General features: G+C 38.4%; 1 protein-coding gene and 1 long non-coding RNA gene across 2 annotated transcripts; one reads left to right on the top strand and one right to left on the bottom strand.

The window, feature by feature from the left end:
- Positions 1 to 43,234: 43,234 nt before the first annotated feature.
- On the top strand, positions 43,235 to 44,957 carry LOC136209145 (glutamate decarboxylase 4-like). The gene is made up of 2 exons (XM_066000527.1): positions 43,235 to 43,389; positions 43,466 to 44,957. The coding sequence occupies exons 1-2, from the start codon at positions 43,304 to 43,306 to the stop codon at positions 44,838 to 44,840; spliced, it is 1,461 nt and encodes a 486-aa protein (XP_065856599.1). The 5' UTR covers positions 43,235 to 43,303; the 3' UTR covers positions 44,841 to 44,957.
- Positions 44,958 to 47,395: 2,438 nt separating this feature from the next.
- LOC136209901 (uncharacterized) lies at positions 47,396 to 47,833 on the bottom strand. Its single transcript, XR_010677715.1, has 2 exons — positions 47,720 to 47,833; positions 47,396 to 47,590 (listed from the first exon to the last, which is right to left on the bottom strand). It is a non-coding gene; the product is annotated as an uncharacterized lncRNA (long non-coding RNA).
- Between the last annotated feature and the right edge of the window lie 24,256 nt (positions 47,834 to 72,089).

Here is a 72,089-nt window from a genome sequence, read left to right as displayed (position 1 = left end):
ATCAGTTCATGCTCGGTTGGACATCTTGGAAGGAAACCAACGGCAAGACCGGGCCACAATGAACACCCGGTTTGATACTCTCGAGGCTAATCTCGCCACCCGCTTTGACATGCTCGAAGCTCAGAGGCAAGCGGATCGGTCTAGCTTCGAGGCCTTCGCCAACACCTTCTTCACCCATTTTAACATTCATGGGAATCCCCCTCCGCCTCAACCATAGTTTTCGTGTTTTATGTTTATGTTTTATGTTTTTATGTTCTTTTGTTTTTTATGATCTTTTTATGTTGTTATGTTATTTTTCTTTTTCTGTTTAGTGTATTTTGTTGTTTTTATTAATATAATTCCATTTTCGCAGTTTTCCGTTTATGATTAAAATTTGTTTTCGTCTAATTTCTTCAAACGTTTCGTCATAATCAAGTTCACGTGGAGCGCCCCTCTAGGCAAGCCCCGCATGAACCTCCTTCTGAGTTAATAAATGGCAAGAAACTTGGTTCACGCAGGGCGCGCCCCAAGGCACGCCCCGCGTGTCCAAGTCTCTGCCCAAAATATGCAATAAACAGCATCTCACACGGAGCGTACTCATCGGTACGCCCCACAGAAGAACAGACCGATAAGGTCCCTTTAAATATACCTCCATCCTTTATTTTTCGTTTTGTTTTTGTTTTATTTCTTTTTACGACTTTTTTGGAATTAACGTCTTATTAATCACGCGGAGGGCCGTGCAACCCCGCACTTATAGTTTCTTTTGCACTAACAAAAACAAAAATAAAAATAAAATAAACAAAATAATTAAACTAATTTATTGGTTCACAATTTTTCCCAACACACCACCTCCCTCGGAAATTAATTAAAAGTTCTGTTATTTGTCTTTAAAAGAAAAAATGTTAAAATACAAAGGATCGGTTTAATTAAGAAATTTAAGTCTTGATTTCGAAGCTAGGGAATTTACGCATAGTCAAGATTTGTACTTAACAAAAAGCATTGAGTCCTAACCCACGAGTTATCTGTCCTAACCCACGAGTTATCTCTATAATGAAATTTAAAAAGGCAATAAAAAACGGGATTTTTTTAAAAATTTACGAGAACTTGAAAGTACACGATTAAACCCGAAATTCTTGTGAGGTATTTTGAGCCTAAAAGAGTTCGTACGAGAACTCTATTTTTTCTGAGCAAAAGAAGAGATGTTACCTCATTGGAGTGCTCGTCTTGATCAGATTCATCTGGGAGGTCAGCTTGCTCAGATCGGCATTGGTCAACAGATTCGTCAGCCATGAAACATATGTTTGCTGACTCTGTGGCATCAGCTTCAGATGAGGTTGACTCATCGCTATCACTCCATGTTGCCACCATTGCTTTTCTGCTGCCTTTCTTTTCTTTCTTCAGAGTGGGACATCTTGATTTAATATGCCCAGTTTGATGGCATTCAAAACATGTGACAGGGTTGGAGTTGTCCTTTTTGTATCTGCTGTCGCCGGACTCAGCTTTGTATTTATCGCTTCTTCTGAATGGCCTTTTGTTGTTCTTGTCGTTCTTTCTGAACAGCTTCTTCATCTTTCTAGTGAACATGGCCATCTCATCATTCGATGAGTCAGCTTCTGTTGAGTCAGCTTTCATGACAAGTGATTTTTGCTTCTTGTCCTCTGACTTTTCTTTAGCTTCAAAGTTCTTCATTGAGATCTCATGGGTCAGCAGAGATCCAATCAGCTCGTCATATTTGTATGTGGTCAAGTCCTGAGCCTCTTCCACAGCTGTCTTCTTAGCTTGCCAGCTCTTGGGTAGACTTCTCAAGATTTTCTTCACTTGCTCTACTTCTGTGAAGTTCTTGCCGAGTCTCTTCAGCTCATTTATAATGTTGGTGAATCTTGCATTCATTTCAGATATGTCTTCATTGTCATTCATCTCGAACAGCTCGTATAATCTCATGTGTTGGTTCACCTTTGATTCCTTGACCTTGCTGGTACCTTCATAGGTCACTTCCAGCTTCTTCCATATTTTCTGTGCTGACTCGCAACCTGAAATTTTGTTGTACTCTGCAGCATCTAACGCACAGTGAAACATATTGATAGCCGAAGCATTATTTTGTAATTTTCTAAGGTCATCTTCTGACCACTCAGTTTTGGTCAGCACGGCCGAGAGAGACGTAAGACAGCTTTAGTTAGAGGCTGGCTAGAACCGTTTTACTTGTGAGTTGGGAATTAACACTTAGGTCAGCTTCCAACTCAGCACTCTGATTACTTAGTGTCAGCTTATACAATTTATATCCTGAGTAATTTAAACAAGCAACACATACATATATTGAGAGAAAGAGTTAGAAATTACTCAGCAGACTTATCCTGGTTCGGCCTCACCGCCTACGTCCAGTCCCCATAATCCTTTCGGGCCTTTTCAATCTAATACTAAGTTCTTTAAAGGTAGAGCACAAACCGTTTACAAAGCAGTTGAGTATGCAAGAGTACCGTCCTCTATTCATCTACTCAACTCCACTAAGCGCTATAACCAAACACTTAGATTTTCTCTACCGCTGAGTACTAAAACCGAGTACTCAGCACCACTCTCTTCTTTTACAATTGATACAGATCTTGTTCTTTCTAGATGAAGAACACTTTAAATGAATACAAATTCAATCTAGACTTTTACACAGAAATAGGAATTAGGTGTAAGTATTTGCTTTTTCTTGTTTGTATGTGCTTGTATGTATGCTTTTCTCTTTTGTACTTCGACAAAGGATCCAAGTGAAGAACTTGTCCTTTTATAGTGAATTCTAAGGCTGCAATCATTTGAATTCGGATGAATCCGTTGAATTCAAACGGTCTTCTTGCGTCATTCACTGGTCAGCATACAGTTTTGCAGGCCAATCCTGTCGTCTGAATTTAGCAGGCGTCAAGCTTATCTTCTTCCGCTAGGTTCGTCTTCTAGCGCCAGTTTCGTCTTTTAGCCAAAGGCCAGTTGACCCATGAGTCTCGAAACTGTCTCCTTGCGTAATTCCAAGGCTTCTGTATTGGCGCAGACTCATGTCGGATCTTGTCTTTTAGTAAACGGATCATTCGCGCTATCCTGACGAATACTCAACTTGACTCTAATAGACGTGCCTTCGATCTTTGTCTCTAGCGAGGCTGAGTCACGTTCTACTCAACTTCTTCAGTCAGCTTCGTCTTCAAGCGTTGTTCTGAAGAAGACTTTTCTTCTATGATGCTGAGTTGTTGTTCTACTCAGCTTCCGTGCCTCATGCTGACTTCATTCTGTCGTACTTTTTATTTCTGTTCTCATTTATAATTATACTCAACATTGAACAAACACATTAGTACAATTAAATCAAAGCACTTAAATTTAATTGTCTTAATCATGGATTAACTTAAATAATTTTGTCAAATCAAAATCATGTGGAAAGGTGTTTCAACAAACTCCCCCATTTTGATGTTGGCAAAAATATTTAACTATGGAACTCAGCATTAAAGTTCCCCATGATTGATTTACCTTTTATTCTTCTGAAGTTACTGTTGAAACACCTTTCCACAAGATTTTGATTTGACAAAATCATCCATGATTAAGAGACAATTAAATTTAAGTGCTTTGATTTAATTGTACTAATCTGTTTGTTCAATGTTGAGTATAAACTTAAATACAAAAAGATATAAAAAGTAAGACAGGACGAAGTCAGCATGAGATCAAAGAACAAGCTGAGTAGAATCAAACTCAGTATCAAAGAATAGAAGTCTAAAGTTCAACAAAGTAAAGTAGAATGGAACTCAGCATTAAAAGCCCTCAAAAGTTGTCTTGCAAAACAGAACTCAGCATAGAAGTTGACAACAAACAAAGACAACGAATAAAGTAGAAGCTGAGTAAATCGTCAGGACAGCATGAGAGATCCATTCACTAGAAGACAAGTTTTGCAAACCTTCTGCACCAATAATTGAATCCTCGGAATTACGCAAAAGACACATTCCGAGATGCATGGGTCAACAGATTATAGCTAAAAGACAACTGCCACAAAAAGACAACGTCTGCAGGAAGAAAACAAGACTGACGCCTGAAGAAATCAGAGGATAGGATTGGCCTGCAAAACCTGAAGCTGACCAGAAGCTGTCTCCAAAAAGAGCCGTTTTGGACTTAACGGCTAAATCATTTCAAATGATCCACCTCCAGGTCTTCATCTATATAAAGACAATCAAAATCCTTGGATCAGTGCCGAAGTACAAAAAGAAAAATACAAGAGAGAAAAATACAAGTTCAAAGCATTCAAAAACAAGAAAGAGATCTTACACCCATTTTCTATTCCTGTGTAAATGCTAGATTGATTGTTTGTAATCATCTAAAGTGTTCTTCATTTGAAAAAGAACAACTTGTATTAATCGTGATATTGAGAGTGTTGTGCTGAGTGTTCGGTTGTAAACATTCAGTGGTAAAGAAATCTAAGTACTGGGTTGTGGTGCTTAGTAGGAGTTGAGTAGAAGAATAGAGGACGGTACTCTTGCATATTCAACTGCCTTGTAAACGGTTTGTGCTCTACCTTTAAAGAGCTCAGTATTGGATTCCAAAAGCCCGGAGGACTCTGGGGACTAGACGTAGGCAGAAAGGCCGAACCAGGATAAGTCGTACTGAGTAATTTCTAACTCTCTCAATATATATATATATATATATATATATATATATATATATATATATATATATATATTCATGCGTTGTCTGTTGAATTTACTCAGCATATAAATCATTTAAACTGATATTGAGTAAATCAGAGTGCTGAGTTGGAAGCTGACCACAGAAAGTGTCAATTCCCAACTCACGAGTAAAACAGTCTTAGTCAACATCTGACCAAAGCTGTCTTACATTAAGATCGGTCGTGCTGACCACAAGCTGAGTTAACAAACTCATCAAAATTACCAAGTCAGTATAATTAAATTAGCGAAAAAATTATATTAGTTCCTAACCCCCCCCCCTTGGAACTAATCACACGGGACCAACAAGTGGTATCAGAGCCTAAGCTCACTACTCTAAGATATAACTATCTTGAGCGGATCCCCATAAATGGCTGAGAACAGCACTCGTTTCCTTCCAGGGAACCAAACAACACAGATACTTTCTGAGGGATTATCTATTAGTCGGCCTCCCCTATTCTTTGGATCTAATTATACTTTCTGGAAGAATAGGATGAAGAACTTTATTCAAGCCACAAACATGAGTGCATGGCTTGCAATAGTTCAAGGTCCATACGTGCCTTATAAAACTGTTAACAATGAGAAAGTCATTAAGAGTGAAACTGAGTGGTCAGAAGATGACCTTAGAAAACTTCAAAATAATGCTTCGGCTATCAATATACTTCACTATGCTCTAGATGCTGCAGAATAAAATAAAATATCAGGTTGTGAGTCAGCACAGAAGATATGGAAAAAGCTCGAGGTGACCTACGAAGGTACAAGCAAGGTCAAAGAGTCAAAAGTGAATCAACACATGAGATTGTATGAGCTGTTCGAGATGAACGACAACGAGGACATCTCCAGCATGAATGCTAGATTCACTAATATCATAAATGAACTAAAAAGACTCGGCAAGAACTTCACCGAAGAAGAACAAGTGAAGAAAATCTTGAGAAGCTTACCTAAGAGCTGGCAAGCAAAGAAAACTGCAGTAGAAGAAGCTCAGGACCTGACTACATACAATTATGACGAGCTAATCGGATCTCTGCTGACTCATGAGATCTCAATGCAAAACTTTGAAGCCAAAGAGAAAGAAAAGTCAGAAGACAAGAAACAAAAATCACTAGTGATGAAAGCTGACTCCACAGAAGCTGAGTCAACTGATGATGAGGAAATGGCTAGTTCACTAGAAAGATGAAGAAGCTGTTCAGAAGAGGTGACAGAAACAGCAAAAGACCATTCAGAAAAAGTGACAGGTACAAAGCTGAGTCCAGTGACAAGTACAAGAAGGACAGTTCCAAGTCTGTCACATGCTTTGAGTGCCACTAAACTGGGCACATCAAGTCAAGTTGTCCCAACCTCAAGAAAGAGAAGAAGGGAAGCAAAAAGGCTATGGCAGCAACATGGAGCGACAGTGATGAGTCAACCTCATCTGAAGCTGATGCAACTGAAACAGCCAACATATGTTTCATGGCTGATGATGCTGACCATTCTCAATCTGAGCAAGCTGACCTCTCCGATGAAACTGACCAGGAGGAACACAACAATGAGGTAACATCTTTACTCTTGCTTAGAAATGAGATGGTAAATGCCTTGAGTGATTTATACACACTAACCAAAAAATGTAACAAGAAAATAAAATCACTCAGCAGGCGATATGACGAGATTGAAGAGGTCAAGCTGAGTGACCTCTGATATCTCCTCCAAGACAATTCAGATTTACATAGCAACATGCAAATAATGCATAAGTTTGTCACGGAGGTCCAATCTGAGTCAAAGAAACTAAGAAAGGACGTTACAACCTTACAAAGTCAAGTAAAAGGCTCAAATAGAAATAAATCCCATGCTGAGTACGCAAGTACTAATCAGCATAAACAGTTCACTCAGTGTGACTGTTGCGGGAAAAGAGGACACACAAAAGATGTGTGTTGGTTCAACAAGCGGATTGTCCAATGTGACTTCTGCGGAAGAAAAGGACATACCACTAAGGTATGTTGGCATGCTCAGCATAATAATGCTGACCACACTCAGCATCACCCTCAAAGGGCAACTTATTGTGACTTCTATGGTAAAAATGGCCACACTATAAAAGTATGTCGTCACAAACTAAAATATGACTTTGCACCTGTTTATACTAACAAGAAAGGACCCAAAAAGAATTGGGTACCTAAAGATGAATAGTTTAAAATGCAGGTCAGCCTGACATGCGTGGAGAAGTCAAAACTTTGGTACATAGACAGCGCATGCTCAAGGCACATGACAGGTGATGAAACACAATTCATCACACTAGAGCTTAAACGAGGTGGTAGTGTAAGCTTTGGGGACAATAAGAAGGGTAAGATAGTCGGCTCAGGTACTATCGGAGGTAACCCAACTATTGAGTCAGTCTCCTTAGTTAAAGGTCTCAAATACAATCTGCTGAGTGTAGCTTAGCTTTGCACAAGCGGCAAAAAGGTTGTATTTGATGATACTAAGTGTCAAATACTCGAGGGAAATACAAATGAATTGATTTTAACTACCCCTCATGTAGACAATGTATACATGCTGAGTTTAGAAAAACAGTTTTCCAAAAACATATGCTTAGTGTCTAAAGAGGATAACTCCTGGCTATGGCATAGAAGACTTGGTCATGTAAGCATGGACCTTCTTGCCAAATTAGCTAGAAAGCAACTAGTTGAGGGATTGCCCAAACTTAAATTTGAAAAAGATCAATTGTGTAAAGCTTGTCAGCAAGGCAAACAAACTAAGAAGTCATTTCAAAGTAAAAACATCATCTCAACCAAGAGACCATTGGAATTACTATACTTGGATCTTTTCGGACCTATCCAGCCACTCAGCTTGGGAGGTAAGAAATTTTCCTTGGTCATTGTAGACGATTTCTCTCGGCATACTTGGATCATCTTGCTGAGTAGCAAGGATGAAACATTTGAGATGTTTACTACATTAATTAAAAAACTTGAAATTGACAAAGACCTAAGAGTAGCTCATATTAGAAGCGACAATGGTGGAGAATTCAAAAACCAACAGTTTGATGAATTCTGTGAAACTAGTGGTATTGACCACAATTTCTCTGCTCCTAGAACACCTCAACAGAATGGGGTTGTTGAAAGGAAGAATAGAACAATTGCCGAAATTGCTAGAACCATGCTGAGTGAAAATAGGCTTCCAAAGTATTTCTGGAGTGAAGCTGTCCACACAGCATGCTATATTCTCAATAGGGCTTTAGTTAGACCTGTTCTTAAGAAAACCCCATATGAACTTTGGAAAGGACGAAAGCCCAACATTGGCTACTTTCGTGTCTTTGGGTGTAAATGTTATATACTCAACACGAAAGACAATCTTGCAAAATTTGATGCCAAAGCTGACGAAGCGATCTTTTTAGGGTACTCAACTAACAGCAAAGCATATAGGGTATATAATAAGCGAACTCAGGTTGTAGAAGAGTCTGTCCATGTTGAGTTCGATGAAGCTGACCCTGCAGGAAAGTCAACCCAGCACACTGAAGATGAACCAAGCTCAGCTTCCGCTGACCAAAATGGTGCTCCTGAGTCATCAATACAGGGGCTGACCAAAGGTAAACAAGAAGTTGAAATTACCTTTGCTGACCAATCTACTCCTGCATAAATTGTAGAAACACCTGTTCCAAATAACTCAGCATTGCCCAAGGAAATAAGGATTCCAAGAGGACATTTAGAAAAATCCATTCTTGATGCTGCTGAAAACAATGTAATGACAAGAGATCAGCTTCGGAAATATCTAAGCAATGTGGCTTTTGTATCAGTACATGAACCAAAGAACTTTGCTGATGCTGAGCACGATGAATATTGGATCAATGCTATGCAAGAAGAGCTCGACCAATTCACAAGAAATGAGGTATGGGATTTAGTACCTAAGCCTAGAAATCAAAAGTCCATAGGAACTAAGTGGGTCTTTAGAAACAAACTAGATGAGCATGGAAATGTAGTCAGAAACAAGGCTCGACTTGTAGCTCAAGGCTATAGTCAGCAAGAGGGTATTGACTACGGTGAAACTTTTGCACCAGTTGCTAGGCTAGAAGCTATACGTATATTATGTGCCTATGCTAGTTTTATGAACTTTAAATTATATCAAATGGATGTTAAAAGTGCATTTCTTAATGGCTTTATAAACGAAGAGGTATATGTTAACCAACCTCCTGGGTTTGAAGATCCAAAATTTCCAAACCACGTTTATAAACTCAAGAAGGCCCTGTATGGCCTGAAGCAAGCTCCAAGAGCTTGGTATGAGAGGTTGACAAACTTCCTGCTGACCAGGAACTATGTCAGAGGAAAAGCTGACACAACCTTGTTCATTAAGAAAAAGGGTAAACATACCCTACTTGCACAAATCTATGTAGATGATATAATATTTTGTGCTACTGACGAATCTTTGTGTAAAGAGTTTAGGAAACAGATGCAAACTGAGTTCGAGATGTCCATGATGGGTGAACTCAACTTCTTCCTTGGACTTCAAATTAAGCAAGGTAAGAATGGCATCTTCATAAGTCAGTCCAAGTACACCAAAGAGATGTTAAAGAAATTCGATATGGAAGATTGCAAACCCATATCAACCCCTATGGGTACTGATACCGTCCTATGCAAAGATGAGAAAAGTAAGTCAATAGATAGTAAACTTTATCGAGGTATGATAGGCTCCTTACTTTATCTCACGGCTAGTAGACCTGATATACAGTACTCAGTATGTTATTGTGCGAGATATCAAGCTGACCCCAGGGAATCTCACTTAATTGCTGTAAAAAGAATTTTTAGATATTTGCAGAGCTCAGTTGATGCAGGTTTATAGTATCCAACCTCAAATGATTTCACACTCATTGGATATACTGATGCTGACTATGGACGAGATAAGCTAGAACGTAAAAGTACTTCAGGAGGATGTCATTTCCTTGGAAGCTGTCTAGTATCTTGGTTCAGCAAGAAGCAGTCATTAGTTGCCTTGTCTACAACTGAAGCTGAGTACGTAGCTGCTGGAAGCTGTGTTGCCCAAGTTCTATGGATTAAGCAACAGCTTGAGGATTATGGAGTAAAAACAGAAACAATAGAGATCAAATGTGACAACAAGAGTGCCATTGATCTATCCAAGAATCCAATCCAACACAACAGGATGAAGCATGTCAGCATACGGCATCACTTCATCAGAGATCACGTACTAAAAGGAGAGATCAACCTGACCTATGTACCAACAGATGAACAGCTAGCAGATATCTTCACCAAGCCCTTGGCTCGTGAACAATTCAACATACTAAGGGAAGCTATCGGTATGTCTAATCCTCTTCAATAACTCTATGTGAAAAATTGAATGTTGAGTGATTACCATGCTGAGTGAACTCCATATTAGTAACCACTACATGTTGAGCTTAAAATGTAGAAAATCACCCTATGCTGAGTAGATGTACATGCTGAGTGAATATCTTATGCTATGTTACTAAGAGAGAAGACATTCATCTACGTAGAACTAGGTACTCAATATCACAAACGCTTCGCATTCTAGCAAAACTGAGTTAACGACCACTTGCACCATTAAATGCTAACACGTGTAATAAATAGCACCTAGGATAACGTAAGCAATAATGGCAAAACACATGCGCCGAACGTGTCATAAGTGACAGAATCTCTGTCGATTGAATATCCCAAGGAAAAACGGCTAGTCCAATGAATAGGATCGATTTAAATCTCTATAAATAGTGGAAGATTTCCCACTTAATTATCATTACGCTTGAATCCTTTGGCATTCCAATCTTTCTCTCTCTCTGAATTTCAAAATCCCTCGAAAAACTCTGAGAGGAAAATGTCGAATCCTTAGAATGTCTCCGGTGGTGATTTCGGCAAAAATCACACCGATGAAAATCCAAAATCTCCTCCTCTGCTTGACCAAACTCCGAACAAAAACCCTCAAGCTGACCCAGCAAGCTCTTCAAAGAAGCCCAAGGAAAGGACTATGGTCAAGGTCCACAAGAAAGTCAACAACCTTGAAGTTCTTAAAAGTAGGTGGTTCTCTTCCAGCTTCGTCACCGCTGAAAAACCCTTCTGTGAGTGGATTGAGAAAAATAAATGGACAGGACTCTTCTCTCTTTCTGGGAAAACCTATCCTAGGTTAGTTAGGGAATTTTATTCCAATCTTCATGTTGACGAAGAAGATGCTGACTACTTGGAAACTTCCGTCAAGGGCCACAAGATTACAATCACCCCATCTTACCTAGCAACCTTACTCAACCTGCTAGAAGAAGGGAAAGAGTTTAGGACAACCAAAGAAACGCTTGACCATGTCAAAGGATTCTGCAAACCGAAGAATCACAAAGGAGAGATACCCAGCACCTGTATGGGGCAAAATCAGAAGATGGCTCATTACATATTGACCAACTTCATCTTCCCAAAGCTCAACTCAGTATCGTCGGCCTCCAACTTCGAGCAGTGCTTCATATGGCACATGCTGACCTACAACCCATTCAATATGCCGGTGTTTCTAGTCGGTGCATTTCAACGAGGAGGTAAGAAACTCAGACTGGGCTCCCTAATCACTAAAATCCTCGAAGATCAGAAAATAGAAACAATCAATGAAACTCAGAGTTTGAGAACTGAAATTACAGCGACTCTGCTATTTGGGTTAATATTCAACCAGCCTTTGAAGGGGACTGAAGATGTTGAGGAAGATGAAGAAGAAAATGATGCTGAACAGGAAGTGGAACCAAAGAAAGGAAAGAAAGCCATTGCTGAGTCTGCTGAGCCAGCAAAGACAAAGAAGAAGAGAAAGGCACTTGAAACGTGCTCAAAGGATATTGATACTGTCCCAAGGAAGGTACGAGCTGTATCTAAGGGGAAGAAAGTTGATGCTGACCAAACACCTAAGTCAGCAGAGAAATGAAAAGGGCAAGTTGAGCTCGAAGAGGAGAGTGAAGGAACTCCAGATCAACCTCTATAGAAGAAAAGAAGAAGTTCTGCATTGAAAATTGTTGAAGCTGACCCCCTCGACTGGGTTGTCCCTCCCAAATCACACTCCGTCAAAAGTCTCGGGATTGATCTTGAACAAACCCCTATTGAGCAAGAAGAGGAAGAACAGACAAATGATGACGCTCGATCTGATATTGAGGAAGAAGAGCATGCTGAGCAAACACAGACTGAGGATAATGCTGAGCAAGAGGAGAATCTAAATATGGCACTTCAAACAGTGGATGTTGAGCTCACCGAACATGACACTACAGAAGATGAGATCAATGCTGAGCTTAGAGACAACTCCTCTTCTGACTCAAGTTTAGACATTCAAAAGGCTAAAGAAGAAAGCCTACAAAGCACCTTTTATTGATCTGTTAGGTGATTCTCCACTTCGGGACCCAATTTTTGATCTGTCTGACATCCAGTTCAGATACTTTTCTAACAATACTGAGTCTCCTCCTAAGGAATCTGCGGAAAATCAAGCCTCTGTTACTCGTACTGAGGAACAAGCCAAGACTCTGAAAAATCCAAATTCTGCCGAGCAAGAGCTCGAAGTACAAGATGCTCAAGATAGGGAGCAAACTATGGAACAACCTGCTCAACTTCCATATCATATTGAGCAGGTCAACACCTCTGTAAGTCCTTCACCACAAACTCAGAATACACAAAATGTTGAGCACTCAGCTCCTCGTACTGAGCCACCATAAGGCCCAACCATTGACCAACCAAACCAATCTGATAAGCAGCCAACTCCACCACCATCAAGTTCAACTTCAATTCCTGCCTCTGAGTCAAATCCTGCTGGTACATTGGCCTATCTGAGTGCTACTGAGTCCGGGCGCAGAATCATTACCTCTGCTCAGTCTCTTCTTTAGGATTTGAATCCTATTCATATAGATGCTGCTGGGTCTGCAAATCTTGAGTCCTCCCAAATTTCATCCATCACTCCACTTCTGAACGAAATTTGGAGCCTCAAAGATCTCATCAGTGTTATGACCACGGTCCAGACACAGCAACCCAAGCAAGACCAAATTGCCAAGATAACTGAACTATTGCTCATGATGGTCAACCACATGAATGCACTTGAAGGCAAAGTCCAGAGTCTTTCTGACGTAAATCCAGGGTATGCTACCTCTACTGAGCTCAAAGACTACTTTGCTAAGCTGACCACGGACCTGGCCAACATTGGATCTACGGGTCATCCTGAGTATGCCACTTCTGCTGAGTTGAACCAACACTTCTCAAAGTTGACCTCTGATCTGAACTGCACACGTGAATTGATTTCCTCCACTTCTCAGTGTACTATTGATCAACTGAGTGAAGCTGTGCGTCTACTCAATGTAAATAAGGAAAAGATGGATGTTGACCCCGTCAATACGGATGCACTTCTGAGCTTTTCGCAAGCCATCCTTCAATCAGTACATGATCAACGCCAATTCTATGACTCAGCAGTGCTCAAAATGTACCACCAATCCTATGCTTAGCTCACTGAGTCCGTCTCCTGGATCAGCAAATCTCATGAGTATCTCATCAGCATACTGAGTAGCTCCCTACGGGTTCCTAGATCTATTCAAGATGATGGTGTTCCAGTTATTGATGGCCTGAGAGAGAGTACAAAGAGGTTGAAGCGTTATTCCAACACCTTGTCTGCTGCTGCTAGAAATGATACTTTCATTCCTCCTCCACCCGATGATGGAAAAACGGGGGAGAAAAGACAAGATGGAACTCAGCACGCAGGTGGTGCATCAGGCAGCAAAGACAAAGGAAAAGACAAGTGTCAAGCTGAGCATCAAGCTCAAGCTACCTTAAAGAAGAAAAAGTAGCTTCAGGTCTTAGCATGTACTTTGTGCTTGATATTTTTTTGTGCTTGATATTTTGTATGCTTAATGGGTTAAGCTATGATAAGTACCATTCTATCTGAATTATCTAAATACCATGCCTAATGTTATGTGCTAAAAGCTGATTGATCAAAATTGAACAAACATGTAAAAGTAAACATACTCAGTATACGTTAAACACTAAAACAATCTGTGTATCAAACTGAGTATTTAACCATTTCTGAAAACTGACCTAGACTCATCTAAATTAGATCTTGGAAGGCCTAGAATTGAACTAAGTCAGTGTAAGCAATGTCTTAAGTTTATTAAATCTTGGAAGGTTTAGAATTAAGTTAGGACAACAGATGCAACCCTTACGGGGGAGTAATTTCAGAAATGTGAAAAATAATTCAATCATGGGGAATTTCAAAATTGAGTTCCATAATTATGTATTTTTCCAACATCAAAATGGGGGAGTTTGTTGAAACACCTTTCCACAAGATTTTGATTTGACAAAATCATCCATGATTAAGAGACAATTAAATTTAAGTGCTTTGATTTAATTGTACTAATTTGTTTGTTCAATGTTGAGTATAAACTTAAATACAAAAAGATATAAAAAGTAAGACAGGACGAAGTCATCATGAGATCAAAGAACAAGCTGAGTAGAATCAAACTCAGTATCAAAGAATAGAAGTCTGAAGTTCAACAAAGTAAAGTAGAATGGAACTCAGCATTAAAAGCCCTCTCAAAAGTTGTCTTGCAAAACAGAACTCAGCATAGAAGTTGACAACAAACAAAGACAACAAATAAAGTAGAAGCTGAGTAAATCGTCAGGACAGCATGAGAGATCCGTTCACTAGAAGACAAGTTTTTTAAACCTTCTGACCAATAATTGAATCCTCGGAATTACACAAAAGACACATTCCGAGATGCATGGGTCAACAGATTATAGCTAAAAGACAACGTCTGCAGGAAGAAGACAAGACTGACGCCTAAAGAAATCAGAGGATAGGATTGGCCTGCAAAACCTGAAGCTGACCAGAAGCTGTCTCCAAAAAGAGCCGTTTTGGACTTAACGGCTAAATCATTTCAAATGATCCACCTCCAGGTCTTCATCTATATAAAGACAATCAAAATCCTTGGATCAGTGCCGAAGTACAAAAAGAAAAATACAAGAGAGAAAAATACAAGTTCAAAGAATTCAAAAACAAGAAAGAGATCTTACACCCATTTTCTATTCCTGTGTAAATGCTAGATTGATTGTTTGTAATCATCTAAAGTGTTCTTCATTTGAAAAAGAACAACTTGTATCAATTGTGATATTGAGAGTGTTGTGCTGAGTGTTCGGTTGTAAACATTCAGTGGTAGAGAAATCTAAGTACTGGGTTGTGGTGCTTAGTAGGAGTTGAGTAGAAGAATAGAGGACGGTACTCTTGCATATTCAACTGCCTTGTAAACGGTTTGTGCTCTACCTTTAAAGAGCTCAATATTGGATTCCAAAAGCCCGGAGGACTCTGGGGACTGGACGTAGGCAGAAAGGCCGGACCAGGATAAGTCGTATTGAGTAATTTCTAACTCTCTCAATATATATATATGTGCATGTGTTGTCTGTTGAATTTACTCAGCATATAAATCATTTAAACTAATACTGAGTAAATCAGAGTGCTGAGTTGGAAACTGACCACAGAAAGTGTCAATTCCCAACTCACGAGTAAAACAGTCTTAGTCAACATCTGACCAAAGCTGTCTTACATTAAGATCGGCCGTGCTGACCACAAGTTGAGTTAACAAACTCATCAAAATTACCAAGTCAGTATAATTAAATTAGCGAAAAAATTATATTAGTTCCTAACCCCCCCTTGGAACTAATCACACGGGACCAACAGTTACTCCCCCGTAAGGGTTGCATCTATTGACTCAATTTAACTCTAAACCTTCTAAGATTTAATCGAGTGAAATTAAGACATGCCTTTACTGACTTAGTTCAATTCTAGACCTTCCAAGATCTAATTCAAATGAGCCTTGATCATCTTTCAGAAGATGGTCAATATTTGGAACATATAGTCATTAGTCAGTGTTGCACATAGGTACCAGAGTTGTCATATAAGTATCAGAGTTATGTGTTCTGAGTATGTTTTACTTGTATTTTCCTTATGTTCACAAGATTTAATTTGTTGTTCAATGGATAGCTAAGTATGACAGATCAGCATATAAACACAACAAGTAAGCATCGCATATAGATAAGTCAGTTTGAATAAAAAGGATGCTTATATAGATAGTCAACAACAAAATGCCACATATGAAGTTACAAGTCTAAGACTATTTTTAATCTATCTCTTTATGTTGACTTGAACTTGGTGGGATTTGCCTTTGCCCTTGACAGTTCTTTGTTGCTGACTTGGATTTCTTGGGTCAGCAGAAGATGGACCAGGCTTCTGCTGAGTTCCGGCGGCAGACTGAGTTCTTGTTTCTGCTGAGTTCCAGCAGCGCGTTCTTTCTCCCCCGTTTTGCCAGCATCGGGATTGGGAGAAGGAGGATAGAAAATTCCTTGTTGAACAGCACGAGATAGTTTCGATGAGTACATTTGGAGTTGACTCGTACTTGCCCGAAGACCGTTGAAGACTTCCATGCCATCGGACATAGTGGAAGCGGGGATCTTAATGTTGGCACTGAGCATACTTAAGAGATACTCTTGAGATTTCCCGATCCAAGTTATAGATTCTATCATTCTTGCATATGATTGATGATACATCCTGAGCAGGGCAGTGTCATATTGTTGACGTTGAATGTTGGTGTACCGAACCTGCTTAAGGGTAGATTGAGAGCATTGCAGAATCTCATTTGTCTTCACTAGGTCAGTGTCCATTTCCTGTTTATTCAGGTTGAGTAGGCGAATGGCTTCACCAATCTGTTCGATGGAACACTGGGAGGAGGAGGAGATAAGCTCAAGAGCTTCGGTCAGCTGGGAGAAATGTTGATTTACCTCAGCAGAGGTTGCATATGTTGAGTTCGCAGCTGATAATGCATTGAGTTGACCTTGGATGGCGTTCATATGGTTTACCATCATCAATTGGAGTTCGGCCAACTTCATTATTGACTCTTGCTTGGGCTGTTGAGAAGCAAAAGAAGTCATGACACTCATCAAGTCTTTGAGACCTTTGATTTCAGTGAGAAGCTGAGTGACAGACGAGATTTGTGTTGGCTCAACATGAACAGGCCCAGCAGCATCAGCCTGAGTTTGATGAATATCCTGAAGTAAGGCTTGAGCTGAATCAATAATTCTTCGTCCCGACTCAGTAGCATGCAGGTAAGCATAGGATTCATCAGTTTGTGGTTCAGATTCCGTAATATGAGTAGCACCGGATGGAGGAGGTGTTTGGTGTTGTCCAGAAACAGAGGTGCCAGCGTGGTCAGCAGCTGGACTTTTATTCAGGTCAGCAGCAGGAGCTGACTAGTTATCATTCTGCGTTGAAGGATTAGGAAGAGGTGGATCTGCAGAATTGTTGACCTGCTCGGTATCAGTCTGAAGTTGAGGAGATTTTGGAGGTTGAGACAATTCAGAGCTGATTTGAGCAGGGTTTTCCTTTGCCAACTCGTTGACTTGAGCGGCAGGGACTTCGAGCACTTGCTCGGCAGAAATAGGACCTTGAGGAGCTTTGGGATCAGCTTGTTCCTCAGCTTGAGAAACAGAGGCTTGTTTTTCCTTTAGTTGGTCCGGAGTGGGCTCAGTGATAGTTGAGAAGAATTGAAACTGGAGTTTGGTAAGGTCAGTGATTGGATCCCTTAGTGACTCATCCAATAGATCAATGAATTTTGGTTTCAGAGCCTTACGCTTAAGTCTTTTCCCTATGTTGTCCTTATTTGTTTGAGGAGAGGGATCAGCAGCAATAGAGTCAAAGGACTCAGCGGCTGAGTTAGGACCAAGGTCGGCATCAATGCCTTCCACCACCTTGTCCTTCACTGGTGACTTTGCACGATGCTCAGCATGATCAGTATCAACTCGTTCACTTTGCTCAGCATCACCCAATTATCAGCTTGAGGCTGTCCCTCAGCATTTCCCAGTTCTTCCTCCTGGTCAGTAGGAGTCTTCTCAAGGTCAATTTCTTGACTCCGCACAAAGTGTGATTCCGGAGTGACCACGAAGTCAAGTGGGTTAGCTTCAATCGGCGTCAACCCAAAGGTTTTCTTCCTCTTCAGAGGCATTTCCGGGGTTTCCTCACTTTCTTCCTCAGGCTCAACTTGCCTTTTCTGTCTCTCAGCTGACTTAGGTTCACCTTGAGCTTGCTCAGCAGCAGCTTTCTTTGAACTAGATATTATTCTCAGCTTCCTCGGAGCTGTGTTGACATCTTTTGCTGATTAGTCAGCTTTCTGCTTCTTGTCCTGTCTAGTTCGGTCAGTGGGTTCCTTTTCAACCTTCTTTCCTTTCTTGGTTGGCACATCCTGTGCTGCTTCAACCATATTATCCCCTTCTTCATTTTCTTCTGCACCCTTTCCTTTCTTTGACTTAATGGGTTGGTCATAGGCTAACCCGAACAGCAGTGCCGCTGTGATTTCTGTACCCCAAATCTCAATTTCTTCGACGGTGCTCACCTGATGGTCCTAAAGAATTTTTGTAATGAGGGAGCCCAACCTGAGTTTCCCGGTACTTCGTTGGAATGCTCCGATAAGAAAGAAGGGCATGTTGAGTGGGATATAATTCAGCATATGCCAGATAAAGCACTGCTCGAAATTGGAAGCCGATGAGGAGGAGTTGACCTTGGGGAATATGAAGTTGGTCAGGATGTAATGAGCCATTTTCTGAGGCTGACCCATGCACGTGCTGGCTATTTCCCCTTTGTGGTCTTTTGGTTTGCAGAACTCAACAGGGTAGTCAATCTTAGAGTAGTCGTTCGTGGTCCTGAGTTCTGAACCTTTGGCAGTCAGTTTTAGCAAAGTTGCGAGATAGGACGGAGTAATTGTGATGTCCTTACCCTTGACTTTGGTGATTAAGTGGTCAGCATTATCCTCGTCAACTTTGAGATTTGCGTAAAATTCTCTTACCAACTGTGGAAAGGTGTTACTAGGGAGAGAGAAGAGTTCGGTCCAGTCGTTTTTGGAGATCCACACAAAAAGGTTTCCCAGCCGTTATAAAGCTTGGGGAGAACCAACGGCAACGAAGTACCTCACAGTTCTTTACGCTGTTGTATACCGGAATGAATATCTGCTCCTTAGGTTGCTTGTTTTTCTTCTCCTTCTTCTTTCTCGAAGGTGTTGCTTGGTCAGCTTTAGGGTTTTTGCTTGGAGTGTTGACCTTAGATTGGTCATGCTGACCATCCCCTTGAGACTCAGTTGAAGTCTCTTCATAGTCCTGCTGAGTAGGGGAAGGAGGATTTTCAACGGAGCGATTGTCATCGTAATCGGCACCAGAGATGTTTTGAGAATCGTCAGACATGATTCTTTGAGAGGATTTGGGATTTGAGAGAAAGGGGGAGATTGAATGCCAAAGATTTCAAGTATAAAGAGAATCTAGTGGGAAATCGTCCGCTATTTATAGAGGTGCCAAGTTGATCTGATAGGTCGGAATGGCGGTTTGACATCGAGATGATCAATCGACAGTTATCCCTGGCATTTATGACACATTCGGTGCATGTGTTTTCTAATTATTGCGCTTACGTCATCCTAGGTGGCTACTTAATGCGCGTGCTAGCATTTATTGTGTTACTGGCTTTACTCAGTATCTAGAATACCAAACGTTTTGACCTTCGGAGTGCTCAGTTTTACGTAGAAGAAGTATTTGTATGCTTAGTGACTTAGCTTATGATAACCACTCAGTATATATGTCTACTCAGCATAAGGTGATTTTATGTATTTCATATTAGCTCAGCATACAATAGTTACTAATTAAGCACAAATCACTCAGCATGATGATCACTCAACATTCAATTAAACATAGAATTTTATTGAAGAGGATTGGACATACAGATAGCTTCCCTTAGTATGTTAAATTGCTCACGAGCCAGAGGCTTCGTGAAGATATCCGAAAGCTATTCATCGGTTGGTACGTAGGTCAGCTTGATCTCACCTTTGAGTACATGGTCTCTAATGAAGTGATGTTGAATGCTGACATGCTTCATCCTGCTGTATTGGATTGGATTTTTGGATAAGTCAATGGCACTCTTGTTGTCACATTTGACTTCGATAGTTTCAGTTTGTACTCCATAATCCTCCAGATGTTGCTTAATCCATAGTACTTGTGCCACACAGCTTCCAGCAGCAATGTACTCAGCTTCAGTTGTTGACAGCACCACTGACGATTGCTTCTTGCTGAACCAAGATACTAGACAGCTTCCAAGAAAGTGACACCCTCCTGAAGTACTCTTACGCTCTAGCTTATCTCGTCCATAGTCAGCGTCAGTGTATCCAATGAGTGTGAAGTCATTTGTATTTGGATACCATAAACCTGCATTAACTGAGCTCTACAAATATCTAAAAATTCTTTTTACAGCAATATAGTGAGATTCTCTAGGGTTAGCTTGGTATCTTGTGCAATAACATACTGAGTACTGAATGTTAGGCCTACTAGCAGTAAGATAAAGTAGAGAGCCAATCATACCTCGATATAACTTACTGTCTACTGACTTACCTTTCTCGTCAGCGCAAAGGACAGTGTCAGTACCCATTGGGGTAGATATGGGCTTACATTCTTCCATATCGAATTTCTTTAACATTTCTTTGGCATACTTAGACTGACTAATGAAGATGTCGTTCTTCCCTTGCTTAATTTGTAGTCCATGGAAGAAGTTAAGTTCCCCCATCATTGACATCTCGAACTCAATTTGCATCTGTTTACTAAATTCTTTGCACATAGATTCATTAGTAGCACCAAAGATTATATCATCTAAGTAAATTTGTGCCAACAGGGTATCTTTACCCTTTTTCTTAATGAATAAGGTTGTGTCAGCTTTACCTCTGACATAGTTCCTAGTCAGCAGGAAACTAGTCATCCTTTCATACCAAGCACGCGGTGCTTGCTTCAGGCCGTATAGGGCCTTCTTGAGTTTATAAACATGGTTTGGAAATTTTGGATCTTCAAACCCTGGAGGCTGATTAACATATACCTCTTCGTTTATAAATCCATTAAGAAATGCACTCTTAACATCCATTTGATATAGTTTGAAGTTCATGAAACTAGGAAATGCCTCTAACCTAGCAACTGGAGCAAAGGTTTCACCGTAGTCAATGCCTTCTTGCTAACTATAGCCTTGAGCTACAAGTCGGGCTTTGTTTCTGACCACGTTGCCTTGCTCATCTAGCTTATTTCTAAAGACCCACTTAGTTCCTATGGTCTTTTGATTCCTAGGTTTTGGTACTAAATCCCATACCTCATTTCTCTTGAATTGATCAAGCTCTTCTTGCATAGCATTGATCCAGAATTCGTCGTGCTCAGCTTCAGTGAAATTCTTTGGTTCATGAACTGAGACGAACGCAACATTGCTAAGATATCTCCTGAGTTGATTTCTTGTCATCAGGTTGTTCTCAGCAGCATCAAGAATGGACTTTTCCGAGTGTCCTCTTGGAATTTTGATCTCTTTGGGTAATGTTGAGTTGTCAGGAGCAGGTGCTTCAACAATCTCTGCAGTTTTAGATTGGTCAGCAAAGGTAATTTCAGGTTCGTTTTTACCTTTAGTCATCCCGTGTGGTAATGACTCAGCGGCTCCATTTTGGTCAGCGGACGCCGAGCCTGGGTCATCTTCGACAGACTGACTTGACTTACATGCAGGGTCAGTTTCATCGAACTCGATATGGACAGACTCTTCTCCGACTTGAGTTCGTTTATTGAACACTTTATATGCTTTACTGTTAGTTGAGTACCCTAGAAAGATCGCTTCGTCAGCTTTAGAATCAAATTTGGCAAGGTTGTCTTTCGTATTAAGTATAAAGCATTTACAACCAAAAGCACGAAAGTATCCAATGTTGGGCTTTCGTCCTTTCCAAAGTTTATAGGGGGTTTTCTTAAGAATAGGTCTAACTAAAGCCCTATTGAGTATATAGCACGCTGTGTTGACGGCTTCACCCCAGAAATAATTTGGAAGCCTATTCTCACTCAGCATTGTCCTAGCTATTTCAACCAATATTCTGTTCTTCCTTTCAACTACCCCATTTGTTGAGGAGTTCTAGGGGCAGAAAAATTGTGGTCAATGCCGCTGACTTCACAGAATTCATCAAACTGTTGGTTTTTGAATTCTTCGCCATTATCACTACGGATGTGAGCTAATTTTAAATCTTTGTCATTTTCAAGTTTTCTGATCAGTGTTGAGAACGTCTCAAAAGCTTCATCCTTGCTACTCAGCAAGATGACCCAAGTGTACCGAGAGAAATCGTCTACAATGACTAAGGAAAATTTCTTACCGCCCAAGCTGAGTGGATGGACAGGTCCGAAAAGGTCCAAGTGTAGTAATTCCAATGGACGCTTGGTTGAGACAACATTTTTACTTTGAAAAGACTTTTTGGTTTGTTTACCTTGCTGACATGAATTGCATAGTTGATCTTTCTCAAATCTAAGTTTGGGCAAACCCTGAACTAATTGCTTTCTTGCTAATTTGGCAAGGAGGTCCATGCTTACATGACCAAGTCTCATATGTCATAGCCAGGAGTTATCCTCCTTTGACACTAAGCATATGTTTTTCGAAAAATTCTTTTCTAAACTCACATGTAGACATTGTCAACACGAGGGGCAGTTAAAATCAAATCATTTGTTTTTCCCTCGAATACCCGACACTCAGTGGCATCAAATACAACCTTTCTACCGCTGTCACACAGCTGAGCTACGCTCAATAGGTTATATTTGAGACCCCTGACTAAGAAGACAGACTCAATAGTAGGGTTACCTCCGATAATACCTGAACCTACTATCTTACCCTTTTTTGTTGTCTCCGAAGCTTACACTTCCTCCTCGTTTACGCTCAAGTGTGATGAATTGAGTTTCATCACCAGTCATGTGCCTGGAGCATGCGTTGTCAATATACCAAAGCTTTGACTTCTCCGCGGACCTCAGGCTCACCTGCATTTTAAACTATTCATCTTTAGGTACCCAATTCTTTTTGGGTCCTCGTTGATTAGCATAAACAGGTGACGCATCATGTTTTAATTTGTGACGACATACATTTATGGTGTGGCCATCTTTACCACAATAGTCACAAAAGATTATCATTTGAGGGTATTTCATCTTTTGGTCAGCACGATAGTGCTGAGCATACCAACACACTTTCACAGTGTGTCCTCTTTTTCCACAACAGTCACACTGACTGTTCTGCTGAGTGTATTGTCGATGCTGACCAGTACCTTGATACTCAGCATTGGGATAGAACCTTTTCTTAGCCGATGTACTCAGCTGGTTCTGTATAGTTGTGATGTCCTTTCTCAGCTTCTTAGAGTCTGATTGGACTTCAGAGACAAATCTATGCATTATTTTCAAATTTTCATCTTGCCTAGTGTTGTCCTGAAGGAGATGTCGGATGTCACTCAGTTTGACTTCCTCGATCTCATCACATCGCCTGCTGAGTGCTCTAATTTTCTTATTACACTTTTTGTTCAGTGTATAGAGATCACTCAGGGCATTAACCATTTCATTTCTGAGCAAAAGAAGAGATGTTACCTCATTGGAGTGCTCGTCTTGATTAGATTCATCTGAGAGGTCAGCTTGCTCAGATCGGCATTGGTCAACAGATTCGTCAGCCATGAATCATATGTTTGCTGACTCCGTGGCATCAGCTTCAGATGAGGTTGACTCATCGCTATCACTCCATGTTGCCACCATTGCTTTTCTGCTGCCTTTCTTTTCTTTCTTCAGAGTGGGACAGCTTGATTTAATATGCCCAGTTTGATGGCATTCAAAACATGTGACAGGCTTGGAGTTGTCCTTTTTGTATCTGCTGTCGCTGGACTCAGCTTTGTACTTATCGCTTCTTCTGAATGGCCTTTTGCTGTTCTTGTCGTTCTTTCTGAACAGCTTCTTCATCTTTCTAGTGAACATGGCCATCTCCTCATCATCCGATGAGTCAGCTTCTGTTGAGTCAGCTTTCATGACAATTGATTTTTGCTTCTTGTCCTCTGACTTTTCTTTAGCTTCAAAGTTCTTCATTGAGATCTCATGGGTCAGCAGAGATCTGATCAGGTCGTCATATTTGTATGTGGTCAAGTCCTGAGCCTCTTCCACAGCTGTCTTCTTAGCTTGCCAGCTCTTGGGTAGACTTCTCAAGATTTTCTTCACTTGCTCTTCTTTTGTGAAGTTCTTGCCGAGTCTCTTCAGCTCATTTATAATGTTGGTGAATCTTGCGTTCATTTCAGATATGTCTTCATTGTCATTCATCTCGAACAGCTCGTATAATCTCATGTGTTGGTTCACCTTTGATTCCTTGACCTTGCTGGTACCTTCATAGGCCACTTCCAGCTTCTTCCATATTTCCTGTGCTGACTCGCAACCTGAAATTTTGTTGTACTCTGCAACATCTAACGCACAGTGAAACATATTGATAGCCGAAGCATTATTTTGTAATTTTCTAAGGTCGTCTTCTGACCACTCAGTTTCACTCTTAACAACTTTCTCGTTGTTGACCATTTTGTAAGGCACAAACGGGCCTTGAACTATTGCAGGCCATGCACTCATGTTTGTGGCTTGAATAAAGTTTTTCATCATGTTCTTCCAAAAAGTATAATTGGATCCGAAGAACAAGGGAGGCCAACTAATAGATAATCCCTCAGGGAGTATTTGTGTTGTTTGATTTCCAGGAAGGAAACGAGTGCTGTTCTCAGCCATTTACAGGGATCAGCTCAAGATAGTTTTATCTTTGAGTAGTGAGCTACTGAGCTCTGATACCACTTATTGGTCCCGTGTAATTAGTTCCAAGGGGGGAGGGGGGTTAGGAACTAATGTAGCTTTTTCGCTCAATTATGCTGACTTAATCAATTCTTTAAATTACTTAACTCAGTTTTGGTCAGCACAGCCGAGAGAGACGTAAGACAGCTTTAGTCAGAGGCTGACTGGAACCGTTTTACTTTTGAGTTGGGAATTACTCCCTCCATTCTCAAATAAGTGTCGTTTTAGAGTTTTTCACACAAATTAAGAAACACAATTAATATGCACTTAAATTAATAAATTTACATGGATTAACTAAATAAAAATTCTCTCTCCTATAATGGTTGGAGAAAAAACTTTGAAAGCTTAAAAAACACATAAATCAAGACAAAATTTAAATGCTTAGACCAAAAAACTATACTAAATTTTATTGAAAAACGAAAACGACACTTAAAAAAGAACAAAAACAATTATCTAAAACGACACTTATTTGAGAATGGAGGGAGTAACACTTAGGTCAGCTTCCAACTCAGCACTCTGATTACTCAGTGTCAGCTTATACAATTTATATCCTGAGTAATTTAAGCAAGCAACACATACATATATATTGAGAGAAAGAGTTAGAAATTACTCAGCAGACTTATCCTGGTTCGGCCTCACCGCCTACGTCCAGTCCCCATAATCCTTCCGGGCTTTTTCAATCCAATACTGAGCTCTTTAAAGGTAGAGCACAAACCGTTTACAAAGCAGTTGAGTATGCAAGAGTACCGTCCTCTATTCGTCTACTCAACTCCACTAAGCCTTATAACCAAACACTTAGGTTTTCTCTACCGCTGAGTACTAAAACCGAGTACTCAACACCACTCTCTCAATCTTTTACAATTGATACAGATCTTGTTCTTTCTAGATGAAGAACACTTTAGATGAATACAAATTCAATCTAGACTTTTACACAGAAATAGGAATTGGGTGTAAGTATTTGCTTTTTCTTGTTTGTATGTGCTTGTATGTATGCTTTTCTCTTTTGTACTTCGGCAAAGGATCCAAGTGAAGAACTTGTCCTTTTATAGTGAATTCTAAGGCTTCAATCATTTAAATTCGGATGTATCCGTTGAATTCAAACGGTCTTCTTGCGTCATTCACTGGTCAACATACAGTTTTGCAGGCCAATCCTGTCGTCTGAATTTAGCAGGCGTCAGGCTTGTCTTCTTCCGCTAGGTTCGTCCTCTAGCGCCAGTTTCGTCTTTTAGCCAAAGGCCAGTTGACCCATGCGTCTCGAAACTGTCTCCTTGCGTAATTCCAAAGCTTCTGTATTGGCGCAGACTCATGTCAGATCTTGTCTTTTAGTAAACGGATCATTCGCGCTGTCCTGACGAATAATCAGCTTGACTCTAATAGACGTTTCCTTCGATCTTTGTCTCTGGCGAGGCTGAGTCACATTCTACTCAGCTTCTTCGGTCAGCTTCGTCTTGAAGCGTTTGTTCTGAAGAAGACTTTTCTTCTATGATGCTGAGTCGTTGTTCTACTCAGCTTTGTGCCTCATGCTGACTTCATTCTGTCGTACTTTTTATTTCTGTTCTCATTTATAATTATACTCAACATTGAACAAACACATTAGTACAATTAAATCAAAGCACTTAAATTTAATTGTCTTAATCATGGATTAACTTAAATAATTTTATCAAATCAAAATCATGTGGAAAGGTGTTTCAACAATTACAACCCCCCTCCGGGTTCATTTTTAATGTTGCCCAACCATAACATAGGTGAAAAAACCCGGATGAACATGCAAACTCGAGGTGACTTTGAGTAAGTACAAAGAAGAGCGTATAAACACCAACCCACCAAAGATTGAGCATTAAGAGTGAAATCCCTTGGTGAGGTACAATCGAGTTCTCAAAAGATAATCAATCCCCGTTAATATTGCCTATTAAGTTTTGTCATGGAGGTTTCAAATAAGTTTGGACACTCATTCGCTTGCGCAAGTACTTATCGAAAACTTTTCGTAAAACCTTAGTGTTGAAATCACGCACTTGGTTAAACCAACCGGAGGTTTGTTTCTTAATTGTCTCAATCCCTTGTCTTTCGACTTTCTTTACTTGAGGACAAGTAAAACTTTAAAGTCCGAGGAGGTTGATAGGGACGTTTTGTCCCTATCTTTTGGCGTGATTTACGGTTTAATTTTGAGCTAATAACTAAGTTTGATTACAAAAATAGTGTGTTTTAAAATAAATAATAAAATAAAAATAAATTTCATGTTTTCAGTTAATTTCCTTTATTTGTGATTAATTTCAGAAAATTAAAATGTCAAGCTAATTCGGTTCTCAAGGGTCGTATTTTGCAGGTACAAGTTAGAAAATAAACAAGTGATGATTCAACAGACACGCGGGGCGTGGAAGGATACACGCGGTACGTAGGACAATGCCCCCTGGATCACGGCAGTCAACCATGCATTCCCATATGGTCAACACCTACCATGCGGGGCGTAAAACATGGTACGCGAGGCGTACAAGGTGTGAATCAAGGACTAAAGTTCCAGGAGCTCATCCACGCGGGGCGTCCCTAGACATATGCGGGGCGTGCAACGCATAATCCAGTAACAAAAGTTCCAGGAGCTCAACCACGCGGGGCGTACTCCGGTCTATGCAGGGCGTGGATGAGTCAACAGCTCTGAAATCGATCCACGCGTGAAGAAATTATCAACAGAATGGGCTAAAATGGCAGACACGCGGGGCGTGCCATGTGAAACCTGCACAAACAATGTGAATTCTTACTTGTAACTTGTGTATTTACGATTTTACCCCGGAACTTGATGTGTATAAATAAGAGTGATTAGCACTCATTTCCTCATTCATATTTTGTGTAATAAAACTCTACCACCTTGAGAGCTTGTACATTCATTCCGTCACTCCGTCAAAGTCACGTTCGATCCGTATCCACCAAGCTCGAAAGTTCCACCTCCAAGTCCTATGAGATGGCTTTGAGCCCGGTTAGCTAGTCCTAAGGGCCGATTCTTCTTCCCTTTTACTTGTTAACTAGCTTGTACTCTTCCTATGTACTAGGCTTGGTTGTATTCCGCATTTATACGTGAAGGAAAATAGACAAGCCTAGGTGCAGCGGAATAATAAAATTTTATCTAGTTTATCTATTTCCCTTTTCCAAGATCTGTTAATTGTTATTTCATGTAAAGAGGGATAGAATGAAATACCTTTTCTGAAGAACTATCTACAGTTGCAAACGAAGTGCCCACAACTCTTAATCTGTGTATCACGAACAACAAAAGAAACAACACAGAAAAGAATAACTAATCAGTAATCAACCTTAATAATAGCAATCGCAATGATTGCCTCTAACAGAAATCGATACGAGATCAAAGAGAGAGTAAGAAAGATTGTAATTAGACGAGACGAAGACGGAACGGTTCCTCCTCCGTTCTTATTGTGTTGGACGCAATATGTAGGCTAGGGAGTCTATTTATAGACTTCTCAAAATCCTAATCCTAGTTGTGTTAAGTAATTAATTAATTAGAATCTTATTCGGAATAGGATTACTAGTTAGATAATTAAATAAACACTTTATTATTATCTAAATAATAACTAATTATATCTAGATAATATTATTAATCAAATTAATAATTTAATTATTGTTAGGGATAATTAATTAGAGTTTCAATCACATAAAAACTTCTAATTAATATTACCAGATAATCCTTTAATTTAATTCACAACCATAATCTAATTATAATTATTAATCAAATTAATTTATCCCTAATTAATCTACAAATTTCGGTCCATATATAGTGTCTCACTAATTACATTTTCGTCCTCCGATTCCAAGTCCCATATGCGACCCATTAGGTTCTTTATTGCCACTAGCCGTATATATCCTTTGAAATTATTCATCACGATTAATTCCAACATATATATAACGGAATACCGTCGCGAGCTGTTACTAGCAGAACCTATGATATTCCCCTAGAGCAATTAAGAAGTCAGGTTGATAACTGACGTTAACCTTTCTGCATTAGGTACAGTATAATACGATCCTTCATCAACTATATCTTGTCGGTCAATTCCTTATAACCATGGAACGTGTCAAGGTTACATATAACGAAGAGTCCGGTTTTACTTATACTGGTTGAATTCACTCTAAAAAGATAAGTTAAGTGAAATGTTCATTTCTACTCTTGACTCTATCACCTTGCAAGAATTTCAGTCAATTCACCATAAGCGGCCATTTGGATATATCTCCCACTTTTCGGGAGTGATGAATGCTCAATCTGACATTAACTATTCTGCAATTACTTTGTGTGATACCCAACCCTGCTCTCACACACCCCAGGCTCTCACCTGTTGGATCGTGCTCGCACAGAATCAAAGTACCAAACTCCATAATCCAGAATCACTAATTAACGAATGTTTGAGTCTGAGGATTAGTTATACCTACTAATACCAATAAGATGAACAGTTGACACATTAGATAAATCAATCCATACTGTTATCTCAAGTCGGGTCCCAACCCTAATGAACTCCTTCACCAGATCCATGTAACTGTCTAGATATCTAAATATCTAAAGCTTGTGAGATCATCTTTCTGTCTCGACAGAAAACATTGTTACATGCAAGTCTCAACAGTGATATGCCAACCCCTATAACATATTACTTGACTTGGGTTGATTTTAAGTTTATTGATCTTATTATAAAGTATAGTCTCACTCCATGCTAGTATGAACACTTTATAATTACTTAAACAAACTTATGATTACTTTCTTTATGAAAGATTTGTGCCTTTATATATAGTTATATTTTATGTTATATATCTGATTAAACAAATGATTAAATAAACAATTTATTCATTAATGTTTATATCCTAAGACAATTGTCTTTAGGACACTAAACTCCAACATTCTCCCACTTGGACTAAAGCCAATTGTTTCTGAAAACATTCCCATAAGCGTTCGCATGATGATCATGAACCTTTTGGGGTAAGGCATTCTTTAAATGGATCTATAATATTGTGCCTTGGTGGGCACTCTTTTAATTCTCACATCTACTCTTGTTGTTATCTCTCGGAAGAGATAGTAACGACTGAGGTAGTGTTTGGACGTATTATGAGACTGCGTGCCCTTAGCAAGAGCAACAACCCTATTGTTAATCTCATTAACAATGTCAGGTACCACGCCTAGTTCATTAATGAACTTGCATTCCAAACTTCCTTTTAGCTGCTTCTGAAGCTGCTACATATATACTCTGATTTAATTTACTGGCTCGGTCACGATTTCTTGCTCGGAACTATTCCAGCTAACCGTACCTCTTTCAGAATAAACTTGTATTCTGCAAGATCATCTTTTATCTGTTTGATGACTTGTATCTGAAAGTCTCTAGCTTTCAAATTTCATCTCCGTATACCCGGAACATATCTTCAGTCATTTTAAGTACTTAAGAATGTTCTTGACAACAATCCAGTGACTATCACTCAGATTGACCTATTATCGACTTTGTCATGCTTAAAGCAAAAGTGATGTTAGGTCTAGTGCAAAATGCTTTGAACACTTTGTCAACGTATTTAGACTGGGAGGGGTCAAGCAGTCTTCTCAATCTATCTCCATAGATCTTAATCCTTAAGATGTAAGCTGCTTCTCCTAAGTCTATTATGGAGAATTTTATCCGATAACCAAAATTTTCACCGATTGCAGTATAGCTACGTCGTTCCCATTAGTAGAATATCATCGATATATAATACTAAGTAAACGACCAAGCTCCCACTAGTTTACATGTAAAGGCTCATACGAGCTCCCACTAGCTTACGTGTATAGGTTTACAAGAGCCTTCTCATAAGTCGTGTAGGTTCATCGTCTAACATGTGAACCTCTTCGTCGTCTCCTACTAGAAATCCAAATCTCTTTGGGATTTCATGGGCTCCCACTAGAAATCCAAATCTCTTTAGGATTTGATGAACTCGACCAGACCTATGAGTTAGTAATGTCACCAGTGTCTCGTCTTGTGAGACAGATTCGGGTTCCACCATCGCTTCCGCTATTTCAGCCAATCCTTCTTCTTGAACTTCTTCAAGTTCCATCACGCTTTCTACTTGTGTTTCTAGAAGAAACTCTTTTCTATAAATACAACGTGTTTGGATACTATTACTTTCGATCATCCGAATGATAGAAGTAATATCCTACTGTTTCTTTCGGAATTCCAATGAAGAAATATTTATCAGATTTAGGGTCTAACTTAATCTGATGCCATGTATTTAACATGTGCTGAATAACCTTAAATTCTCATGAAAGAGAAACTGGGTTTCTTTTCCAATGAACAATTCAAATGGAATAGAACTTGGCGGTTTTGTGGATACTCGGTTCAAGGTAAATAAGGCGGTTTCTAGGGCATAGCCTTAGAACATCTTTGGAAGAGTGGTTGTGCTCATCATGGACCGTACTATATCTAATAGAGTACAATTTCTCCTTTCAGATACATCGTGGTGTATACGGAGGAGTCCATTATGAGCGAATCCTATATTCAATTTAGATAATTTAGGAAATCATTTGAAAGATATTCTCTGCCTCGATCTAATCGAAGTACTTTAATATTCTTTCTTGTTTGTTTTTCTTACTTCATTCGTGAAGCATTTGAACTTTCTCAAAATCTTCTAGCTTATGCTTCATCAAGCATATGAATCAATATCTGGTATGATCATCTTGTGAAGCTAATGAAGTGACTGAACCTTTCTCTTGCTTGTGTTGACATATGACTACATACATCTGAATGTACTAGTCTTAGAGTGTCTGATACACATTCTCCTTTATTGCTAAAGGATGTCTTTGTCATCTTTCTTTTAAACAAGACTTACATGTGTTCATTGATTCAAAATCAACTGAGTCCATAAGCCCATCTTGATGCAGCTTAAACATGTGTTTCTCGTTTATATGGCCTAGGTGACATTCCCACAAGTAGGTTGAATTATCTATCTTTTAATTCCAAATGTAAAAGCACCATCCCTGACCTTTCTTCTAGAGAAAGTCTAAGTACTTCTTACAGTTCTTCTTCCAATTCCCTTCTTTACCATATTGGTGGCATTCCCTTCTTGCTTTTATTGACTTGGGTTTAATGCATTTGTTCTTCTTGGAATCTTTAGAATTGGGAAACTTCCTTTTCTCTCGTGAGATCCCTCAATAACAAGTGCTAACATCACTTTCTTAAGATTTGGGCTCAACTGACTTGAGCATATTCAAGAGCTCTTCTAAAGAGGTCTCTGAGTTTATTCATCTGACAGTTCGAGATGAACTTATGAATAAATCTCTGGGAGGGATTGTAGAACTAAGTCGACACTTAATTCATTATCCATCACAAATCTAATACTAGAAAGCTTTGGTGATGTAGTCAATCATCTTGACATAAAGTGTCACAACAGAAGAACCTTCTTGCATCTTGGAGCGAAACAATCATCGCTATCTCATAGCTTTCGCATTTGAGTCTGTTTCTTATGTTGCCTTTGTAACTCTAGTGCCATAGCTGCAAGTATGATACATCCTGTACGTTCGTCATCTGATTGGTGCTTCCGGTAAACATCAATCTTCTTGACAGGAGCATCATTAACAAGGACATTGGGTATCGGCGTATCTTAATACATACCCAATCTTTTCGAACTTCAAAACAATTTTGACGATGAATATCAATGTATCTTAAGACATACCTAATCATTTCGAATCCTCAAAACAATTTTGAGTTTGCCAAAAACAGTTGGTGAATTTTGAACTATTCAATTTGTTATCGGTTAAAATATTACGTAGATCCATTTTAAATATGATGATTCAGAGTATTTATTTTAACTTGAGAGTGAGATAGAGTGACGGATGTTATTCATTTGTTTAATTCATTTACAATTTAAATACGTTAGTCTTTTATGTTTTTAAATTGCTCCCACTATTTTACCAAATTAATAACCCTCCATATTAATCCGAAGGATATTCACAAACCCTTTAGTGAGCAAGGATCCTAACTCCTGAAATTTCACCTTGAGTTTGCTCAACAAGCTAGTTTCATTCATTAGGTAGATTCATGCAATCAATCACATCAACCATATGATTCCTATGTTATTGGGTTACTAACCACATTAGTAACTGATATTGTTTGCTATCAATCCCAACCATATTGCCCATTAGGTTATAACAACATGAGTTTGCTCATCCAATTATCATAATCTAATTTAAGTATTACCCCATATTCGTGAAAACGATTTTCGATAATTCAGGTGTTACCATAAGACCCCGAGCTTGAGTTTGCTCAACAACCCAAAGGCCCCTAGTACCGTCGGCTGAATTATAATATTAGAGAGGGGCAACCGATTTCAATGACTTGCTTATTTACTTAACTTTTAATTAGTGAGGGATTTTTATTTTAAGTCTCATAATCTAACCTAGTCTTGATTTGCTTTAGCATACATCAGACACATACAATTTACATTGGTAGTTATGGACATATCATCTAAATTATTCCGTTGAGCCAGAAATGGAATAAAGGTCACCCTAGGGTAAATACTAACTATTACATATTTATCCTTCAGGTCCTCCGTCTTTTCTTGGCGCCTTGATTTACAACAATATTTAATTTCTATACTACTTTAGAATATTTCAACTAATTTGAAGGGATTTAGGTGAGAAGAGAAATACAATAGAGAGTAGATAAGGCAGGACACGCAGGTCCTATTTTTAAAAATACCAAAAGACTAAATAGAGGGTCCAAATATGTCCATAACTCCAAACATGCAAAGACTCAATTAAATAAACTTAATTGGTTGATTACATAAACTATTTATGTAATATTTTAGTTAATCAAATTAACCCTTAAATTAATTTTATTATCAATTTAGTCCTTTACTTAACTTTTCTATCAAATTAACCTTTAATTAAATTTTGTATCATCTATATTTTATTCTAATTAAAATACATCAAATATAAACTTAATTAGACATTCAAAATATAACTATATAAAATATTAATTATTTGTGTTCAATTATTTTACCAAAATTATTTACCGTGTTTAATTCAACCGTATCCCATACAAATAATTAAACATCAAATAACTTTGCAAAATCAATTCCAAAACACAAAACTTTTAAGACGAGAGATTATTAAATTATTGTGTTTAACTATTTTACCGAAACTGTTTAGCGTGTTTATCCAATATATCGAATATAATTATTAAACACAAAACGGTTTGTAAAATCGAATTAAAACACACATAATTACCATATTCTTTTATTTTATTTTATTTTGGTAGAAACATGAAAGAAAACAAACCAACACCGAGACAAAAGCTAACCTGGGATCAGCCTAGGAAAGCTAACCCCAACTCTGTCCTCTAAAAGGAGAGAAGAAAGATAGATAGGAGGATCAGAAAGGGTGGAAACACCTAACATCCCCTCGTGCCCAGCCGCCGCCAAGCGATCCGCAATTCGATTTTGTTCTCTGTAGATGTGGCTGAACTCTAAGGACTCAAAGGAGGAGCTAAGACTTCTTATTGCTTTGATAAGGTTCTGGCTACTAAGACAAAAAGCATGATTATTAGAGATCATACTAATAGCCTCTATATTATCAGACTCCACAGCAAGCCTTTTAATACCCAGATTTCTGGCAAGCTTGACTCCAGAAAGAATACCCCAAAGTTCCGCTGAAAAGGATGAGCCTAAACCCAGGTTATGGGTGAATCCAAACAACCAGGCACCTCCCGCGTCCCTGAGCACGCCTCCAACCGCGATCTTTCCATTGTTGAGACAGGAGCCATCCGTGTTCAACTTAACCACCCCATCCTTCGGCCTACACCACCCAACGAGTTGAACCTCTTTATTCTGGGTAGAATTGGCAAGGGGGTCCCCTTTGAAGCTCCCCGTAATGGTAAGGAGCTTTTTAGAGAAGAACTCGGGTAAATTCTGAATAAAAACAGTCTTCTCACCAAAGATCTCCTCGTTTCTCCACTTCCAAAGGTGGTGGCAGATAATAGCAAATAAAATGTCTCCCTGCTCCATGCTAGCCATTAACCTACCTTTAACCCCATTGGAGAACCAGTCATTCTCAGGGTAGGCAAAGAAGGAGGGGAGAATGTGGTGCGGAAGAACTTTCTGCCAAACCTTGTTACTCTTAGGGCAGTCCCTAAGTGCATGGCACAAAGATTCAACTTGGCCTCTGCATCTACTGCAAGCACCTGAATCCGCCAAATGACGTCTATGTCTATCCGAATTAGTCAGCAACCTGTCCTTGACTCCAAGCCACAAGAAGCTCCTCATTCGGTAAAGGATTTTCAGAGCCCAAATGGATTTCCAAGTGTCCGAAAGATGGTCGGATCTGTCAAGAGTAAAAGCTTCAAAGGCAGACTTGCAAGAGTAAGCTCCATTTTTTGTCAGGGCCCAGCAATGCCTATCCTTGTCCTCCTCAAGGTTACTAATCTTCACTCCCCTGATTCTGAGGAGAGAATCAAGGCTCAAGAAGGAATCAAACATAGACCAAATCCAGTCCCCATCAGAGTCCACCACATCGGCAATCCTCCAGTTGCGGAAATTGCTAGGCGGGGGAGAGCAGCAAACCTCTATAAGAGGTTTATCTCCGATCCAGGTGTAATACCAGAAGCTTATGGACTTACCATTACCCACCTCCAAGCCAACCCCCGTGCAGAACTCAGCAAACACAGTACTGAGCCCTTTCCAAAGGAAAGAACAATTGCCAATCCTCTCTTTAGGGCCCCCAAAAATTTTGTCCTTTCGATACTTGCCACAAAGCAATCGAACCCAAAGAGAAGAAGGGTTCTGCCACATTCTCCAGAGGAGCTTCATCAACAAGACCTTATTGTTATCTTTAGCTTGTCTGATGCCAAGACCCCCCCTGCTTTTAGGCTGGCAGACCTCCTTCCAAGGGACTAGGTGAATCTTCCTACCCTCTCCAGACTCACCCCAAAGAAAACGCCGGTTGATTTTATCAAGCTCATTGAGAACCGGCTCAGGCAACTTACATGCTTGCATGATATGATTGGGAGCTGCGCAGTTGATAGACTGAATTAAGGTTAGACGGCCAGCCAAGGAAAGAGAATTGGCCTTCCAACTAGCACACAACCTATTAGTTTTGTCCAGAGTCTCCTTAAAGGAGGCTTTGGAAACTCTGTCACTATGAAGGGGGATCCCAAGATACTTTCCCAAGGATTGGGTAAGAGGGATACCCGAAAGATCGCTAAGCTTATTACAGAGGCTTCTATCCATGTTCTTAGAGCAAAGCATCCGGGACTTGTGGACATTGATCTTCTGGCCAGAAGCAACGCAAAAGCACTCCATGATATTCATGACCACACCAATTTGCTCCTCATTCCCTTCCACAAAGATCATCACATCGTCAGCGAAGAACAAGTGGGAAATAGGAGGGCAAAATCTGTTAATGGACACAGGATGGAGACTCCCCTTATTCACAGCTTCTTGAATTAGGTGAGCCAGCCTTTCCATTGCTATCACAAAAAGGAAAGGGCTCATAGGATCTCCTTGACGGATACCCCTAGAAGGAGAAAACTCATCAGACATATCTCCATTGATCAGAACCTGGAAAACAGGAGAAGACACGCAACCTTCAATCAAACTCCTCCAGTTCTCAGGAATACCAGCTTTACTTAAGCTATCCAAAAGAAAGCTCCAGTTTAAACGATCATAAGCTTTCTCCAGATCAAGCTTGAGAGTCACGATCCCTTTCTTACCCTTCCTCATTTTCATGGAATGGACCATCTCCTGGGCAATTACCACATTGTCCATCATTTGCCTACCAGGAACAAAGCTACCTTGATTTTGGCTAATTACACATCTCCTGGGCAATTACCATATTCTTTTATTAATTATAACAATTATGTATTAATAAACTTATATGGGCTGATTCATTGTTCCTAAATTTCAATTTTGTATCAATGAAATAGTTCGTCTAATTAACTGTATCAAATAACTTTAATTAGACAACTCAATTCAATTTATACAATTTTTAAATAGACAACGATTAAATCATGTGGATTAATTAATTCTATATATATTGATTTTAGTTTTCTCAAAAACAAAAACTTTTAGAAAATTAAAACAGAAAATAAATGTGACGGGGACGAAAAATGGGCTCGTCCCCGTGCGGATCATATCCGCAACGTTAGGCGGCATTGCTGCCAAAGAACAGCAATTGCCGCCTAAAATAAATAAGAGTTGGAGTCCAACTCTTTTAAAGAGTTGGACCCAACTCTGTATTCTAATTCGGGTAAATTTCATCAATGGTGTACAGCCTTTACCCTATTTCACACTTTGGTATAGAACCTTCAATTTGTCTCACTAATATGTACGAACTTATATGTGACCTCCCACTTTCGTGTACAGCAGGTAAAAATGACTTGTTTGTCCAGTCAAAAAGTCAAAAATTGACTCATCTAATATGAAATTACTTTTATACCCTTCTTCTTCATTTCACTTTTTTCTTATTTCCAACTCTATCTTTCTCTCTCTAAAACCAACATCACTTTTCTTAATATCTTTCCCTTTCTCCCTCTAACTCCTCTCTCTCTCTCTCTTCGTTCCATGTTCTGCAAAAAGCTCTCCTTCTAATTCTCCAAAGTTACCAGAACAAAATAAATACCAAGGAATGAAAAGATTACCGGAACAAAATAATAACCTAAAAACTACACATGCTAAGATAGTATTTTGAAATAAAATATTTGCAATGCCAAATAAAAATCTAACTGCTGCAAAACAAAGATGAAATTATAGTAGAAAATAGAAAATTGGACCAAGTTTGAAGCTAAGGTATGGCATCATATTCAAAATGCAGAAAAGAAAAGCCAAGAGTCAAAAAATTTGCTATCACACAGCACAACACCTTTGCCCTTCTTCTTCTAAAGCTTCTTCATATAGAATTCTGATTCCTTACCTTCTAATATGTACCCATCAGCTCTGCCACATTATCCTGGACGAGATGAGATGCAGGCCATCAATCTACCATCGCCAAACTGCTCTTCGATATGAGCATCCAGCTTACGATCTTTTTGGCGTTTCTCAAGCTTCCTGGTGACATGATTGCTCTTCTTAGTTTCCTCTACTAGACAACAGCAACAGCAGTTTATTGAATTTTCATTTTTAGATTAAGGCATGCTTCAGTTTATTGACTCCAAACTACCAAAAAAAGTTTATTATCTTTATCAATATCCAGCTTAAACATCCATTTTGTTCGTTTCATTACTATTTCTTAAAAAATGATGATAGTAAGAAATCATATCTGGTTGATTTTAGATAGCAACTAAAATTTACTTTCAGTTAGTATTGATAAAATTTGTTTAAATTTGGGGAAATAGTGATAGAGAATATGATCGCTGCTTCAATTAGTCACATCGAATTTGTTATGCCTTTTGTTTTTTAATTTTTAACTAGTTAGGAGAGTTTGCTTTTTACAGGAATAAGAAAATGCAGTCACTGAATTGAAAATGGGGAAGTAATAGTTGAGGATGAAGGAGGTGATACACGCGCCGTCACCGTTCCAGCAGAAACTTACTTGTGAGTTTCCTTTCTTATAATAGCTTTAAACACAATCAGAGAGAGAGAGAGAGAGAGAGAGAGAGAGAGAGAGAGAGAGAGAGAGAGAGAGAGAGAGAGAGAGAGAGAGAGAGAGAGAGAGAGAGAGAGAGAGAGAGAGAGAGAGAGAGAGAGAGAGAGAGAGAGAGAGAGAGAGAGAGAGAGAGAGAGAGAGAGAAGAAGATGAAGGAATAAGAGTAAAAAAGAGAAATAGATAAAATTATTTTTTTTATAATTTATAGGTCCCATTTTTATTAATGAATATGATAAAAAAAATGTTGATTTAGCACGTTGACTGGTCAAATAGGTCATTTTTACCTATTGTACACTAAAATGAGAGGTCGCATATAAGTTCGTACACATTAGTGAGACAAATTGAAAGTTATACATCAAAGTGTGAAATGATGTAAAGGTTGTACATCATTAATGAAATTTACTCGTTCTAACTCGCACAATAGCTTTTAGCTGTTGTGCGAATTACAATTATAAAACATTTTTTTTAATTCTTTAAATAAAACTTTTAACTAAATCAAATTAACTTTTCGATTAATTATATTTAGACTAAAACATTTTTAATTTAAAACTTTTATATAATATATAAACTGATTTATAATTATATAACATTTTCCAAATATATTCCTAATTAATCGATTCTAACTATTTCACTTAAATCGTTTAATAAAATCAAATTTTTCAAAGATTAATCTAATTAACTCTTTCAACGATTCAAACGGTTAAAACCCTTAATCCACAAAACACGTATATCACATATACAAACATCGTTTTAATCAACCGTTTAATTCTACAAACCCCTTTGTTAATTAACCGAATCATAAAACATCTTAATCTCATCTTAACCATTTATCTTTAGATTAATTAACTAAATCAAATTTATTAATTAACCTAACAATAAATCTATTCAATCTGATTGAAAAACCCTTTTATTTACATATATGAAATAACATATTAATATAGGCTCTGATACCAATGAAGGAAAATAGACAAGCCTAGGCGCAGTGGAATAATAAAATTTTATCTATTTTATCTGTTTCCCTTTTCCAAGATCTGTTAATTGTTATTTCATATAAAGAGGGATAGAATGAAATACCTTTTCTGAAGAACTATCTATAGTTGCAAACGAAGTGCCCACAACTCTTAATCCATGTATCACGAACAACAAAATAAACAACACATCAAAGAATAACTAATCAGTAATCAACCTTAATAATAGCAATCGCAATTATTGCCTCTAACAGAAATCGATACGAGATCAAAGAGAGAGTAAGAAAGAATGTAATTAGCCGAGACGAAGACGGAACGGTTCCTCCTCCTTTCTTATTGTGTTGGGCGAAATATGTAGCCTAGGGAGTCTATTTATAGACTTCTCAAAACCCTAATCCTAGTTGTGTTAGGTAATTAATTAATTAGAATCTTATTCGGAATAGGATTACTAATTAGATAATTAAATAAACACTTTATTATTATCTAAATAATAACTAATTATATCTAGATAATATTATTAATCAAATTATTAATTTAATTATTGTTAGGGATAATTAATTAGAGTTTCAATCACATAAAAACTTCTAATTAATATTATCAGATAATCTTTTAATTTAATTCACAACCATAATCAAATTATAATTATTAATCAAATTAACTTATCCCTAATTAATCTACAAATTTCGGCCCATATATAGTGTCTCACTAATTACATTTTCGTCCTCCGATTCCAAGTCCCATATGCGACCCATTAGGTTCTTTATTGCCACTAGCCATATATATCCTTTGAAATTATTCGTCACGATTAATTCCAACATATATATAACGGAATACCGTCGCGAGCTGTTACTAGCAGAAGAGTCCGGTTTTACTTGTCGGTCAATTCCTTATAACCATGGAACGTGTCAAGGTCACATATAACGAAGAGTCCGGTTTGACTTGTACAGGTTGAATTCACTCTGAAAAGATAAGTTAAGTGAAATGTTCATTTCTACTCTTAACTCTATCACCTTGCAAGGATTTCAGCCAATTCACCACAAGCGGCCATTTGGATATATCTCCCACTTATCGGGAGTGACGAATGCTCAATCTGACATTAACTATTCTGCAATTACTTTGTGTGATACCCAACCCTGCTCTCACACACCCCATGCTCTCACTTGTTGGATCGTGCTCGCACAGAATCAAAGTACCAGACTCCATAATCCAGAATCACTAATTAACGAATGTTTGAGTCTGAGGATTAGTTATACCTACTAATACCAATGAGATGAACAGTTGACACATTAGATAAATCAATCCATACTGTTATCTCAAGTCGGGTCCCAATCCTAATGAACTCCTTCACCGGATCCATGTAACTGTCTAGATATCTAAATATCTAAAGCTTGTGAGATCAGCTTTCTGCTCGACAGAAAACATTGTTACATGCAAGTCTCAACAGTGATATGTCAACCCCTATAACATATTACTTGACTTGGGTTGATTTTAAGTTTATTGATCTTATTATAAAGTATAGTCTCACTTCATGCTTGTATGAACACTTTATAATTACTTAAACAAACTTAGGATTACTTTCTTTATGAAAGATTTGTGCCTTTATATATAGTTATATTTTATGCTATATATCTGATTAAACAAATGATTAAATAAACAATTTATTCATTAATGTTTATATCCTAAGACAATTGTCTTTAGGACACTAAACTCCAACAATACGTTCCACATTTATAATATATGATTTACGATTTCATTTCCACTATAGGTGTTATTACTTATTGCTTGTTTTGATACTTATAATTGATTATCGTGTAGGTCGCTTACGAGCTCCGAAATCCACTAGGATTCACATAGGTGTTGCCTTACCGGAGTTGACAATCTGGAAACCGTAGGAATTGACAAGCCACAGAACTTACAGGCCCTAGTTTCTGATCCTAAGAATTAGAGTCGCCTTAAGAGGAAATCACGACCCTAGAACCTCACGGAGTTTTTCGGTCTATAGATAGTCGTCTTTGCAAGAGTAAAGTATTAATCGTATATGTTTTGAGTTAGTTATCATATGTTATAACTTATCATCACCCGTAACACTTCATTAAGAGTTTGAATTACACGAGTCTGTCTCACCATAGTTTGGGAGTAGGTTATAGTTGTCACCCAAACCAAACTAAAGTATCCATCGCTTAGATAACGTGTAAAACCGAGTAGTTTAATACTTGTAGATATAAATCTCGTGGATTCGATACCCGGTCTTAACCGGATTATTACTTGATATGACGGGGTACACTTGCCCCTACGTAGTAGCGTCTAGTAGAGTTCAAGCACACACACATAACATCTTACTTATTTCACCCACATATCACACATATTTTACCACTCTACCTAGATACTCATCAATAGGTAGAACTCTTTTAACCATGGATAAAGGTCATGGAGAGCTGTTAGATGAGTTTGTGTGATCACTGAAGGTTGTTCAAAAGTTTTTGGGTTGGTTTTCTTGGATTTGGGTTTCTGGCCCTCTGACAAATTCTCACTCTCGGGATTTTCAGCGTTTAAGTTTTGAAAAAGGGGAATTTCGGCTTCTTCAATAAAGTTTTCAGGGAGAAGTTGGGGTTTTTGTTAAAGGGGTTTATGGACTTTCTTAGTACCGTGTTTGGAGGAAGAGGCCATTTTTAAGAAATAAGTAAAAAAGCAAAGAAAAGTAAGGAAAAACTTACAGTTTGTCGAGGAGATAAAGATTGCAAAGGAGATTCAGAAGTAGACAACTCTTTTCTGAAAGTGACGACTTATAGAGATGGAAGAGTGAGAAGTCCAAAGGTTTTGCCTTGGGAATATAAACAAAATTAATTGCCATCATTACGAAACTTTTGACCGTTGCAATTATGATGCCCTACGTGTACACGTGTACACACGGAGAAAGCCTAAAGGCGTTTTTTAATCTTTTACGGGGGGGGACATCTGTTATAGTATTAATTCGTTCGGGCTCATAACAAGTGGATCCACTATGAATTATGAAGCTCATGTGAACTTGGGCCAGCATAAAGAGGAATGAAGGAGCTTTAGGTATAATACAGGCACGGACCGAAGTAATCATTCGGTCATCTCAGTATTGCGAAGGCAAGACGTTAAAAGGTATCTTAAAAGACACATGGACCAATCAGAGCGGTGAATTCCAAATACACGCTCCTTATTCTCATAAACGATGTGGCACGCAAAGATAGGGTCCACTAACCTATCATAAGTTGCACGTGTCTGAAGTATCACTTTTGTTATCTATAAATAATCGAGTTGTTCCAGAGTTGAGGTAATTCATTCTAACCATTAACAACACTCTTTTTCTAGTCTTTGATATCTTCTCTGTATATCAACTGACTTTATCATCGGAGAGGGTTCGCCGGACTCCAGTCCCTTTTCTGACGATTGTTGTGTTTTCAGGTGACCAAAATCTTGATCAAGAATACAAGTTACAGAATTACTATAACACTTACTAATACCTATGAGACGAAACATGTGATTCTAGATAAATCCATCCATCTTGTTATCTCAAATCGGGTCTTCAATCCTAATGAACTCCTTCACCATCCATGTAACTGCATAGTATAAGGATTACTTATACCTACTAATGCATATGAGACGAAACATGTGATACGAGATAAATCCATTCATCCTGTTATCTCAAGTCTAGTCCCCAATCCTAATGAACTTCTTCACCGGATCCATGTAACTGCCTAGATATCTTAATATTTAAAGCTTGTGAGATTAACTTTCTGTTCACAATAGAAGACACTAAGTCTCAACAATATCAATATAATTCTTAAACATGATACTTGACTTTTAAGAAAAATGAAATTTGCATTTTTAATAGTTGAAATCAAGTTTTTTTTTTTTTTTTTTTTTTGAAACTAGTTGAAATCAAGTTGTTCTTTTAATGAATGTGAGAATAGAGAAACTATAAAAATCTTAATGTAAAAAATACATTTTGAGACTGATATGAAATGAATAATTTTTCTTTAACTGAATTAAATATAAGTAATTTATGAAACAATGATTTAATTGGATAAAAAATAAAGATTAATAATGGGATGGGTTGAAATAAAAAATGATGTGGAATGATTAGAAACCTCGCCATGCTTAGTGTATGATGGTTTAGTAAATATGATTCGTGGAATCCATTTATTAATTGATTGCGGACGTTGTAACTAAACAGAAGAAGTTGAAATTGATATGGTTTCTGGTATTAGGTAATCCAGTTCCAGTGGGTAAGGTACATAAAGAGGAATCAAATGGCATTGCGTGTTGACTATTTCAATGTTGAATAAAAGGTCAAATTTGGTATTACGCCAAGTCTTAATTTTCCTAACGTAGGTTGCTTCCCCGTTGTGACACACAAAATCCCATTCAAATCTCCATTTGTTGATTATTCACTATAAATACCATACCATTTCTTCAAACCAAACATTCATTTTGATTTTCTTCTGTCTACTTACAAAAATGGTGCTATCAAAAATTTCTTCACAGTCTGATGTCTCTATTCATTCCACCTTTGCCTCTCGCTATGTACGAGAATCACTCCCAAGGTATAGTTTCTTTCTGTTCTGTTCTGTTCTGTTCTGTTCTGGATAGTGGATTCTAATTGATATGTGGTTGGTTCAGGTATAGGATGCCGGAGAACTCGATACCAAAGGAGGCAGCTTTTCAGATCATAAACGATGAGCTGATGCTAGATGGAAAGCCAAGGCTGAACTTGGCTTCCTTTGTTACAACTTGGATGGAGCCTGAATGTGATAAACTTATTATGGATGCTATGAACAAAAATTATGTTGACATGGATGAATACCCTGTTACCACTGAGCTTCAGAATCGGTGTGTCAACATGATAGCTCATCTATTCAATGCTCCATTGGGAGAATCAGAGGCTGCTGTGGGAGTAGGAACGGTTGGATCATCCGAGGCCATAATGCTTGCTGGCCTTGCTTTCAAGCGAAAGTGGCAGAACAAGCGCAAAGCTCAAGGCAAACCATATAACAACCCCAACATTGTCACTGGTGCTAATGTTCAGGTCTGCTGGGAGAAATTCGCTAGGTATTTTGAGGTTGAACTCAAGGAGGTCAAGCTAACTGAAGGCTACTATGTTATGGACCCTCAAAAGGCTGTTGAAATGGTTGATGAAAATACTATTTGTGTAGCTGCCATTTTGGGTTCTACCCTTAATGGAGAATTTGAAGATGTTAAGCTTTTGAATGATCTCTTGCTTCAGAAGAACATGCTCACTGGCTGGGATACTCCTATTCATGTGGATGCAGCAAGTGGTGGATTTATTGCTCCTTTTTTGTGGCCTGAGCTTGAATGGGACTTCAGGCTTCCATTGGTCAAAAGCATCAATGTTAGTGGCCACAAATATGGTCTTGTCTATGCTGGTGTTGGATGGAATATTTGGAGGAGCAAAGAGGATTTGCCTGATGAACTCATCTTCCACATTAACTATCTTGGAACTGATCAACCCACTTTCACTCTGAATTTCTCGAAAGGATCTAGCCAGATCATAGCTCAGTATTATCAACTGATTCGTCTGGGCCATGAAGGATACAGAAATGTGATGGAAAATTGCCATGAGAATGCAATGGTCCTAAAACAAGGCCTAGAAAAAACAGAAAGGTTCAACATAGTGTCAAAGGACATAGGTGTACCACTGGTGGCATTTTCACTAAAAGATAACACCAGCCATACTGAATTTGAGATATCTGATCTGCTAAGGCGATTCGGCTGGATTGTGCCAGCTTATACAATGCCAGCAGATGCTCAGCATATCACAGTGCTCAGGGTTGTCATAAGGGAGGATTTTTCCCGTACTCTGGCGGAGCGACTCGTGCTTGATATCACAAAAGTGTTGCATGACTTAGATGCTCTCCCTGCTAAAATCAATGCTAATGTGCTCAAGAAAACTGCCATTCAGACACAGAGGGAAATCACTACTTACTGGAGACAATTTGTCATCAACAACAAATCTAACAAGAATACTATTTGTTAATTCTTTTTTTTTATATATATATATTTTTATGTATTTTTGGAATTTGCAATTTAATTGATGTGAACTTGCGTTTTTGTTGCACTCTTATGTAGTAATTTGAAACATTCTTTGCTTCTCCATCCATGCCTTAAACTGTTGAAAGGAACAATTCTTTGTGTAGCTCTTCCTTGTTAAAGCCTTCATTCAATTGAGCTTTTACCACCAACAAAACTCCAAATCTTCTAATTTTGCATTTGCCCTTCAATCTCAAACTTTGATTTCAACTTTAAGATTTTATGATCAATACATCTCAACTTAATGTAACAAAAAAAAAATTAATTTTAAACTTAATAATTCGATAAATAAATAACTAAATTCTAGAATTTAGCAATTAAACTTCCATCATAACTTTATAACATGATCTTTCAAATTAAAACCTAACTAGTATTGTTCCCGCGCGTTGCGGAGATCGACTAAAATGTTGTATTAAAATTTAACGTTTTAATATTTTTTAATTATATATTATTTGCAATAATGATATTTTTTTTTTGTTTTAACATAATTTAAATTTACAAAAAAAAAATTATTTAGAAAAGAACTTTGAATAATTTTTTGTTTGAATAGTTTGCAACAATTTTAAACCTCAATCATCTTTAATGTATGTGTACTGATTGTATTAAAAATAATATTCTTTATTAATTAGATTATAAAATAAAGTAATATGTAGTAAATATTTTATTTTATTAAAAATGGAGCACAATGATTCGAACAACATTTTACTTCACACAACATTTCACTTTATATGTGATAAACTTTGTAAATTTCTACATTAAAAAATAGTTGAGTAATGAGTTTTCATTATAAATAATATAATTTTTTACTTAATTTTTTAAGTAGTTTATAATAGTCTAAATGAATTTACATTCTATAAATATTTTTTTCTCTCTTTCGCCTAAGAACTAATTTATTATTTTATTAGTCTAATTAAATACCTTCTTAGTAATTTTTTATTATATAATAATTAATTAAAAACGTATATAGATAGATACATCAATATATTTATAGATATAAAAGTTAGATATGAAAATATAGGGTTTTTTTTTTATAGAAATTGGGACGAGACAGAACTTGGGCGGGGTGAGCACCCATGGCCCAAGAACTGACAAACCCGCAATATATAAAAAAAGAAAAAAGTGAGTGTTTAAACAAGAGAAAAGGAAGGAGGACAAACAAAAGAAGGGAGGAGGAGAAAATATAGGAAAAGTCAAGAAAAGCGCAATTGTGAAATACTACAAATGTCATCATTGATAAACCTGTGGCAAAAAGCAGGAGCTGAAGGTCACCAATTGATCACGGAGGAAGAGACTCCAAACTTTGCCAATGCATCAGCAACTCTATTTCCTTCCCTAAGGATGTGTGAAAAGATAATATTCATTCTAGAGAAAATGCTGAGACAATGCAGCCACTCTTGTCGAATACTCCAAGGAACATCCAATGAGCGGTCTAAGCAAATTAACTACGTACATTGAGTCTGACTCAACCCAAAGCCGATGCCAATTTTTCTCCCAAGCAAGTTCAATTGCGAAAATAGCGGCTCTCAATTCAGCCATATAAGCAAAAAAAGGCGGGGTAGAAAAAGCGGGTAAATTTCATCAATGGTGTACAACGTTTATCCCATTTCACACTTTGGTGTACAACCTTCAATTTGTCTCACTAATATGTACGAACTTATAGGTGACCGGACACTATGGTGTACAGCAGGTAAAAATAACCGGTCAATGCTCAGTCAATGTGCCACCTCAACTTTGACCGGTTAAAAAGTCAAAAAAATGACCACCTAATATAAAATTTCCTATATACCCCTATCCCTCTATCTTTTCATCTTTTTCCCTCTATTTCTTTATCTCTAACCTCTTTCTCTCTCTTCATCTCTTCAAATTTCTTTCTTTCTTTCTGGAGATGGTCATACGGAGCAAAAGAGTTCTACTTTTTGAGAAAAAAGCTCTTCAAAACTAGGAAATCAAAGCCTTATCGAATGGCAGGAAAACCATTTTCCATGCCTCATTGTGGAGGAATTTCACACAGCTCTGCCAAATTGATTCTTCCTCCCAAGTTAAATTTGGAATTAAATATACCATATTCTGAAATCCAGCAAGCTACAAGAATTTCAATTCAAATTGTTGATTGGTGAAGGCGGTATCGGAAAAGTCTACAAAGGAATTCTCAGGCAAGGTGTAAAAGTTGCAGTGAAAAGAAGCAAACCACGGCATGGCCAATGAATTGCAGAATTCCAAACTGAAATCATCATCTTATCCCAAATTCGACACCAGAATCTCGTTTCCCTAATTGGGTACTGCAAATATCGTTTACGAATTTATGGAAAATGGACTCTTTTCTTCTTTCTTTCTTCTTTCCTTTTCCATTCTCTGGTACAGTTCTCAATCTTGGGTTTTAGCTTCATGTTGTAAAATTGATCAGTTTCCATGGGATGCTTCTGTTCATCTCCTCAACTAAAAACTAACTTAGGTGGCTATTTCGTTAGATCCAAGTATATAGTAAGCAATGCATCAAATAAGTTCAGTTAAATAGTTTCTAAAACATACATTTGAACACAAATTGCTTACAAAACATTTCGCAAATGGAAAACTGCTGGTAAATCATATCAGTGCATCAACAAGAGGAAAATACAAAAAGCCAAAAGATCAAGCGCCTCTAAGTTCAGACATAATTCTCAACTGAGTCACCGAGTCAATGATCTTGATATATCAATTCTGCATGTAAAGGAAGTTTTCTCAACATCAGTGAAATAAGAAAAAGGAATTCCACTTTCACAAAATTCACAATAAGGAAAAAAGAAGAGAATCGGTGAAACCAAAGTACGGAGAAAGAAGAATGCAAACCATTAGGGTCATTGATTAGGAATTTCTTCCCTGGAAAAGCCATTGGGTCGTTTGTGATCGAGGGAAAGTTGTCTGAAATAGATTTTAGAGAGAGGAGTTAGAAAGAGAGCGAAAGAGAGAGAATTTGGAGAAGGAAGAAATTATGACTTTTTAATTAGTGGAAAAAGGGTATAATAGTAATTTTAATTGGTGGTCCCACAGTTTATTTTTTAAGAGTTAAAAAATGCTGACGTGGCGCGTTGACCGTGAGTTGACCGGTCATTTTTACCTGCTGTACACTAAATTGGGAGGTCACCGATAAGTTCGTACATATTAGTGAGACAAATTGAAGGTTGTACACCAAAGTGTGAAATGAGGTAAACGTTGTACACTACGGATGAAATTTACCCTAGAAAAAGCAAAACAACCTTTGGGAAAGCCTCGATGGTTGCGGAAAATGCCTCCTACTCCAGCCACACCAGGAGTGCCAAAAGCAGAGCCGTCCACATTGACTTTAACCCAGCCCGGAGGAGGTTTAAGCCAATGAACCGGTATAATGTTGGGAGCAGGAGGCGGCCTAGGAGAAGCCAGAAGATGGGATAAGATAGCAGCATCTCTCGGAGAAGAGCAAAAACCTTTAGAAGATGCCAAGGACTCTCGAATCATTCGAAAGAGTGTGATCTTTGAGTGCTGAATAGAAGGCGAAACTTCCTTAAAGATTGCTTCATTCCTGCAATGCCAGATTAACCAGATGCAAGTGACAGCAGCAATACGCCAGATCATCGACACTTGTGAGCCAAAATGAATGCTACGAAGATTGTTGAAGAAGTGAATGAATTGGGAGTGACGAGTCAAAGAGCATTCAAAATGAATCTCAAGAGCCCTCCAAAGAGAATCTGCAAAGGAACAGCTAATGAATAAGTGGTTAATGGACTCAGCATCCCTACCACAAAGAGCACAACGAGAGGCAATGTAGAATCCAAGACGCTGCAGGAGGTCATGAGTCGGAACCCGACCATGCAAAACTCTCCAGAAAGTGAAAGAGCGAGAAGGGGGGGGTGTGAGCATTCCAAACAAATTTATACCAGTCCACCGAGGAGGAACTAGGACTGAGAACCGAATAGAACTCCTTGGCAGAGAAAATACCTTTCGTAGAAGGCTGCCAAACACAGAAATCAATATCATCTTTACCCCTATGAATAGTTCGAATACTGTTTTGAACAACCGAAGGAAGAGTACCTAAGTCAAGCCACTCCGAATTTACCAAAAAGTCATCAACAGAACTATAGCGCGAACGCTTTTCCTGAAGATCGAGACCCAATCTGTCCGCCACCGATGGAACGATCCACCTATCAGTCCAAAAATTGAGCGTAGAAGACTGGCCAATCCACCAAAAGGTCTGGTCCCAAATGGAAGAATAAACAAATTTACAGGAAGTCCAAATCGAGGAAGGAGCAATGGTAGCTTTAGGCAAACCAGAGACAGCCAGAAATCTAGATTTCATTAGAGAAATAGCTAGACTGTTGCCTTGAATTAAATCCCAACACATCTTACCCTAGAGAGCCTGGTTAAAGATCCTAAAATCCTTAATGCCCAAACCTCCACCCTCTAAACTTTTGCAACAAGTTTGCTAGGGAACTGTGATTAGCTTCCTCTGATCAATACAACCCGTCCAAAGGAAGTTTCTAACACTTCGATTGAGTTTGTTCAACAATCCCACTGGCCACTTATAGATTAAGAATGAGTGCACCAGAGAACCAGTAATAGCATACTTAATTAGAGTTAAACGACCTGCAAAGGAAAGGGAGCTACCTTTCCACTTTCTAAATTGAGAGAGAAATTTGTCTGCAAGGCTGCTGAGATGACGAGCCCTTGGAGCTCCAATAAATAGAGGGACTCCTAAGTAGCTGAAAGGGAGAGACTCCAAACGGATGCCAAGACAGTGAGCAAGACGAACCCTCCTCGGAGGACTCACTTGAGAACCAAAAAAGACAGCAGATTTGTCCCAACTAACTTGCTGACCGGAGATCTGTCCATAAAACAGGAAGAAATCCTTGAGAGCATGCAAGTTGCTCAAGGAAGCTATTCCAAAAATTAGTATGTCATCAGCAAAAAGAAGATGAGAGGGAAAGTGATTTCCCCCAGAATAATACATAGGAGAAAAACTACCATCCTCACCATTTTAGCAAGCCAACGAGAGAAAAAATCCTTAGCAATGCCAAACAGAAGAGGAGAGAGGGGGTCCCCTTGTCTAACCCCTCTAGAGCAAGAAAAATAACCCTTTGGAGAACCATTAATCATCACAGAAATACGAGCAGATGCCAGAATGTTAAGGATCCAATCCCTGAAAGTGAGCGAAAACCCAAAGGATTCCAGCACAGCCAAGAGGAAGTTCCAATCTAAGGTATCAAAAGCTTTACGAATATCAATTTTTAAGGCCATGTGACCACCAAAACGTTTTCTGTCAAGCATATTAACTCCCTTAGAAGCTAAGGCAATGCATTGATGAATGCTTCTACCTTTAAGGAAACCATACTGGTTGGGAGAGACAATCTTTGCAGCAATAACTGCAAGGCGATCAGCAAGAATTTTTGAAATGATTTTGAAACCAAAGTTACTCATCACAATAGGACGAAAATTCTCAATTCTGTCAGCTTCAGCAACTTTAGGAGTTAGAGCCATAATACTAGAGTTTAAACCAGGCAAGATGCAACCATGATCAAAGAAAGCTTGAACCATATTGCAAACATCCTTCCCTACAATATCCCAAAAGAAACGATAAAAAGTTCCCCCAAAACCATCAGGACCAGGGGCACTGTCAGGATCCATGGAAAAGACCGTGTCTTTAATAGCTTCAAAGGATGGTTTAGAAATTAATTCCTCGTTTTCCAAAGAAGTTACTAAGTTGGGAATTACCTCATTAGTTGGAGAACGATCAACATGCTCTCTAGAACTACAAAAGAGATTAGAGAAATACTCAATTACATGATCAGATATTCTAACCGTGTTAGTGGTGGGACCCTCATCGCCGATCCTTAAATGATTAATGCCAGCCCAAGTCTTTCTAACTCTAGCAGACCTTTGGAAAAAACTAGTGTTCCTATCCCCCTCTTTAAGCCACTTAACACGGCTTTGCTCTCTGTACATCATCTCCTGCCGAAGAAGTTGTAAATCAAGGTTAGAGCAGGCGGCAGAAGCAGCACTACTCAACTCCGGAGAATCTCCGTGCTCAGAAATTTGCTTTTGAATATCAGCAAGATGAACTTCTGCCAGGTGGATATTAGAATCAATTCTGCCAAACACGTTTTTATTCCAATCCCTGAGAATAGGTCTAAGAGTGCGAAGTTTATGACATAATAATTGAGCAGGAGGGAGAGAGATGTAGGATGTAGTCCAGTAATTAGCAATTACTCCCTTTAAAGAATCATTAGTGGTCCACATTGCATGGAATCTGAACCTAGCAATCCTTGGTACCCCAATTCTGCATTGGAGGAGCATCGGGCAATGATCAAAATTATATCTTACCAAAGCCGTGCAAGAGATAGAGTCCCAAGAATCCAAAAAGCCCTCAGACACTAAAGCTCTATCCAGGCGACATTCAACATGAGCCGCCCCATGTCGACCGTTGGACCAAGTAAACCTCTGACCCAAAGAATCAATATCAATAAGATCGCAATCATTAATAAAATTCCTGAATTCCCTGCAGGATCCAGCAGCAGGAGGGGAACCAAGCTTCTCATGAGAGCCCGTAATAGCATTGAAATCCCCAAACACCAACCAATTATTAGTTGGAAAGGCACAACTATAAAGGGAAGACCATAACTCCCTTCTTTACGATGCCAGATTACTACCATAGACAAAAGAAAGCAGAAAAGACTTATCACCTATCTGGTGTTGAACAGTAACATGTTGGACATGGGAAGAATGAAGAGAAAGAGAAGAAGCATCCCTAGAAAGAAGACAAAGAGTCGGCGAATCCTTATCATTCCAGGCAAAGAGAGAAAGACCCAGAGATCTCCAAAATCGATCTGTAGTGTCACTAAAACAAACAAGAGGTTCTGCAAGACACAAAATATCAGGACGATGTTGTTGGCACAGAAGCTTCAGGGCTCGTTGAGTGCGATCATTACCGATGCCCCTACAATTCCAAAATAACACAATCATTGAAACCGCACAGGCGGCTTGCTATGCCGTTTACCACTGACCTCAAGGGGGATGTTGTTATCTTTGTGTTTCTTCCTTTTCTGAACTTTAGACCAAGTCTTTTCCTCTGTATCATTAACCACCTACAAACTGTCACAGTTTCCTGAATGCTCAATGATTTGCAAATTAGGAAATTCAGAAACCTGAGGGTTGGAATGAGAGGTTTGCCAACCCAAGACTCCCAGCTCTTTATCAATTTGATAAGATGGAAAGCCAAGAGAAGGAGAGACGGGAGCCGTGCCAGAATCAGAATCAAGAACCGACTCACTAATCTTGACAGAACTATGAAGTACCATCTGCAAGTCACAATTATTAGGTTTGTCAGACTCACCATTGTCAGAGGCCCCTTTAGAGGATTCACCATTATCCATGTGAACTCCTGGCTTCTGTTTCCAAATCCGAGTAACAGACCTACCACGAGGTTCGGGAGATCCCATCTTTTGTTTCCCATTTTTTTGCTTTATATCAACATGTTCCTCACGACGAAGGTTCCTCCTACACGCTCCCTTAGAATGACCAATGGAATCGCAAATGGAGCATAAGTCAGGAAGTCTTTCATATTCAAGGGAAATCCAATGCATAGGGTTATAATGTTTGGATATGGAATTTATAATAATGTAATGATAATTAAATTTAGTTAAAAAAATGATAATTTAATTTAATTTTTTTAAATTAAAAAATTTTATAAATTGGTAATTTTTTCCATGAATAATTGTGATATATTATTTTAATTCAATTTATTATGAATTGCAACTAACCTTTATGGATACGTATTCTAATATTTTATTAGAAAACTATAAAAATGTAAATTGTATCTTATTTGAAGTTTTTTTTTGACGTAATAAAAAAATAATATATCCTTATACTTTGGTCAATATGCAAAGACAAATAATTGTTATTTTATTATTAAGTTATACCTTGAAATTGCAGTTCTTGATTTTTGTTCATATTACTCACAACAAAATGTATCATCCTTCGATTTTACTTTCTTTCGGCAAATTTCACATGTTAAATAGTACCATCCGAATTTATCATTGATACTTTTTACTGTAGCATCAACTTCTCCTGTTAAATTTTATAACTATTATATTATATTTTTTAATTTGAAATTAAAAAACATAAATTTTACCTGCTCCTCTGGTTTCCATGGATTTTTTTTAATATCATTTATATTAACTCTATTCATGAACTTCTTATTCTCCAAATCCTCATTATTGTTTTTATTGGGTATGATTCGAATGGATTTTTTGGTTCCGATGTTCCTATAAATAATAAAAAAACTTTAGTTAATTGGTTAATGACAAAATCATTAATATACAAAAAGAATTTTATTTGTTCATAATTTCTTCGACTTGAGGAATATTGAGATTCAAATAGATCTAGGTTGATGTAATTGAAGATATTGTATATTGACCTACAACAACAACAAAGCGTTAGTCCCGAAATGATTCAGGGTCGGCTAACATGAACCATCATATAAAACCGTGAAATCAAGTCGTGTCAGCGACACAAATTCTCTCCCTCCACTCTGTCCTGTCCACTACCATATTTTCCTCAATCCCTAATAAACGCATATCACTCTCGATCGCCCTCCTCCAAGTTTTCTTATGTCTTCCCCTACCCATCACCACTACATCCCTTTTCCACTCTTCCGTCCTCCTAATCGGTGCATCAAGCGCTCTTCGTCTTACATGGCCAAACCACCTTAGTCGGTTTCCCTCATTTTATTCTCAATAGATGTAACCTCTACTTTTGTCCTAATTATTTCATTACTCATCCGATTCTTTCTCGTATGACCACACATCCATCTCAACATACGCATCTCCGCCACCGACATCTTATGAATATAACAGTGTTTATATTGACCTACAGTTAAAATAAATTATTTTATTTATTATATACATATCTATATTTGTATATATTTAGTAATTGTACTTACCCAAACACTTCTTTACGGTCATTGAAGTTAAAATAATAACCAATAGTTGGTCTTTTATGGAAATTGACCTTCCATCAAAATCTATGGCTACGTTCTCCCACAATGTGGTTGTAATCATTTTTCTTCTATAATTAAGAAACCAAGTATAAATACATATTTATTTTTATAAAAATAAGAAAAGTTAAATTAAATTGCCAAAAGTTTAATTACAGATCATACTCATAATTCATCAGCTCGAGATCTACTTTCTTTTGTTTCTTTTCACTAGCATCAATTTCAGTGATCAAGCTTATTGCTGTGATTATTCCAATAACATCTGCAAAATTAATATTTACTTTAAAACTGAATTGAATCCTAAAACTATATTTGAAATTTCTCACCAGTTAGAACTAAATGGTTTTGACATCTATCAATACTTGTTAAAAGTAACAACCTCAAACTTTTGTAGAGCAATTTTGCAATCAATCCCATCAACTTGTATTACTTTAGTTGTTAGAAGGAAGATAATGTTATTCTCATTAGGAATAGGGTTGTAGCTTTGTAAAGCTGGCATAATTTTGAAGTGCTCAATAACATGAATTTTTCCTTCTTGTAATTTGCATCGAAATTTATCAATTTGACCTTTACGAACACTTCCATGAATGGTGCTACCATGTTTTGTAATAAAAATTATATCAGTATATTTTCACTTTTAATGAATGTATAAAAAAAGTGAAATAAATACATCTTCATCTAGCAATATCATATTCAAACTCAGGTCATTATAGTGTTCTCGACGGTGTCAATGATCTTCGCCTCAAAGTGTCCTCTAGGGATTCTCACTTCCCTTGGAAGATTGTTCTCTTATGCTACTGGTGTTTCAACAATATCTGCAGGTAGATTTTCATCAGTAAATATAAGCTCTGATTCAGTTTTACCTTCAGAGGCTCCGATCAAATTTGGTTCAGCAACTTGTGTTTCTTCAATAGGTGCTGAGACTTGTTCTTCTTCTGAATCTTTACTGGACTTCTCTGCATGGTTAGTCTCATTGAACTCTATATGTATTGATTCTTTTAGTGCAAGAGTTTGTTTACTATGAATCATATAAGCTTTGCTATTTGTTGAGTAGCCAAGAAAAATGGCTTAATCGGTCTTAGAATCAAATTTAGCAAGATTGTCTTTAGTGTTTAATATAAAACATTTATAACCAAAAGCTTTGAAGTATCCTATCTTAGTCTTTCGCCTTTTCCATAGTTCATAGGGGTTTTTCTTCAGAATAGGTCTGACTAGAGCCTTATTGAGAATATAACATGTTGTGTTAACTGCCTCTCCCTAAAAATACTTCGAAAACTTGTTTTCGCTCAACATTGTCCTGACCATTTCAACCAGAATTCTGTTCTTCCTTTCAATTTCCCCATTATGTTGAGGAGTTCTAGGATCAGAAAAGTTATGGTCAATGCATCTGGTTTCACAGAATTCATCAAACAGTTGGTTTTTGAATTCCCCGCCATTATCACTTCTGATATGAGCAATTTTCAAATCATTATCATTCTCAATCCTCTTATAGAGTGCTGAGAATGTCTCAAATGTCTCATCCTTGCTACTGAGCAAGATGGCCAATGTATATCGAGAATAGTCATGTACTATAACTAATGAAAATCTTCTTCCACCCAGACTCATAGGCTGAACATGGCCGAAGAGATCTAGATGTAGCAATTTTAAAGGACGTTTGATTGAGATAAGATTTTTACTATTGAAAGGTCTTCTAGTTTGTTTTCCTGGTTGACAAGCATTACATAAGTGATCCTTTTCAAATTTTAATATTGGCAGCCCTTCAACAAGTTGCTTTCTTGCTAATTTGTCCACAAGGTCCATGTACACGACCAAGTCTTCTGTGCCATAGCTAGGAATTTTCTTCCTTTGAGACAACATATTTTATAAAAAAAAACTTATTTTCCAAGTTGAGCATAAAAACATTATCTATCCTAGGAGTAGTAAGTATTAAATCATTAGTCTTATTGTCTATAATTTGACATCCAGATGAGTCTAAGATAACCTTTTCTGCCTTTGTCACAGAGCTGAGCCACGCTCAGTAGGTTGTACTTCAGACCTCTGACTAAGGAGACTTCATCAATAGAAGGATTAGTTCTGATGGATCCAGAGCCCACTATTTTGCCTTTCTTGTCATCTCTCAAACTGACGTTTCTGCCTCGTTTATGCTCTGGTGTGATGAACTGCTTTTCATCACCTGTCATATTCGTAAGCATATGATGTCAATATACTACATGTTTTACTCTTGAGCACATCTTAGGCTAACTTACAAAATTATTATTTCTTCTTAGGTAGCCAAGTCCTTTGGGTCCTCTTTCGTCTTAACAGGTTGTTCATTATATAAATCATAATAGCCAATTTTATGCCAGCATAACTCATCAGCATGGCCTACTTTACCACATAAGTTGCATATAGCTTCTGACCGTGGTTTCCATCCTTTCCTACTGGAAGCTTGACCTCCAGAGTATTGACGATGGTGGATATTATTTCTCTTCCGAGTCACTAGACGACTCCGAAGTAATGTGATGTCTTTTCCGAGGGATTTATTCTCCACATAGACTTTAGTGACAAACTTCATTATCGTCTTAAGATTTTCATCTAGATGAGTGTTGTCTTGAAGTAGATATCGGATATCTCTGAGTTTAACTTCTTCAACTTAATCACATCTTCTATTTAATGCCTTTATCTTTTTGTTACACTTTTTTACAAGTGAATAAAGATCACACAAGGCATTAATCCTTTCTTCTCAGAAGAGAGATAGGGAATTTACCTCATTGTTCTGATCGAGCTCTTTCTCGTCAGAGGTGTTGGATTACTCAACAACCTCAGCAGCTCTAGGTGCTTTTGTCTCTACAGCCATGAATCATATATTTGTTGTTTCAGTAGCTTCATTCTCAAAGGATGATGTTTCATCATTGTCGCTCCAAGTGGCAACCATTAGGGGTGCACACAAAAATCCGCAAAATCGAAAAACCAAACCAAAACCAAACCGAAAATAAGGTTACCTGAAACCGATGGACTAGTGTACGGTTTTTAATTTTAAAAATAGTGGTTAATGGTTACGATTACTGTTTTCCTATTCTAAAACCCGCAGTTAACCAAAACCAACCGAATTCAATTTTATATATATATATATATATATATATATATATATATATATAATGGGTTAGGTTATGCTTATTTTGTTTTTAACAAAGTAAGCATTACTTTGTTTTTTCCATCATTGGATGGTGATGAACTTTGACAAAGTAAGCTCATCCAATGGTAGAAAAAACAAAGTAAAGCTTACTTTGTCAAAAACAAAGTAAGCATAGTAAATACATGGATCAATAGCAAAAATTTAATAAAAAACACTAATTATTTGTGACTAAGACCCAAATGATGGAATATTTCATCCCAAATGTCGTCGTACTATCAAATTTGTCACAAAGTAGATAATTAGTGAAATTGATATACTTGGATAGGGCTTAGTTGGTAAAGCACGGAGGATAAGAATTATGGTCCAAAAAACATAGTAATTTGATGCCTTAAAGATTTATTGTAAGGGAAAAATGTAGTGTCCAATATATAGTCCACACGTACATAATGCACGCACATCTCCCTCCCCGCCATTAATCTCTTCAACTAACCATTGACCCGCCGTCCCACTCACAATAAAAATTAGAACCTTTTTTATTATTTTTGTTTTTATTTACTAATGGTTAGAAACCGAAGTAAAATGTTAACCGATCGAAATAATTGGTTAACCGATTAGTGGTTAACCAAATTTAGTGGACTAGTATATGATTAGTGTTTTTAAAAAACGATAAAATAGTTAACCGACCGAATTAACTTTAATGGACTAGTTAACCGACCATGTGCACCCCTAGCAACCATTGCCTTCTTTTTGTGTTGTTTCTCTTTCTTGAGAGTTGGGCAATTAGACTTGACATGCTCTGACTAGTGACATTCAAAGCAGTTGATTGGCTTTGAGAGTTGTTCTTGAATTTGATATCACCATACTCATATATGATCTTATCAGACATTATGAATGGCTTATTTGATATTTTAAGAAAGTTGGAAATTAGTATTTCGGAAATATTTGTTTTATTTGTCTATTATTTCAAAGTTTTTAAGCATTTTTAGAATTTTAGGAATATGATAATATTTTTGCGGTAATTAGATGAAATCATTATTGAAAAGTGGATGGGCTATTTAAACCCAAGATATCCGTTGACGAATATGGGCTTGAGCCCATGCTTTTCCAAAGAAGGAATTCTGACATCAGCATTCACTGAAGTGACGACCAAAGGGCTTAGCTAAATAAAAGTATTAATTTAAATTATGGATGGAAATCCCAATAGCCAAAATTCTCTACATTTGGATTTGGAAAAGCCAAAAGCAATTGAAGATATTCTCACGTCACGTATATCTAGCTTTTTCTTTTTCTATTTTATTTCTCTTTATAAAATAAATAAATAAATAAATAAAGTACTTGTAGTGTATTATTAGATAGACAAAAGATGATGGCAGGAAAGGAGACAAATTGAAAATTCTATACTCCCTCCATTCCATTATATAAGTCATTTTAGGGTATTTCACACAAATTAAGAAATATATTGGTTAATTAAAAAAAATTCTCTCTCATGTCACTATTGGGTAATAAGCATTGGAATATTAAAAAACACATGTACCAATACGAAAAATAATTCTCTCTCATGTCACTATTGGTCAATAAGCATTGAAATCCTAGAATGACTTATATTCAGAGAAAAAACTAATTTGCTAGAATGACCTATATAATGGAATGGAGGGAGTATTAACTAACCACTTGTACATATATAGCATGAAAAGTAGAAATTAATATAGCGGTTTCTCTGTTTTATTACTTTTTTATGTTGATTTTAATGTTTAAATTAATTAATATTTTATTTTTTTTAAAACATAATTCTGATTTATTATCTTATTTGAATTAAAAACTAGAAAAAAAAAATTAAATGTATATTATTCTATCTACGGAACAAGAAATTTTACGGTATGCCAGGCATACCACCTCAATAGTATGATTTGGTATGCCTGGCCAGTAAAATAGAAACATTTGTCCCCCAGTAAAATAAAGTAAAATAAGTCATGTGTAAATTTAACCTAAAATTAATGATGCTGCTTCTTCTCTTTCCTTCTTTTTACCAATTTAACCCTTCTTTCTGCGGCTAGCTTTTTCCAATTTTTCTTCATTCTCCTTGGTCGGCGACGTTCTCCTCCTTTAATTGCCATTACTGACTTATTTTATTAAAATAATATGAAGATTTTTTCTCAGTTCTATTAATGGAGTGTTTATCCTTTTGAGAGGTTCATGAATATAATCTGAAATAAAAAAAATCATTCTAAAATATTTCTTTCAATTAAACTATTTGAACTTTTTATAGATTGCAAATAATTTGGTTGTTCATATAATCCTGATTAGTATGTTTATGGAGCATATGAATATGATAATTTAAGAGCAATAAAATTCCCTAGCAATAGTTTTCATCTCTTTCTTGGGTTCCTCAATAGAGATCTAATTTCAACTTATTATTACAAACAGTTTCTGGCAGCGAAGACTAAAAAACGGTGGTGGTGGTGGTAGTTGCCGGCGGAAAAAACGAGCGGAGGTAATGGTGGTTACCGGATGAAAAGAATAATGGAAAAGAAGAGAGATCTCTGATCTGTTACGAAGGTGGAGAAACAATAAAAGTAGTATTTTTTTTAAAGGGACAGATGTTTCTATTTTACTGGCCAGGCATACCACCTCATCCTCTACAACTGGTATGCCTGGCATACCGTAAAATTACTCCTATGGAACCGAAACAAATATATAAAAAAAATTAGTCATTATATTCATTTTATCTTGTTTCTTTTTTGTTAATTTCATTCTCTTATCACATCACAAATCAAACGCTATATAATCTTTTGCTTTTTCAAATAACATCAATTATTTTTAGGAAAAATTACAAAATTAGATAAAATAAGATACTCATTTACATATTTAGCTCATTTACTCAACCTATTACCTATCTAGACTATATTTTTATGACTTTCCAAAAATATCCTTCATATATATATATATATATATAACACTTAGAAATTTCTTAGGCTATGTTCTTTTTTACTTAAATTCAGCATAAGTAAGTTCAGTTTAGTTCAACAGCATTCAGTTCAGTTCAGTTAATTTAATTTCAGTAATTATCATTATTTATTATAATTATAATTATTTATATATAATTTATTATTATTATTATTTATATATAATTTATAGTTCATATTATTTATATACAATTCATCATTATTTATTATAATTATAACTATTTATATATATAGTTTTATTATTATTTATTATAATTTATAATTTAGTATTATTTATATTCACCGCTATTTGTTATAATTATAATTATTATTTATATATAATTTATAATTTAGTATTATCATATATAATAACACCCAGATATTATCTACGGGACTAAAAAGGTAATTAACCAAACGACTGCGGATAAAGAGGATCGCCAAAGCTATGGCGTATGAAGAAAGGCTCCTAGGTTGCGGATCTACGGATTCTACAACACGCCACAGAGGGTCAAACGCCTTGGAAGACCCGCCGTCATATCTCGATACGCCCAAGGAACGGCCAAACCGATTCTCAATAAAGGCAACTAATAACCAATTAATGAGCTAACGGTCATACTTGAATAAGATCAGTAACCGCCATTAATGAGGCATTAATGGAGACTTTCTAGTTATCTGGAGTTACGATTACATGAGGATAAATAGCTTGCACCCCAAGCTATTGAGGTACACACACTTTCCTAAACCCTACTTCGTGCTTACAGTTTATTCATATACAAGTTACTAACTTTGGCATCGGAGAGTCCCCCACCGATCCCAACGGTGCCTCACAGGGAAGAGCTCCGTTCGTAGATTTCACCACCAGTCATCAATTGGTGTAGTGAACGTGGAAGTTCTGATAAAAAAAAGGACTTAGTTCACAATCACAAAATGGCAAATGAAGGCAGAACCCTTCAACCGGAACAACAACACCTTCAATACCAACTTAAGTCGGTAATCCCCAGACGAACACCAACAACACAGATCCTGATGCACCCCTTGTTCATGACGCTAGGGAGATGTCGCCAGATTATTTCGCCGATATTGTCACAAGTCTGGTAGAAGGCACTTACGGATCAGCTATGGCGGATCGATTGAGAGCGTACATTGATAATCCCCCTGTAGGTGGACCCACAACGGGAGTCATTCCCCCTTTGCACCGTCCCCCACCAAGATCAAGGACATCAGCTTGGCAAGCCGCCATTATCAAACCAGGAGCCCATAATGATTCGGCCTTCTTATAGTCCCACCCCGCAGATGCGGTTGTCACTAACACAAAGCTAGGGAGTGTCCCACCAGCAGGTAGAAGACTGTTTGATGATGTACCAGAAGGAAGTCGGAGGAACCACCGGGCACCCCTGAGAAACATAGCGAATACATGAATGACCATTGGAGAACCCTAGGTACCTCCGGTAACAACTGGAACACATGTTGGGCAAGGGCAAATCAATGAGACTGCCGATCCTGGTCACCCACAGGACGAACCGATCGATCCGAGGCGTAGAAGGCGGACCAGATCCCGTGGGCGAAGAAGATCTAGATCCCATTCCCGAAGTAGAAGGCGGACCCGATCACATCGCCAGGTAATACCATTACCCCCACCGCCAGGACAAAGAGGTGGTGGTGGACGTCCCCCACCTAGAGGACCGGGAGGAAATGGCGGACGATCTCCATCAGATCCTGCTTCATTGTCTAGTTCCTCCTCATCATAATGGAGTAGATCACGCAACAGGAGACGCCCGAGGATAGATCATAACTATATAGCTGAAGAGATCCGGGCTGAAATGCGAAGGCAAAATGAAGAGAATGCAAGACACAATCCTTTTGCTAATCGAGAATCGCCATTCACAAGGCGGATCGAAGAAGTGGCAACTGATAGGCAGTTCAAAATCCCAAACATACCTAGCTACACAGGGGAAGATAATCCTGAGGCCCACGCAAGAAAATACAACATGTTGCTTACAATTAACGGCGCCAGTGAAGCGGTCTTGTACCGAATGTTCATAACTACATTGAAGGGACCGGCGTATGACTGGTTCCAATCTCTTCCGCCAGGATCAATTGATAGCTGGGATCAGCTGAGCAGGGAATTTTGCTCAAAGTTCGCAGGCAGCATTCTACCAGTTGTTTCATCGAGAAAGCTCTTCGAATTAAAGCAAAAGGAGGACGAACCTCTTAGGGAATATGTCAACAAATTTAACAAGTTATGCATAAAAGTGGTGGATGTTGACGTCCCTACAGTTTTCGAAGCAGTGATAAAGAATACAACATGCAAAAGCCTGCAAGAAAAGCTGATCAGACACAAACCTCGGACCATTGCGGAATTAATGGAAAGATGCAAGGACTTCATGGAAGTAGACGATATTCGAAGAGAATCTGCATCACCTCCTAAAAGGGGGAGAAATGAATCCCGAAAAAAGAGATAAGGAGAAAGAGAAAGTTCCTGACTCATCCGCTAGGGGTAGACGCAGGAGTTCTAGAAATAAATCGGCGTATACAACATCGTTCACACTATTGAACGCCCCCAAAAGTGAAGTGTTGATGTGGCTAGAAAATAGCCAGTACAAAAGGAGCATTTCATACCCCGAACCAAAGGGCGGGGAATACACCAATACGGGGAGAAACGCCAAAAATTATTGCAGATATCATAGAAGAAATGGACATGAAACAGATGCATATTGGGAACTAGCTAAAGAGATTGAGAGACTTATCGAGAAAGGGAAGTTGGACAGATTCGTCTAAGATGACAAGAAGAAAGATGATGATAAGCCGAAGAATGATCCAAGAAAAAAAGCTAAAGGCATTATCAATGTCATCACCGGTGGACCAGGGTACCAGCCCTCAGTTAAAAAGTCCAGGACAACCGCCCTCGATAGAGCATCACTCAATCGCCCGTTCGCAGATATTGGCCCAACAATTCCTCCACACACGGATGCTCTTGTGATCACCATGATGGTAGAAGGATGGGAGATGAAGCGAGTAATGGTAGATACATGCAGCTCATGCAATGTCATCACTAGAGGGGCTTTCGCCAAACTTAAAGTTGACCCAATCCAGATAGAGACCACAATTGTTGATATCTTGGGAGTAACTGGTCATACGATCCAAACGAAAGGACAAGTGACCTTAGAATGTGAATTGGCGGATGACGATCAGGCGTGGACAGGCGATCTTGAGTTTTCTATTATGGAAGGACAGTTGGCGTATAACATCATCTTGGGGCGTCCTTTTATTTCAGAAGTGGTGGCTCTAATATCGATACGCCACTTGGCGATGTACATCCCCACAACCAAAGGAGGAGTGATGATCGGCGGAAATCAGAAAGTAGCTCAGGAAACATACTCCGCATCTTTGTCAATCCGCCCTCAATCCAAAGACGAGGAAGAAGATGAGCTTGTTAATGCTGCCTTGGAAGACACGGAGATGTTCCTTATTGTGGACGGGAAACAAGTACGGATTGCCAAAGGGTTGAGGACAGAGATTAAGGACGACATCATGAAGGTCCTTATGGAGTCAAAATATGTGTTTGCTTGGGAGGATGAGATCCTCATAGGGGTCAGCCCAAACATAATCAATCACAAACTTAACATCACCGAGGACGCGGTCCTAGTAGCCCAGAAAAGAAGGAACCACGGTCCGGAGAGACAAAAGGCGATCGAGGAAGAAATATCTAAATTAAAAAAGGCAGATACCATTGAAGAAGTGATCTATATGCAATGGCTAGCAAATGTGGTGCTAGTTAAGAAGGCTGGCGGGTCGTATCGGATGTGCATTAATTTTACAGACCTCAACAAGGCGTGTCCCAAAGACAACTACCCCTTGCCTTGTATTGACATCCTAGTTGACGGAACGGCAGGACATGCCATATATTCCTTTACAGATGTGAAGTCAAGCTATCATCAGATCTCCATGGAACCGTCAGACAGAATCAAAACCTCCTTCGTGACACATCAGGCAACCTATTGCTTTAAGGTAATGCCTTCTGGGCTTAAAAACGTGGGAGCAACCTACCAGCGCATGATGAATAAGATATTTGAAGGTAGGGATGGCAATAACTTCTCAGTGTATATCGATGACATGATCATTAAAAGCACCACAATGGAAAAGCACGCCGAGGACATAAAAAAAGTTTTGGGAGTCCTCCGCCATCACAACATCAAGCTGAACCCAGAGAATAGCACTTTCAAGGCAACATATGGGAAGTTCCTGGGATACATGATCAGTCAGAAAGGAGTGGGCCCTAATCCGGACAAAATTAAGGTCGCATTGAACATGAAAGCCCCACGGAACATTAGAGAAGTGCAACGCCTCAACGGGCGGATCATAGCTCTTGGGAGATTTATCTCATGCTCTGCTCGGAGATGCCAGCCATTCTACGAGGTGATCAAGAAGCAAAAAAAAAACGTTTGAATGGAATGAAGACTACAAGCTGGCCTTTGAAGGCATCAAACGTTTTCTTACAGAGCCGCCTCTAATGAGCAGGCCCCTTAAAGGTGAAGACTTGTACATATATGTTTTTGTTACTGATAAAGCAGCCTGCACTGTTATGATCAGAGAAGAAGGGGATCAACAATATCCAATCTACTATGTTAGCAAAGTCTTGAAGGAAGCTGAAACTCGATATTCAAGATTGGATAAAATGGCGCTAGCTGTGGTCACCACCTCTATCCGCCTTAGACCTTATTTTCAAGCTCACGTCATTGTCCGCACCAACATACCAATGAAGAAGGTATTACAGAAGCCAGAAACATCGGGGAGATTGATGGAATGGGCTATTCACCTAGGCGAGTTTGATGTTCGCTATGAAGGCAGATCCGCCCTAAAAAGCCAAGTCTTGGCGGATTTCGTGAATGAATTCACTGAAGAAGACATCAATCCCCCTCAGCCAAAAGTAGAGGAGTGGACGATGTACACCGATGGGGCATCATCAGCGGAAGGTGCTGGAATTGGTGTAGCAATCAAAGGCCCCCAGTATATCAAGATACATTACGTTGCGAAGCTAGAGTTCCCCGCAACAAACAACGTCGCGGAATATAAGGCTTTGATGTTGGAAATTAGGCTAAGGTATAGTAGCGAAAATATAAAATTTTTAACCTATTTCCATAAACCACAAGATCCGTTAACCGTTATTTCATATAAAGAAGGATAAGAAGAAATACCTTTTAGAAGTTCTATCTACCGTTGCAAACGAAGTGCCCACAACTTCAAAAGTGATAGAAACTGTCAACCAATCTGCCCCTATCCGAAACAGACCTTCCAGACCTCCGAACGACAATCCCTTCGGTGGAAACGTGGAAGAATATGTCTAGAAGCTCCTGTCCAAAAATCACGACGATCTGACGGTTCAATCTCCGGGAATCCGCGAAATCGTGAACTGACCTGATGTAGGAGTAGTAAAACGAATTTCTCCCTTTTGTTTGTTTTTCTTCTTCGAGTTCCCAAACACGAAATAAAACACGGGAAGATTAATTTAGAATCAACCGTTGAATAGCAACCAAAGTAGATTGCCTCTAATTAATCAACACAAGATTAAGGATAAAAGAAATAGATGAAATCAATTGATCAAACGAAGCCGTAGAGAAATCTCGTCCTTGAACTAGGGGGGTCGAATTTTCTCTCTCTTCACTAGGTGGATTTCGAAAATCTCAGTAGGTAATGGCTTGTTAGATTTCAAAAATCTTGTAAGGGGGGGTATTTATATCTCTTGTATCTAATCCCTAGTTAGATAGAATTAGGTTACTGAATAGGAATTCCATTCGGAATAGAATTCCTAATTATTATCTCATTATATATTTAATATATTAAGGATAATAATAATAACCTTATTGGATAATAATAGGAGTATAATAATCTAATTAAAACTCCTAACTTATTTATCTCTTAATTAATTTAATTCATAATCCTAATCTAATTAGGATTAACAAAATCAAATTAATTATTCATGTATTTCTTTACATGAATTTCGACCCCCCTTATGTACATGGGCCTTATTAGGCTCAATTGGGCTTCTATCAATTAATTAACATCTATCTCTCTTTTAGGTTCCAAGTCTTATGTGTGATCCATTAGGTTCTTCTCGCTTCTAGCCGTATGCAACGTTATTAAATTAATTTTCAAAGAATTATATTTAATCTTTGCATAACGGAATGATGTACAGAGTATGTGATTAGCAAGGCCGTAATCATTCCCCCAGAGCTATAAGAAGACAGGTTGATTCTGTCGTTAACCTTTCCGTATTAGTTACAGTATAATTCGATCCTTTATCAACTACATCCTTGAACTGAATCTTATGACTATGGGTGATGTCAAGTCACATATAGCGAGACGTTCGTTTTACTTGTACAGGCCGAGTCAACTCAAAAAGATAGGTTAAGTGAAATCTGTATTTCTTACTCCTAAGCTATCACCTTGCAAGGATTTAGAGTCGAGTCTTCCACAAGCGATCCATGGATGTATCTCCCATTTATCGGGAGTGATAAATGCTCAATCCAATATATAACGACTCCGCAATTACTTCCTGTGATACCCAACGTCTACTGTTCACACCCCAGAGTCATCTCTGTTAAGGATCGTGTTATACCAGAGTCAAAGCATCACATTCCGTAATCCAGAATACCAATTAATATTCCTTTGAGTCTGAGGATTAGTTATACCTATTAATACCAATGAGATGAACAGGTGACAAGGATGAATCTACCCATCCTGTTATCTCAAATCGGATCCCCAATCCTAATGAACAATGTTTCATCGGATCTATGTAACTGTCCAGATATCTGTATATATGAAGCTTGTGAGATCAGCTTTCTGTCGGACAGAAGACATTGTTACATACAAGTCTCAACAGTGATATATCAATCCTAAACATATCACTTGACTTGGGGTGGTTTTAAATTTATTAGTTTATTATAAAGTTTTGTCTCACTTCATGCTTGTATGAACACTTTATAATCACTTTAAATAAACTTACGGATTTCCTTTTATTAGACTTTATTTAGTGTTTAAAAGGGATTGCCTTTATATAGTTATAAAACATATATCTCATTAAAACAAATGATATAAAGAACAATTCATTTACATTAAGTTTGTATCCTAGAACAATTGTCTATAGGACACTAAACCCCAACATTTGATACTCAGGCTGCGCCTACTAAAGGAAATCATAATGGAGCGGGTTGTGATTTACAGTGACTCCAAACTGATGGTCAACCAGGTGATCAAAAACTTCAGTGTTAAAGATAAAACCCTGGTCAAATACGTGGAAGAGGCCAAGAGGTTACTGACCTACTTGGAAGGCAAGGAAACAAAGTGGGAGATGATCCACGTGCTCTGAGGATCAAATACGGAAGCAGACCATCTGGCTAAATTAGCTTCTAGCAAAAATCAATGGGCGGATCTTGAGTGCCTGTTTGAAGTAAAAACCAGACCAGCGTTCGCCTCGGAAATCATAACTCTTCTTGCATCCGCCACAGGCGACTGGCAAGTGCTGATTCAACAATATCTTGCAGATGGATCTTTGCCTCAAGACAAAGAAGAAGCTAGGCGGATGGTGAGAAAAGTAGCATATTTCTCCATGATAAATGATCACTTGTACCGCAAATCTTTTAGCCAACCTTGGCTAAAGTGTGTCACAACAGAAGAAGGACAAGAGATCATGAGAGAATTTCATGAGGGTACGTGTGGAGCCCATGAGGCATCCGCCGCCATTTTCAAGAAATCCAAGTTGTCCGGATTCTATTGGCCTATCGCGGAACTAGACGCTCAGAAATTGGTGGAGTCTTGCCACAACTGTCAAGTTCATGCAAATAAATCTCATACAGCTAAACATTTACAAAACTCATCATTGAAGGACAACCATTTGCCACATGGGGTATCGACATTGTCGGTCCATTTCCCTCTACAAGGAAGTAGAGAAAGTACGTAGTGGTAGCTGTCGATTATTTTACAAAATGGGTAGAGGCAGAAGCTGTTTCCACAATAGGCGCAAAGCGAATGGTAGAGTTTATGAGAGATAACATTGTTGGGAGATTCGGAGTCCCTCATACAATCATCACGGATAATGGAACACAGTTCAACTGTGAAGAATTCAGATCATTTTGCAAGAATCAGGTCATCCAAAATAGATTCACCTCGGTGTATTACCCACAATCAAATGGAATGACCGAAGTCACCAACAGAACAATTGTGAAAGGCATAAAGAAGAGGTTTGGCAAACATAACAAGAAATGGGTGGATCAGTTGATGAATGTCTTGTGGTCATACAGAACCACTCCCAGAACCGCCACCGGTGAAACGCCATTCGCCCTCACTTATGGCGTAGAGGTTGTCATTCCTATAGAAGTTCGAATCCCGAGTGACAGGGTCCTATTCTATTGCGAAGACCAGAATGAGAAGAGATTAAGGGAGAGTCTCGATTGTCTGGAGGAAAGAAGGGAAAGGGCGTATGTCCAGATCGCAGCTTACAAACAAAGGATTGCATCCTATCACGATAGAAATGCCAAACTCGTGGATCTGAATCAAGGAGACTTGGTGCTAAGAAAAGCTGACAAAATCCAATCCGCGAAAGGCAAAGGAAAATTGGGAATCACGTGGACAGGGCCACACAAAATAATTGCCAAAATTGGACCCGCCACTTTCAAAATTCAAGACATGGAGGGGAACACACTGCCGCGGACATGGAATATTCAGAACCTCCGCAAATATTTTCCCAGAGAGTAGGACGTAATCAAAGGTCTTGAGCACTCTTTTTCCTTTAGTAGGGTTTTTCCCATGAGGTTTTTCTTATTAAAGGTTTTAACGAGGCTCACATAAAAGACCAATTTGCTGTAATAAGGCAAGTCGCCATTTAATAAAATGAAATGTTTGTTTGGAACTTCTCTTTTAAGTATTTTTTGCAGAAATATAAATATTCCAGATTCAAGGATGGGAGGTAACAAAAGCATTCCCATTGTAGAAAACGCTGTTACGGCGTATCTACCTTCTCCTCAAAAATAGGAGAATAAAAAGCTCCATTGGCGGATCAATCCACCCCAAAGATAGGAAAAAGATTGACCACCATCAAGGGCGGGTTAAAATTATCTCAAACATGAGATAATTACACTCTCAACTTTCTCCTCATAAGAGAATGAAAAGACCCGCTGGCGGATCGATTTACCTCAAAGATAGGAAAAATTCGATCGCCACCAAGGGCAGCTTAAACTTCCTTAGGGAAATAAAAGCTTAGAGCCTTCAAAAGGTTCACACATTGGGGTACGGCTGGCCACTTACCCTAAACAATCAAACAAATCCTAAACCAGATTCTAGAAAATTACTTGCTAAAAGATATAATGCATGAGTAAAAATAGTTCTGGGAAAAGAAGGATTCATTCAAACAATTGCAAAAAAAATTGTACTTAATTCCATCAAAATAAATTAAGTTTTTACAACAGCATCCTACCCTGCAACTTTCTCTAAAGATGCATCCTTTGGAGGAGCTTCATTCCCCTTGTTGACAACCTCCACCTGAGGAACTTCACTATCAATCTCCACTATGTCAACCTTGTCACCGAGCTCCTTGGATGTTTCGCTAAAGTCATCCGCCTCAGCCTCAAGGATGACAACAGGCTTAACGTCTTCTTCATTCAATTCCTTCAGCTCATTTCGGATTTGACCACGAATGAAGTCACGGGCATTCACCATTTTGTCATATCTGATAGCCTCATCGGTGGAAGGAACGATCAACTCTGGATCCACAAAACCTATCTCCGGATAGGTGAGCTTAACATAAGCCATGATCCACTTGCCGTAATAGAAGGCACGACTACCGCATAGGATCTCCATGTTCTGCAGCGCGGCCTTGTGGTCTTTGGCATCTTCAGCTATCTTATCCTCTAGCTCGCGGATATTGGCATCTTTGCTCTTATTAAGAGCAACGGCCGTAGCAACTAGAGCTGGCGATGGACACTTCAGCCTCCAAATTCTTGATGGTGGCCTTATCAGCAATACCCTGGAGGAGATCCGCCTCCATTGCACACATATGGGCATACGCCTGACGAAAAGAAAAAGGTCATTTCAAAACAATATCCACAAAGCTAGGATCACTCTTTCATCCAAAAATGGGAAAAGATGAGAAACTTACCGCAAGAAGATCCCTCTTTCCCATCTTGGCATGAGCGGATCCAGAATACTTGGTGCGGCTCTCTCGCACCTTCCCCAGCTGACCAATGGCCTCATCCAGATAATTTATAACTGCCTCGTTCTCGATGGCTCCTCTCTCCCCATGCTTGGCAAACCAGTACTTCCCCAGATCTGGCTTCACCAGCTAAACAAAAAGCGAAATTTAGAACCCACGATGAAGTAAACAGCAAAACAATAAGGAAGAACCGTACCAATTCAGTAACAGAAGGGAGCAAATCTGCCTTAGGTTTCCCAGCCTTCGCACCAGCAGCCAACAGCTTTGCTCCGCTAGCAGGAGCCATCCTTGTCCTCTTATCCACGGGAAGTTGAGCAACTTCCAAAGGGCATTTCCCATCCTTCTTACTGGGATTCTCCATCGGCTCATTCCTCTTCTTCGCCTCCAGCTCATTCATCTTCTTCTGCCTCTCTGCAAGGGCGCGATTGGCCTCAGACAACTCCCTGATAAGGGGATAAAAAGAAACTCAAGGTTCAAGGAAGAATAAAAGTACCTTCATCAAGTTGGGAAAATGTCACATAGTCGATCTGAGCGCCCACTCGGCGGACCAAAGGAACCCCACTCATCATGAATTCAAGGGCATCAGCGTAGGTCCAAAAGTCTGTCTTGATACTCCTCATGAGATTCGCCACATTCTTCTCGATGGGAGTCAATTCAATTGATTCGCCAGCCATGTGCTGGGGATTGTGGTTCCAATATCCCGGGAATCCCAAAGATTCGCCCTCTTTTATTTTAACGAAGAAGAATTTTTGATCCCAGTTATGCACGTTCGACATCTTATCACTAAATGGCGAATAACCCCTAAACTTGACAAAAGTAATGAAAGATTCGCTCTTTCATTTGGAGGGCTTATGAAGAGACCTAAAGACTCATGGAGAGAAGGTTACCCCCAGATTGGCTGCCAAATAATCGTCCAACGCCAAATCTAGCCAACCATTGGGATGCAGTTGACTGACAGTAATCTTAAAATAGTCAAGGACTTCTCCAATCGCTTCGGAAAGGGGAAGACGAAAAGGAATCCTTTAGGAGGATAGGCTGGACGGTGATGGACATCCGCCAACATTAAATCATAGTTCTTTATCCAAGGATAATGGTCCGCTAGGTAGGCAAGATCCTCATGACTCATGCGGGATGAAGTAACCACCACACGTGGTCCTTTCTTCCTATAAGGAGTTGAAGGAGAAGCCTCCATCCCCGAAGCAGTGTTAAGCCCAAAATATACCTAAAATATCATTAATATTTACATCAGTTTTGCTATGAAATCGTGCTATTTATATCTATTTAGAGTACTTTTACGTCCGAATATGTTTCTTTCATGCAAGGTATCTAAATATTTGGTAAAATCCAAATAGGAGCGAAAACGGATCAAAAACGAAGGAAAAACCCTAAGTTACGAGCTAAAAGATGAGAAAATTCAGCGCACCGATACGAGGAAGACGGAAAGCGGCGGACTCGGGAAGAAAACCTCGTGTCGCGACCGAGATTCCCTAATCCCGGTCGCGACACACCAATTTCTGGCACCTTTCCCTTTCGTTCCGAAGACCAAAAATTGCTCCCCTCATCTCGGCAGAGATTCCATGATCTCGGTAGGATCAACAGTTTTTTCAGCATTGATTTCACATGTTTTCGGGTGGATAGAAACGTCTCTTCACAACGGATACGACCCTTAAACACGACTCTTCAACATCTATAAATAAAGAGTTGATTTCAGAGTTCAAAGTTAGAAAATTTGAGTTAGATTAATTAAGATTAGAGTGCAGAATTTATGTAGAAGTTTTGAATCAGAAACGATTCAGAGTTAGATATCATTCCTGTAAAAGTAATCTGATATACACAAATTGTTCTTAGATTTCTTACAAACATAGTAGCAATTAAGTTTAGATTAAGAACTGTTCGAAGACGAGTTTACATTTCGGTAGAAGACACATCATCTC

Source organism: Euphorbia lathyris, chromosome 10 (assembly GCF_963576675.1).
Source record: "Euphorbia lathyris chromosome 10, ddEupLath1.1, whole genome shotgun sequence".
Classification (NCBI taxonomy): Eukaryota; Viridiplantae; Streptophyta; class Magnoliopsida; order Malpighiales; family Euphorbiaceae; genus Euphorbia; species Euphorbia lathyris.
Note: the sequence above shows the minus strand (reverse complement) of the source record. Positions and strands in the feature narration are given on the sequence as shown.

Bases quoted from the DNA above. Each gene is read 5' to 3' on its own strand.
- LOC136209145 (XM_066000527.1), top strand. From the start codon at position 43,304: ATGGTGCTATCAAAAATTTCTTCACAGTCTGATGTCTCTATTCATTCC. The intron at 43,390-43,465 runs GTATAGTTTCTT...TGGTTGGTTCAG, and splicing joins GTACGAGAATCACTCCCAAG to GTATAGGATGCCGGAGAACT.